Source organism: Canis lupus, chromosome 26 (assembly GCF_048164855.1).
Source record: "Canis lupus baileyi chromosome 26, mCanLup2.hap1, whole genome shotgun sequence".
NCBI lineage: Eukaryota > Metazoa > Chordata > Mammalia > Carnivora > Canidae > Canis > Canis lupus.
Genome location: NC_132863.1, coordinates 18,460,100 through 18,521,047, shown reverse-complemented (window position 1 = coordinate 18,521,047; position 60,948 = coordinate 18,460,100). Strand labels below are relative to the sequence as shown.

General features: G+C 44.4%; 1 protein-coding gene and 1 long non-coding RNA gene across 2 annotated transcripts; one reads left to right on the top strand and one right to left on the bottom strand.

Moving 5' to 3' along the window:
- Positions 1-2,952: 2,952 nt before the first annotated feature.
- On the bottom strand, positions 2,953-15,068 carry PROKR2 (prokineticin receptor 2). Its single transcript, XM_072800147.1, has 3 exons — positions 14,886-15,068; positions 12,204-12,799; positions 2,953-6,105 (listed from the first exon to the last, which is right to left on the bottom strand). The coding sequence occupies exons 2-3, from the start codon at positions 12,659-12,661 to the stop codon at positions 5,409-5,411; spliced, it is 1,155 nt and encodes a 384-aa protein (XP_072656248.1). The 5' UTR covers positions 12,662-12,799; positions 14,886-15,068; the 3' UTR covers positions 2,953-5,408.
- LOC140618140 (uncharacterized) lies at positions 6,980-11,474 on the top strand. The gene is made up of 3 exons (XR_012018345.1): positions 6,980-7,342; positions 10,187-10,258; positions 11,168-11,474. It is a non-coding gene; the product is annotated as an uncharacterized lncRNA (long non-coding RNA).
- Positions 15,069-60,948: the final 45,880 nt, after the last annotated feature.

Here is a 60,948-nt window from a genome sequence, read left to right as displayed (position 1 = left end):
GGGGGATTTAAACATCTTTACATGATGAAGTGAGATGACTTACAGGCTTAAGCATGCTTCCACAATCAAGAGTGTCTCACAGAACCTGGCAACCAAGATGGTGGCCCTTTCCACTGCTGGTTCACAATATCTCTGGGTCATATGCAGGACTCTTCTTAGAGGAGCTTAAGGAAGAGTGAGCTTGGGGAAGCATTCCACTGGTGCCTCCCTGTTTTTTGATCCAAAGCTTCCCCATAACTTACATGTTTCTATTGCGTCCCCACATCCACCACCTAGATTTAGCCCGTAAAATCAGAAAGCAAGGACAAATATCTTTGGTGTTCAACTAACATTTTTTCTTTCTTTCCTGATCTTGTAGGGACTAGAAGGAGTAGTGTTTGTTTTTTTCTTCCTCTATGGAAAGGACTTCCCCTACATCATAATCTCTTTCCTGGAGATCATTAAACTTCCTGGCTGAGGCTTAATGGTGGAAGGGCATCCTCACATTATGGAAAAAAATCCAGTGATTTGAACTGGCCTGGTATGGTTGGGAGTCCAAGATGACTAGAGATTGAGATCACAGAAAAAAATTCTCTGGTTTGATAACCTCGAAAATATGATATCCATTTTATATGACACAATGTTCTGGACTCATCTAGAAGAAATTCTGTTCCTACAATTAATCATCCTAAAAATAATAGTATCTATTGCCTGCTTATGATGTACTAGGCATTTTTCTAAGATATATATTTAGTCCACATATAATCCTATGATGTAGGTATTATTATTACTCCCATTTAACACCTAAGAAACTAAAGCCTGGATAAGGGGTAAGGTATCTTCCAAATGCACATGGTTAAAGAAGAATTAATGTTTGAACCTGATGCTGTATAATTGTGCATCTCAGGCTCTTTCAGGCCATCCCCCTCCTCTGGCCTCTTTCTTCATCCTGCTCTTCAGCCTGCTGCCTGAGTTTTCTCTCCCTTTAAACATTCTGAATTCTTTGTGCCAACCAAACAATTCACCATCCCATCTCATTTCTCCTCCCTTCTACATCTTGATTCATTCTGGCCCCTTTGCCTTGGATGCCCTCTCCCCACCATTTACCAAGGTCCAGGGCTCTGCCTAACTACCCCACCACCCCAAGCCTTCCCTGATTCCCTTGGCCAGAAGGAAACTGTCTTCTGGATTCCTCCCATTTTTGTGTTTACAGTGTTTCCACTTCGACACAGGATTAAGCACATGTTATTTCAAAAGTCATTTTAGGATTCAGGTTTGCATCTCCATCATATCTGCTCCTCCCTAGTAGGCAGCACAGACACTGGCTAAATGGGTGGAAGCCACTTTTTTTGCACACAGTGGACCATCCCTAAAGCAGAGGTCAGCCAAAGGATTGTGTTGGATCCAGAGCTGGGATTAACATGATTAAACAAGATTAAACAAGATTCTGGAAATGACCTCTTTCATATCAGCCTGTGACTCATCTGTGGAAATTTAGTGTAAGAGTCAGTAAAAAAAAAAAAAAAGCAAGGACCTTGTGTCTACATGGCCTTCTGTTTCAAGGGCTGACCTTCCTGCTTCTTGAAGACAAACCTCTGCCTATTTCCCTGCCCAGCAATTACTTATTCTAAGTTCCAATGAATCCCTCGCCTGCCACCAGTTTGTTACATCCAAAGAAAGTGCCAAGTACCTTTTTTTCATACTAGCTTATCTCTTAGAAAAATCGTCCCATATTTGGAGCTCTTTGAATAACTGTACAAGGTTAGGTGGTGCAAGGAACTCCAGGAGGTAATATGTCCTTGGTTGGCGTACCTGCAGAGGGAAGTTGATCTGGTGACTGGAAGCCATTTGCTCCTTGGGAAATGTGAAGAATGACCACTGCTCGAGGCCAGCTGGTAGTGACTTGGGTGAAAATTGCACACTCTGCCTTGGGTGGCCCCAGACTTTGTCTTTGAATATGAACACACTCTTCCTCCCACTACCTGCTTTTCCTTGGGTTAGGGTCATCTTTCATCATGATCTGCTTTCCCACATGCTCTAGTATCATTCTTAGATAGTTCCATGTACGTTCAAATCAATGTGTTCTGATCTCCCCCAGGGAGGGCATGTCTCTCATGGGGAAAAGAAACACAGGAGCATCAGCGGGGCCCTGCCATAATTCTCTTTGGTTTCTCTGGAATCATGGAGTCTGGATTATGAAGTCACATGGATGGGGTGCACTCTTTGCTTGCTAGGGGGAAGGGAGGTATCTTTTGTGCAACTCATGATTCTTTCGGGTCAGAAACCAGTTTAAATGGCCCTTTAAGCATTCTTAGAGATGCTCATCTCCTTTGGGCTCTGGAACACAGTGACTAAGTACAGTTCACTGGACCAGAGTTAGACCTTGGGGTAATGTTTTGCCTCCAACAGAAGTTAGCTTTGTGTCCTGAAGCAAGTAATTTCTCATTTGGAATTTAGATCTCCTCACCTAAGCAAGGAGTAAGTTGAATCATAAGCCCTCAAAAGGCCATTTTCTGCTTTGGAGTGTGTGTGTGTGTGTGTGTGTGTGTGTGTGTGTGTCTTCTTGAGCCCAAGGGAAAATAATGGTTAAATTGAAGCAATACATTTCAAAGCCATCATTTTCCCCTATAAATGAAACTCTTTTTTAAAGTTTTCCAATCACCTCCCATATGTCACATTCTCCCTCCTAAGTCTGGAATTGGTGTTTATGCCTGAGAGCTTAAAGCCATTTTTTGATTTCTTTAGTTTGAGAATCAACTTATTCGGATATTGGATGCTGAAAGAAAAACCTCTAATAGCTTCATCCCAAAGTCATCTTTTCTCTTATTCTGGCCAAAGAAATGGACCTGGATTGCCAAATGAGATAAAATTTGCCATATATAATAGTATGTATAAATGTTTATATAGCCAAGCTCATTAAAGTATCTTAAACTTATTATCAATTCATCTTGAGAAGAAGAGAGGAAACATAAGTGCAATTAATTTATTATTTATTACTTTAACACCAATTAGGTGAATGGACAGTCTCCATGCAGACAGTAGTATTCATTACACAAACAAGACAATTTTAAAACAAAGGGTAATAGAGGCACTGAGTAGTTTTGCATGCATGAATCCACACCTGGGCTGTAAAGCTTGAGGGATGTAACCAACGGGAGGCCGGATGCTGGCATGAGCTATTCTAAATATGCCTTCAACACGTTGCTTCTCTGTTCCAGGGTTGAACTGTTTAGGTTTATATCTAGACATACTGTTTATATCTAAATATACTAACATATATAAAAGATTAGTGGGGAAAACACTTGAACACTGTGGTTAAGATTCCATATGTTAATTATTTAATTAGATAACAACATAACACTTATTCACTGGAAAAATCACAAATACGCACTGATATTTACAAAAGCTGTTTCAGTTAAATTTAAATGAAAGGAGGATGGTACATTTTAGGATAAAAAGGAAAAAGGGGCTGAATTCTTTTGTCAGACACAACTGTAGCACAGTCTACTCTTAAAGAATCTTTTAATTAGGAGAAGAGTCAAGATGGGGGAAATAAATAAAAGCACAGTTGTATGTATAAAAATGCAGATAACCCCAAATACTTGGTTGCTTGGCTTTAAAATGCATTGTGTAATTTTTGTAAACTTAGAACTTGCAAACCATTTGGCTTACGCTAATATTAAAGTCAGTGCGCATCTCCTGAGGTACAAATGATTGGGTTGAAGGGGAGTGTGCTGGGTTGTGATGGAAGGAAATGTTGGTTGAAGCTTCACTGTTGGGTAAACAAACCAACAATTAATTAAAAAAAAAAAAACACGCAAGCAAACAACCCAATAACCCTTTCTCTAGAGAAAAGTAGGAGTTATCCCAATGGGGACGGGTCAATCCCAAACCAGGTACCATTTGTAGTCTCTGCTTTAAAATGAACCAGGAAGGATCAAGAACATAGATATATAATCACCACAGATGTATAATAATACTAACACTGTGCAGCCCTGGGCTGTGCTGCTTCACGACATGCAGGGAAGATTGTCAAAACTTTTGAAGACGATGGTGGCAGCAGGGGCGGGTGGTCTGAAATTCTGAGGTTAAATCTTCCTCATTATAACCCAGGACAGGGGTTCCTTTTTCTGCCCCAGGGGACAGGCTGCACTGTGAAGGATTCAGGTAGGGGTCTCTGGTCCAAAGACAAGGAACGAAAAAGTGGGAGTGTTTCTTCACATTTAGTCACAGTGGATGGGGTTTCTCTTATCCAAACTGTTCAATAGCATGTATACATTCTCACCACTGGTAGAGTTAAAAAGCACTTTCAAACTATGGCCTCCATGGGCTCTTCCAATAGTCCTGGAAGGTAGATAGCACAGCTGTTTTCATCACCCTGATTTCAATGAAGCAGACAGAGTAAGCATGCAGGTCACATGGATCTTAGAATTCAGGCTTGAACCCAGGCCTCTCCTTTCCAAGTAGAGCTCATTTTGTTTGTTCTCAAAAAAGAGGATTTGTTGTAGAAAGTGATCCAGACCTTAGATTGCTAAGTCACTTAGACCTCAGCCATAAAAAAAAAAAAAAAAAGAAAAAAAAAAAAGACCTCAGCCATATAGATTACGTTTATTACCAGTGGCAAGCTCCACCCCTTCCTCTGTCCCCAGCCTCCCTGACATTACAGCCCCAAAATCCTTTACGCTCAGGTGTCAGGGACTGGATGTATTCCTCATTTCAGAACCACATGTCTTCACCCAAAAAAATGAGTTCTCAAAGCATCAGTGGAAAAGAGATATCTTGGTCCTTTCCTTTGAAATTACAACATTGTACATAACCAATGCCCTGGTTATGAGAAAATATTTTTTCTCGTAGCCAGAATCCTAGAAACTATCCTTCGGAGGTGGGGGGAGCCGAGTGGGAAAGTTCAATGTGATGGCATGAGTCCTCTTCCCATGAGGCAGTAAACCCCACACTCTGATGTTTATGTTTCCGCCTTATGTTTCTGTCACACCTAACTGGCTTATTCTCTCACCTCTTGACCTTCCTGCATTGATAAGATACAGAGTGAGAGCAGGGAGATGGAGAGTGAGTGCAGATAACCATCAGAGGCCCTTGACTGGCCATCGCTTGGCGATTCCAATAGCTACTGCCATTTTTCTTGTTATTTAATTTTCTCCCACAGTAGGAAATGGGTAAATGTCAGCTCCTGTTGACTCAGCCAATCTCACTGGTGTGGCCAGCACACAGGAAGCTAGGCCAAAGTCAGTTTCTGTTACCTGCCTTGAGTCCCACCATCTTTCGGGACTGAGAAGCATCCAGTTCCTTGAGGGCAGCGAGGAGGGGAACACGGCTGTCCTTCCTTTAGGCAGCCAAGTGTGAACTTGGTTACGGGTGGATGGTGCTCAGAGTGGTCGCTTTTGGGTTTTGGGCTGAGGAACACGAGCAGGTCACTTCAGCCTGATACAGTCCACCTCTTCCGTGGCCGGCATGCCGCTGGTCTTGAGGTCCAGGTCGGCGCTCGACTTGCTCCCGTGGTGGGAGGGACGCCAGTGGAGCAGCATCATCCTCTTGAAGTATTTCATGGTGTTGTTCTTGACCGTTACAAAGCACACGGTGTTGATCATGCTGTTGCTCATGGCGATGCACTCGACCACGTAGAAGGCTGTGAGGTAGTGCTTCTCCTTGACGAACACGGCGGGGAAGAAGTCGCGCACGATGGTGAAGCCGTAGAAAGGCGCCCAGCACAGCACGTAGGCCGTGAGGATGCACATGAGCACCAGCACCGTCTTTCTGCGGCAGCGCAGCCGCTTCCGGATCTGCTCTGTCTGGAAGCCTGGCACGGCCTTGAACCAGAGCTCGCGGGAGACCCTGGCGTAGCACAGGGTCATGGTCACCACGGGGCCCACGAACTCCACGCCGAAGATCAACAGGAAGTAGGACTTGTAGTAGAGCTGCTGGTCCACCGGCCAGACCTGGCCGCAGAAGATCTTCTCCTGGCTCTTGACGATAAACAGGACCGTCTCCGTTGTGAAGTAGGCCGACGGGATGGCGATGAGGATGGACACCAACCAGACCAAAGCGATCAGGAAGGAGGCCGTTTGATAATTCATCCGTGGCTTCAAGGGGTGAACGATGGCGAGATACCTGGTGTGGGGAGGCAAGCCGTCAGTAATAATGACGTGTGCTTGCAAACATTCGTCTGGAACTAAGCGCAAACACACCGCAAAAGCAGACAGAATGGCACAACGAGTCCCTGTGTAATTATCCGGCTTTGACAAGCTTCGTCCTATTTTAGCAACATCATTTGACATTTGGAGTAGCGCAGCGGTTTACTGGAAACAGCACAGGCTTTGGTCAAACAGGTGGACTAGATCCCAGCTTTCCTCCTGACTGGCTTTGGGGTCTGGAGTGAATCACTCAGCCTTTCTGAGATTTGTTTCTTCAAACGCAACATGGGATAAAGTGACACCTACCTTGTGGGGCTGCTGTGAATATTAAACATGAGTATGTTTGTAAAATGCTTCGGATGTAGCAGATGTTCAATGAATATAGGCAGCACTATTATTGTTCGTCCTATTGATACCACCTTGGCTTTGTCTTGGCATTCTGCCCAAGAATCTAATACTTTCAAAACTCTTTATTCCAAATAATCATGGGTTAGAGGTGAAAGGAGGGCTCTGAAGCTCTGAGAGAGGTGGGGACCTTCTCAGGGCAGTGAATTAGGGCTGTCTCTCTCCTCCCTTCAGGTGTCATCCTGTATTACAGAGAAGGAAGGAGAGTTCAGGTGGGCTTGGCATGGAATCTAAGGAATCTGTCTAATGAGAGAAGTAAATGATCTGACCAAACTCGGTGCAGGGACCAGAGTCCAGGCTCCTGATACAAAACTTTTACACCCACCTCCCTGTGCTGTCTCAAACTCAGATGAGGTGTGTGACATTGCCTTGACATCATAAAGCAGCACACAGCATGAGGCTTTATCCTGCTCTTTCCAGTGAGCAATACTGCCTGGGAAAGAGGTTGGCACCCTTTGTGGGGTGGGCATGGGAAGGCAGTCAAAATAGGCTGCGTTACTGAGCAAGCCTTCACTGTAGGCAGCTGATGCTTATTCCTGCTAAGCCCCTGGAGCAGACGCAGTTCACCCAGGAGTGAGAGGGAACTGGGATATTTGTATACCAACAATTTTAAGTCTTTGGTGAGGGAGACAGAGGAGGCCATCAGACAAAGAAATGCAGGTGTTGGCTAGTGGGAGTGGACAGGTGTGCACCGAAGTCACAATAGCAAAAGGATAAGACAGGGGCATCAATTGCATCTGCTACAACCTGGTAAACGCACAACAGGTTGCTGGTCCTGCTGCATGCCCAACCGATGTATATGGAAACAAGTAAGGGAAGGCACAGGCCTTGACCTCAGAGACCTTTTCTTCCACACAAAAACTAGAATAACCAAATGATAGGTTAAGAGCCAACTTGAAGAAAGACATGGTCATTATGTTAGTGATGTAGTCTGGGAATGCTTCATGAAGATATTGAGATTCTGACCACCTCCTATTCACCCTGTTGATGAAGGCAGGATTCTCCTGACCTAAATAGGAGATGAATGACCACACAACACCTGATGCCAGGCAGATGAGGTCAATAGCAGTTAACTAGTCTCATATACTCCCAGCCAAGGAAGAGGGACACTGCCCACTATGCAGGGCCACAGGGGAGTTGTACTCAGGAATAAAACGAACCAGCGGGGGCTGTGGGCAGCAGGCGCTATAGTGACAAGAGGTCTGAAGTGACCCTTGACTCCCATGGGAGGATGTGATTGGCTTGTTTGAATAATTCTGCCAGCTGGCAGGGAGGGGAAACCCATCAGGTTGAGGACTGGGGGTGCAGCTGGTCCAGCTGAGACAGGAATAACAGGTCAGGAGCCTTTCCTGCTGGATGAAGGGGTATATGTGGCAAGAACAGGGGACTTCATGGGTAGGGACCTTGGGGCCCTATGGGGCTTGAAGGTGTAAAGTAGCCCAGGTAATTTTAGGCTTTATAATACAAGAGCCTAATAAGTAGCACTCAGGTTCTAAATCAAGTGAAAAATAAGGCAAATGATAAGAAGCATGGATGGTCAAACTCTCACTTTTGTTAGAATTAGATAGTGAGGCTTTCATCTGTGAGCATAGGGACTGCTTCATACTCAATTAGATAAACCTACAAAGACTGACATAGCAGGGGTGGGAGAGACACAGGCCTCCCTGCGCACTTCACTTTACTCTTTGGTAAGACATGTCTGTCCTATGATGTAGAAATATAAGAAGGGATATCTATGAGTATTTCTGGATGCCACAGTCAGAAGAAGAGTGAGGTTCATGTGTGGAGGACCTAGAAGAGATGTTATTTCAACTCATAGGGACCCTAGGAGAGTGTGGATCTCAGGAAATGCGCATCCAAGCACAGGGAGGGTAACAGAGACCTTGTGGATGTCCCTTTTCCCAACAGACAAGTCATGGAAAATAATCAGTTTTAACAAAGTGCTATAGCTTCCAACATGCTTTATGTATGTATGTTTACCCTCTCTGAACCAGACAATAATAATAACTCTGTTGAGTTATTATTATTTCCATTTCACAGATGAAGAAACTAAGTCCCAGAAGCATAAGGGATTTATCCAAGTGCACAGCTTGGAACCCAGATGTTCTCAGTAACTCCTAGGCCAGCGTTCTTTCCTTTCGGACTTATTTGATAGCAACTCTGCATTTTGGAACATCTTTTAAAGTGAGGAAGATGTTACTGGATGATAAAATATTAGAATATAAGAGTTGATGATAGAATAAGTAGGAATGTAGAAATTCTCTCTGGCATTGGTTATTGAGAAACTTTTCATGCTGGGACTATATTGGGGTGGAGGAGGGAGAGAGAGAGAGAGAGAGAAAGAGAGAGAGAATCCTGAATTAGTTCTGCTTCCAAAGTCCTCTTGGCTACCTGCACAGCATTTCCAGGATAGCCCTCACCTTTGCACCTCAGGCTCTGCTTCCCATGCTCCAGTGGACAGCTATATGCAAAAGAACGAAACCAGACTAATTTCTTACACCATACACACAAAAAAATTTAAAATGGATTAAAGACCTAAATGTGACACCTGAAACCATAAAAGTCCTAGAAGAAAGCACAGGCAGTAATTTCTCCGAAATCGGCCACAGCAACATTCTTCTAGATATGTCTCCTGAGGCAAGGGAAACAAGAGCAAAAATAAACTCTTGGGACTATGTCAAAATAAAAAGCTTCTGCACAGCAAAGGAAACAACAAAACTAAAAGGCAGCCTCTGGAATGGAAGAAGATATCTTCAAATGACATATTTAATACAGGGTTAGTATCCAAAACATATAAAGCACTTGTTAAACTCAACACCCAAAAACCAAATAATCCAATTAAAAAATGGACAGATGATATGAACAGACATTTCTCCAAAGAAGACACCCAGATGGCCAACAGACACATGAAAAGATGCTCAACCTCGCTCATCAGGGAAATGCAAATCAAAACTACAATGAGATACCACATCACACCTGTCAGAATGACTAAAATCAAAAACACAAAAAATGACAGGTGTTGGTGAGGATGTGGAGGAACCTTTATGCGCTGTTGGTAAAAATGCAAACTGGTGCAGCCACTGTGAAAAATAGTATGGAGGCTCCTTGAAAAGTCAATAGGGATGCCTGGGTGGCTCAGTCGCTTAAGCATCTGCCTTTGTTTTGTTTTGTTTTGTTTTAATTTAATTTTTATTTATTTATGATAGAGAGAGAGAAAGAGAGAGAGAGAGGCAGAGACACAGGCAGAGGGAGAAGCAGGCTCCATGCACCGGGAGCCCGACATGGGATTTGATCCCGGGTCTCCAGGATCGTGCCCTGGGCCAAAGGCAGGTGCCAAACTGCTGTGCCACCCAGGGATCCCAAGCATCTGCCTTTGGCTCAGGTCGTGATCAGGGTCCTGGAATGGAACCCCGAGTTGGGATCCCTGCTCAGCAGGGAGTTGCTTCTCCCTCTGTGCTCCTCCCCCTGCTTGTGCTGTCTCTCTCTAGCTCTCTCTCTCAAATAAATAAAATCTTTTTTTTTTTTAAAGAAAAATTAAAAATAGAACTACCCTATGATCCAGCAATCCCACTACTGGGTATTTATCCAAAGAATACAAAAACACTAATTCAAAGGGTGAACACTAATTCAAAGCACCCTTGTGTTTATTGCAGCATTATTTATAATAACCATATGAGGGAAACAGCCCAAGTATTCCTGACTGATGAATGGATACAGGAGATGTGGTATGTATATATAATATAAATATGTATTAGCATACATATATATACACATATATATTAGTGTATACTGTGTGTGTGCGTACACACACTCATAATGACTATTATTCAGTCATAAGAAAGAATGAAATCTTGCCGTTTGCAATGACGTGGATGGAGCTGGAGAGTATAATGCTAAGGGAAAGAAGTCAGAGAAAGACAAATACCATAAGATTTCACTCATATGTGGAACTTAAGAAACAAACAAATGAGCAGAGGGGGAGAAAAGAAAGAGAGAATCAAACCAAGAAACAGACTCTTAACAATGTAGAACAAACTGGTGGTTACCCAAGGGGAGAGGGTGGGGGATGGGAGAAACAGATGATGGGGATGAAGGAGTGTACTTGTGATGAGCCCCAGGTGTCGTATGGAATTATTGAATCACTATACTGTACACCTGAAAATAATATTATACTGTATATTAATTAAATGAAATTCAAATAAAAACTTAACTTAAAAAAAAAAAAAAAGAAAGAATGATGGTAATTGTTCCAGCCTGGGTGATGGGTGGAATGGTGTATCTGGAACTACTCTTTATGTTTAACTGGATGGTTGCTTCCTAAGAAACTCCTATGTTGCCTAAACCCCCTAACATTATAAAGATAAAGGTTTCAATGGGAGAAAGAGGATGAGAACAGTGATAACTCTCACCTGAGTGAGCATCAGAATCACTCAGGGAATTGGATAAAAATGCAGATTCCTGGGGCCTAGCACAAGGGATTTTCGTTCCTTTGGGCTGTGTGGGGCCTAGGGATCTGCCTTTTATCACTTGCTCTGGGGAATTTGGTATAGTTGGTTGACAGTTACATTTTATAAACACTGGTTTTAGGGCTGCAGAGCCTCAGAGCAGTAATAACAAAATTGTTTTTCCTGCAGGAATTATGTTACAAAAAGAAGATGGCTCCACTACCTCTATGTGTATTTCATTATGGAAAATAATCAACTGGTTGATTAAAAAGAATGACAAATCTAAATAGCACCAAGAACAAGGAAAAAACTGAAGAGTTGAAAGGAAACCAAAAAGAAAAAAGATGTTCGAAAAAACACATCATCAAAATGAGTTTTGACACTCCATGGACAAGAGGATGTTTTACACATCGCCCCCCTGGAACATAGCCAGTGGTGGTCTGACACTGACCTACAGCTATTTACATAAGTAAAACGTGTGTAAGATTTGTCATAAGCTGCTACTAGAAATTTTATAAATTTTATAAATATATAATAGAGCAAGGGCCTGCAGAACATCTCATGCAAATGTATGCAAATGAGCACGTGGATGTATGCAAGAAAACAAAGGGAAGGATGTCCTTCCCTCTTTTCTACAAATAGCTGTTACCTTATTTTAAAATCAGCTCTATAACAAAACCACCAGAAAAAAAGAGTACAATCCTCTAGGATCCCGTTTTTGTGAAGTTTAAGAACAAGCAAAACTAAACTATGCTGAGTGAAAGCAGAGGACTGACTGGTCAGGGGGACAAGGGAGTTCTCTAGGTGATGGAAATGTTCTAGGGCTTGATTTGGGAATGGTTGCAGGAAAAACTTGGCACGTGTTATCCCGACTGGAAGGGCCCGTGGTGAAGTCTCCCATGGCTTCTAAGTAGTAAGTTGCCTACACTTGCTGCTTTTGCTTTTGTACCTGAGGCTACTCACAGTCACGTGGCATGCCTATCTGTGGCAGATGTGGCATCTGCAGGCACGGCCCAGAGCTGGGGGTGCTCAGGAGCCTCAGTCTTGACCATGTTTGGGGGGGACCATGAGCCACAAGCAGAGATCTGTGTCTCCTCTTGCCCCAGATAGGTGAGCAGGCATTCAGATCTGCAGCAACACCCACCTGTCAGAGCTGAAGTGAGGGAAGGGGCAGCCTGGCCCAGCGCCCATCTTTACCCCGCCCCCCTCCCACCAACATCCTCACCTGTCGATAGCGATGGCCAGCAGGGCATTGGTGGAGACGTAGAGGGAGACGGTGCGCAGGTAGTTGACAGAGGCACAGAGCACATGGCCGTGCTCCCAGGAGAGCTGGCGCACCACGTAGTAGTCCATCTCGAAGGGGCAGCAGATGATGGCCACCAGGAAGTCAGAGATGGCCAGGTTTGCGATGAGCAGGTTGGTGAGGTTGCGCAGCTTCTTGTAGCGGGCGAGGGCAGCGATGAAGACAAAGTTGCCAATGCCGCAGACCAGCATGATGCCTGCCAGTGCCACACCGATGACGATCTTGGCAGCGAAGAAGGTCCGGGTCTTGGTCATGTCCTCCTCCTCGTCCAGAGGGAGGTCGTAATCACCATAGCTGAAGTTGAAGGGGAGGGAGGAGGTGTGATCTTGAGCTGGATTGACGTTGGGTGCAAAACTGGTGTTTCCATCCTGGGCTGCCATGGTGAAGACTGCAGGTGGAGAGGTGTGTGGATCGGAGCACTCTGAGCCAGGGGGGTCCAGACCTCCTGCGGTCACAACTCACTGAGCCTAGCACCCTGCCCACATCCCTGAGGAGAGTCAACACGCCATCCTGGGGCTCTGGAAGGAGACACAACCAGTGGGCAGCATGCAGGAGAACACCTGGTAGTATTCTCCAGGTGTACAGGCCAACCAGACCCAGTGACTACCCTTGGACTGAACTACCCGGGGTACAGGCGGAGGAGACATGAGATTTGGAAACTGGGAAATCTTTCACTGGCTGTCAGAAGGTACTGGGCATAGGAAGAATTGGACTCTCCAAAGATATCCAAGAAGAACCTGCAACTTTGCCCTTTACCCAGAGGCCAGGACCAGTGTGACTGCCGGTCACGCTCCCTTTTCCCACCATCAATTCCCACAGTGTCTTCTAAAAGTTTTATAAGCCTGCTCCCTGCAGCCGGCCCAGGCTTCCACGGGAGTCACAAAGTTGAGCCATCTGTTGGTCAAGGACAATGACACCCGAGGACTGAGACATGGCAGGGTCGGTCTTTCCTCCAAAGCACTGCTCCCTATGTCTTGGCCAAACCTTGGACGTGCAAATCACCAAATCCATTTTCACATGAACTGGCTGAGTCATCTTGGGCCAGTGATTTATACTGTCTGAGTCCCGATCTTCCTGTAAACCAAATTCCTGCTGTCTAGCCTGGCCCGTACAGGGGGCTGGATGGAGTGGGTAGGATGAATGAATGAGGCTCCACCCCAGGATTCTGCAGGTGGAGGGGACTGTGGGGGGAGGGGGAGGGAATTCTCTTGCTGCTCCTCTGTGCTTTGGGAACCAGATCTAAAAAGAAATGCTTGGTCTGCTTCTCCTCCCTGCCCCCACTCTTCTGATCAGCGCTCTGTCCCCTTCACCAGACTCCTACCTGGTTCCCCACCAGACCCCACCCTGACCGGGAGGCACTATATCCTGTCTGAAAGTGGTGGTTGCTCCACTTTAAGGGAAAGCACCCCCAAGGAGGGCGCGAGTGGGGGGAAGGTGGGTCGGTGAGGACCCAGGAGGGCCTGAGGGCTGGACTGTCCCTCTTGGCGGAGTCCTTTATGCTCTCAATACCTCCAGATGCCCATGACAAGGGGCAATAACGTCTCCGAAGTACTGAGCCCTCAGGAGGCGGAGCACCATTGGGTTCAGGGCGTCGGAGGGCCTCAGCACCGCCCCCCTCATGCCCAAGCCTGCAGAATGAGGACCCCTGCCATCCAGCTGTGACCCGCCTCTCCCTCTCCCCGCTTAACACAACTGAAAAGGACCCCAAGTGCGGGATGCTGGCTGCAAGGCTGGGACCAAACTGGACAGTGGGTTTGGCCCAGGCCTGTCAGAGCAGGGCAAGAGCCAGGGACAGGAATCGTCGCAGAAGGGACAGCAGTGGGGGGGCCGGGCCACTGCAACCTGCGGCGCACCCGAGGTAAGGACCCCTCCGACGACGGGCTCCCAGCGGCGTCCGCAGCGGGACCGTGCTCCGTCCGGGTCCACGGGGCCCCGATCCCGCAGCCAGCGCCCGGCGGGAGGCAGGGAAGCGGGAGTCGCGCCCCCTCGACCTCCGCGCTCCGAGGCTCTCCAGCGCCCAGACCCGGAGGAGAGCGCGTGAGCCGGGGGGCGCCGGCCCGGCCCCACGTTTCGCGGGACGCGCTCCCCGCCCCCGACCAACCGGCTCCAGGAGCCTCTCCCGTCCCCGGGCCTCCCGTCCTCACCCCCGCGCGGCCGCGCGGTCCCGGAGGCGCCGCCCAGCAAGGGCGGGAATCGAGTCCGAGCGCCAAGCTCCCCAAGCCACGCGTGCGGGGCCTCCGGACGCCAGGAGCGCTGGGGGTAGGGGCAGGACGCGGTGCGCGGGAGCCCTCCGAGCCGCTTCCCTTCCAGCGCACCTTTCAACGCGACGCCCCCCGCCCAGGCCCTGCCCTGCAGCGTGGGGCTCCCCGCCGGCCCCGCGCCCCCGCGCCCGCGCGCCCTGTCCTGGCGGGCCGGGGCTGGGTGCGCCCTCGCCGGCGCGAACTCCCGCACTTGGAGCCGGCCCGCGTCCCCGGAAAGCTGCGGGCGGCAGCGCCACCGGAATCCCACCCCCCGCCCGAGAAAAGTGGGCGTCGGCGCCTCCATCCCGGGCGACGCCCCCCTCCGCACCCAGCGACACCCGGACTGAGCCGAGCTCGCACCCACCTGCCGGGCCGCCTCCTCCCGCGCTCAGCTGCCCTGGCCGCTCGCTCCCGTCCCGGGGGACCCCGACTGGCGCGTGCCGTGGCGCTGCGGACGGGGTGTCCTTTCTTCCTCGCTCCAGCGCGCTTCGCCAGCGCGTCGCGGTCTCCGTCTTCCCGCTGGAGTTGGCGCTCCGCCCCCGCAGCTCCGCTCGGCGCCTCGGACCCGGCCCGGTGCGCCCCGCCCCGGCCCGCGCTCGGCTCCGCCCCGGGGTCCCCAGCCGGCCCCCGCCCCCGCCCCGCCCCGCCCCGCCCGGCGCGGTGGCACGGGGTGGGCGCTCCGCTGCTGCACCTCGTGTGCCCGGGCGCCGAGTTCTGGCTGCGGTGGCGCGTAGCCCAGTCCTCCGGGTTGGCGGCGCGCAGCGGCTTCTGCGTCCTCGCACCCGAGCGTGCAGGCGAGGCTAGGTGCTGGGGCTAGGTGCTGCGGATGCCAAGGAGCCGGCAGGGCCCTCCGTGCTCCGCTGGGGCGGGTCGCGGGGGCCTTTGGTAGGGGCCCCGGGCTAGCGTCCCCTCCCGCACGAGGCTACTCTTTCGGGAGCAGACTGGGGTACATTCCGTTGTGCCCGAGGGCTGGTGCCGGGGAGACCTAGGGGGTGCAGAGGGGGCCCTTTAGGGTGGGGGGTGGTGGAGGAGGAGGAGGCCCCCCGAGGTGGAAGCTGGGGATCCCAGATAGACTGCCCTGCTGAAATCTCCTACCCGGAAGTCCTCACCAAAACCCTTCGATAGCCAGCACTGCCAGATTCCTTGGCCTTTCAAAGACCATTCTAGCTGGGCCTCTGCCTGCCTGCCTGGAGCCCTGTTTCTGGAGCACTCCACCTTGCTTGCACCAGGCTCTGATTTTAGGCAATTTCTATTACCTCTCTGGTCCTTAGTTTTCTTACACAGATTGGGCAGATTCCTTATATAGATTGGGAAGGAAGAAATAAAGTGATCTGTGTTGCAGATGGCATGATGTCTTTAGAAAATCCAGAGGAATTGACAAAAAAACTTCCTGGGACTAATAAATGATGATAGCAAAGTTTCAGGATACAAGGTTAATATATAGAAGTCAAATGCTTTGGGGCGTCTGGGTGGCGCAGGTGGTTAAACATTGGACTCTTGATTTTCCCTCAGGTCATGATTTCAGGGTTGTGAGATCCGGCCCTCACCCTAAGGGGGTTAGGCTAGAAGCCTGCTTAAGATTCTCTCCCTCTCCCTCTGCCACCCCACCCCAATCTCCCCCTCTCTCTCTGAAAAGAAAAAGAAAAAGAATTTAAAAAGTCAAATGCTTTCCTAGATACCAGGAAGGAACAAGTGGAACTTGAAATTAAAAATACAATACTATTTACATCAGTAACCCCCAAAATAAAATACTTAGGTAGAAATCTAACAAAATATGTACAAGATCTATAAGAGGAAAACTACAGAACCTTAATGACAGAAATCAAAGAAGAACTGAATAAATGGAGAGATACTTCATGTTCTCGAACAGGAAGACTCAATATTGTCAAGATGTCAGTTTTCCTCCACTTGATCCACGGAGTCGATAAAACCCTGATCACAATGCAGCGAGTTATTTTGTAGATATCAACAAACAGATTCCAAAGTTTATTCAAAGATTCAGAATAGCTACCACAATATTGAAGGAGAAATCAAAGTTGAAGGACTGACATTACCTGGTATCAAGGCTTACTAGAAAGCTACAGTAATCAAGGCAGGGTGGTGGGGGTGAAAGAATAGACAAATCAATGGAAGGGAACAGAGAGCCCTGTGGAAATAGATCCACATAAATATAGTCTTTTGATTTCTGACAAAGGAGAAAAGATAGTGCAATGGAGAAAAGACCATCTTTTCAACAAATGGTGCTGGAATAATTAGGCATCACATGTAAAAAAATCAATCTAGACACAAGACTTCATAGCTGTCACAAAAATTAAACCAAAGGGGATTACAGCCTCAACTATAAAATGCAAAACTATGAAATGCCTAGAAGATAACATCGGAGATGACCTTGGATTTGGCGATGGCTTTTTAGATACAACAACAAAGGCAGGATTCATAAAAGAAAGAATTAAGAAGCAGGACTTCATTAAGATTAAAAATGTCCACTCTGCAAGAGATACTGTCAAGAGAAATTAAAAGGCAAAACCACAGACTGGGAGAAAGTATTTGCAGAAGACGCATCTGTTAAAGGACTTTTACCCAAAATACACAAAGAACTCTTAAAGCTCATCAATAAGAAAACAAACCAATTAAAAATTTGGCCAGGGGTGCCTGGGTGGCTCAGTCCATTAAGCGGTTAAGCATTTGCCTTCGGCTCAGGTCATGATCCCAGGATCCCACGATGGAGCCCCCTCATTGTGTTGGAAGCAGGGCTTCCTGCTCAGTGATGGGCCTGCTTCTCCCTCTTCCTCTGCCTGCTGCTCTCCTTGCTTGTGCAGGCTCTCTCTCTGTCAAATAAATAAAACATCTTAAAATTTTGTTTTGGCCAAAGACCTTCACTGACATTTCACAACAAGATATACAGATGGCAAATAAGCATATGAAAAGATGTTCCACATCATATGTCATGTGAGAAATGCAAATTAAAACATCAATGAGGGCAGCCCGGGTGGCTTAGCGGTTTAGTGCTGCCTTCAGCCCACGGTGTGATCCTGGAGACTTGGAATCGAGTCCCATGTCAGGCTACCTGCCTAGAGCCTGCTTCTCCCTCTGCCTGTGTCTCTAACCCCGCCCCCGTGTCTCTCATGAATAAATAAAATCTTTAAAAAAAATCAATGAGATACCACTATATACTTTTTAGAATGACCAATGTTCAGAACACTGACAATGCCAAATGCTGGTGAGGTTGTGGAGCATCAGGAACTCTTATTCATTTGTGGTAGGAATGCAAAATGGAATAGCCACTTTGGAGGTTTGGTGGGTTTTTACAAAATTAAACATATTCTTACCATTAGATATAGCAATCACATTGCTTGGTATTTACCCAAAGCAGTTTAAAATTTGCCTACTCAAAAATCTGCACATGGGCATTTATGCAGTTTTATTCATAATCACCAAAATTTGGAAGCCATCAAGATGTCCTTTAGTAGTTGAATGGGTTAATAAACTGGAGTACATCCAGATGATAGAATATTATTCGCTACTAAAAAGAAATGAGCTATCTATCAAGTTATGAAAAGACACAGAAGAATCTTAAATGCGTGATACTAAGTGAAAGAAGCCAATCTGAAAGCCTATCTGCTGTATGATTCCAACTATATGACATCCTGGAAAAGGCAAAACTATGATGACAGTAAAGAGATCAGTGGTTGCCTGAGATTAGGCGAGAAGAAGGGATAAACAGTTGGCGCACGCAGGATTTTCAGGGCAGTGAAACTACTCTATATGATGGATGCTATGATGGTAGACACATGTCAATATGTTTGTTCAAACCTGTACAACAGCAGGAGTGAACCCTAATGTGAATTATGGACTTTGGGTGACAATAATGTGTCAGTGTAGGTTCATCGATTACAATAAATGTACCACTCTGGTGTGGGATGTTCGTAATGGGAGAGGCTATGTATGTGTGGGAGCAGGGAGTATATGAGAAATCTCTGTACCTTCAGCTAAAGTTTGCTGTGAACCTAAAGCTGCTCTAAAGAATAAAGCCTATTTTTTTTAGAAAATGGTATGGATTTTCTAGAGCTTGATGTGTTAATGCATATAAAAAGTCAGAAATTTTACATCCTTTGATGTAGAAATTATGTTTTAATGGGCTTTTCCTTTGGAAATAATGAATGGAGCAGTTAAAGGTTTCACTACAAAGATGTTGATAACAGCATTATTTAGTATAACGAGGAACTGGAAATAATCTGAACTTCCCACACTTGATTAAAATGTGATTAAAGATGTCTTTTATAAGATACCATGAAATCATTAAAATTTTTTTGATCAATAAACATTCACATGATTCAAAATCAAAACATATCAAAAATTACACATTGAGAAGCATCCCTCTCACCCTTGCCCCCTGTTTTTTCCCCTGGCACCTTTTCTTTTCTATATACTAGTGTTTCTTTTGGCAAATTCAATGATATATTCTCACTTATTCCCTTCAAAGAAGTTTCCATATCAAAATATGGAGTGCTATTTCATTCTTTGACCACTGAAGAATAGTCTATTGTGTGGATACACTACAGGTTGTTTCTTTTTTAAGTTCCCTGTTGTTGGACACATTGGTTTAAAAATTTCAAACTATGTTAAATTATGAATTGGGTTATTTCCCAATTTGGGGCTAATACAGTGCTGTACATAATGCTATCATATAAAGTTACCAGTGCTTCAGTAAATAATTTTGTATGTCATATCATTTTGTCTATGTGCCAACAATAATAAATTGGATAATAAATTCCTAAATTTATTTATTATTATGGTATTGCTGGAAGCGTAAAAGCAGTTGTCATTTGAGTACATAATGTTCACAATGAAGTCCCTAGGAGTCTTGCCATTTTGCATTTCCCAGGTAAGCGGTCTTTGGTGGAAGTGAGTGCCAGGGGCTGTACTTGAATCAATAAGCAAATATCTGTAGAAGTCTTAAGAAGGCAATCATCAAAAGCAGGGCTTCTCAGCAATGCTGGTCTCTCACACATGACCTCAGTTCTGAATTCAGGGTGTCCTCTCAGTCATCCCAAGTATGATAGCTAGGGAGGGGCATTGTTTCTGAGAAAGTCACCTGCAGTTATTCTGTGTTTCTGCGAGTCTCTCATGGAGTAATTAATAATCAAATGAAGAAGCTGCCCTTGTTATCAACTGCAGACACATTTTTAGGTAAACTTTTAAATGACTTTGTTTTTTTTTTTTTTTTTAAATGACTTTGAAAGTAAAAAAAATAAAAATAAATAAAAATAAATGACTTTGAAAGTAAATGTAATTAAGCTCTACAAGTTATGGTTGGAAAAGGCGGGATATAATTAATCGTTCAAGGTGCGTTGGCACTGGCTTCTATCTTTCATTCAATCTACCCGGTTTTCACAGCATTCTGGAAGGAGTGGCTCTCTAAGAAATGCTGGGTGACTTCACGTGCCCTAGGTAGAGTATTTTTCTCTCTCTGGATTCCATCTGCTTCGGGGCAGTGCCAGGAAGATGATAGGAGTTAGAGGAGGCATCAGGTTCTGTGTCCGCCAGCACACTCCCTACCTATGGAAGAGGACGCAAGAACATGGTAGCTTGCATCAAAGCTAGATTTTTGGTTAGAAATTTGTGATTGCTCTTAAAACTGTTTCCAAAAATTTTCAGAGCCCTCAGAAAGAGGCAGTGGTAGAGACAGGGTGGGTTGGGTGAACAAAGTCCTTGCGAGAAGCAGATTATCAATGAATTCAATAAAGGAAAGTTTAGTTAATGCTATCCTCTTGGTGGGAATGCCATTGTTTTTGGAACGACAGATGAAAAAGAAGACTACAATGTAGATTATAAGAAAGATCAAAGGCTTTTAAGCCAGGAGCCATGTTTGGTTGGATTTGGAAAGGGTTTAGTTTTCTAAGGAGATACCTGGGTGTTGATTTTTTGTCCCTCCTGGGCTTCTCCCTGCAGGTAAAGGCCCAGCTGCTCACATGCTGTCTCTCCCTGAGCTCAGGGAAGGACACTAACTCCTTCCTCAGGTATGTCACCTGTGCAAACCTGTGCATCCAAATTCACATAATGTAGAGAGTCAAAAGTTAAGTGCCTCCTCGGTCCCCTCTCCACAATCCAGCCCCTTAGACTCAATCCCTGTTGTCTGGACTTTATTGTATACATTCAAATGCAAACCACACTAACTCTGGGGATGCTGGGGCTCATGATGGGAGGAGTCAGGGGAGGGGTGGGGAGCCATTATCACTGTGGGTGACCTAGGTTTCTGAGCCATTTTACTTGAATAGTAAAAGGAATGTCACTTGGTTCATGCCCTCAAGGTGAAAGTAAGCTGTCTGAGTTTGGGTTCCCCTAAAAGCAGATCCTGAGATAATGATTTGAGGGCATTGAATTTACTGAGGAGGTGATCCCAAGAAATGATGTTAGGGGAGTAGAAATGTGGACAGGGAAGGGACGGCAGCCAACAAAATGGTGTAAAACCATGCAAGTCACCATTGGGAACCAGTGGAACTTTTTTTTAATTTAAGATTTTTGTTTATTTATTCATGAGAGATAAAGAGAGAGAGAGACAGAGACCCAGGCAGAGAGAGAAGCAGGCTCCATGCAGGGAGCCCAATGTGGGACTTGATCCCAGGACTCCTGACCCCAGGATAATGCCCTGAGCAGAAGGCGGACACTCAACCACTGAGCCACTAGGGCATTCCAAACCAGAGGGGACTTAATTCCCCTAGGGGAACTCTGGGAGGAAGCATGGAAGAAGCACCCCAGAGCTCTACCAGCAGAGGGGGTGAGGGAGCTCGCAGTCACCTACTGGGAACTGTTCTGGCTGGAGGGGTGTTAATTCCCCAATCTGTTCAGTCCTACCTGGCCCGTGGATAGAGCAGAATCTTGGGATCAGAGCATCCTCCAACAAAGAGATGTCATTGCTGTCAGTTGGAAGGCATGCACAGAACTAATGAGGATGCGTGTGGGTGCGTGCTCGTGTGTTTGTGTGAACACTCTGAACATTTACCACATGGGCATTACTCTGCATGGTTGTACTGCAATTCTTGGTGGGTCCTGTTGTTTTTTTGCATCCTCCATAGGCTCAGAGAGGTCAAGTTCCAGAGGTCACATAGCTAGTGGGTGGCAAAATTGAGATTCAAACCAGGCTCCCAGTTCCAGACCTTTCTGTCATGCCAACAGGAGAATTGTGGTTTCCCTAGTATAAGGCAGATAGGCGGAGGTCAGGATTCATTGCACATCCTCTTGCTCTGGTCAACTCTGCCTGCCTCTGGGGGAACAAGGCATTGAAGCTAGAACTGGACAGAGCAGAAGAAAGAATGAGCCAAGACCCAAGCTTGACCCCAGGGACTATGAGGGTTCCAACCCAGACTGGACTGACCATGATGGCAATTCTCAAATTGGAGGGTGTGTCAAGACTTTTCTCAAAATATAGTGACGGGGTCCCATGCTGGTAGATTCTTATCCCAGCTATCAGTAAGATATTCCTGTTTTATTTTCAAGTATTTATTCTTTACCAGGATTCCCATTAAAAAACAAAAACAGGGATCCCTGGGTGGCGCAGCGGTTTGGCGCCTGCCTTTGGCCCAGGGCGCGATCCTGGAGACCCGGGATCGAATCCCACGTCGGGCTCCCGGTGCATGGAGCCTGCTTCTCCCTCTGCCTGTGTCTCTGCCTCTCTCTCTCTCTCTCTGTGACTATCATAAATAAATAAAAATTAAAAATAAAAAAAATAAAAAAAATAAAAAAAACAAACCAATAGCATGGAAACTGAGAATACTTTGATGGAAATCATTGACTCTAAGAAGTGGACCTTAATGAATTCTGTTGCAAAACAGCAGAGCATCTTCCCAGCAGAATGACATTTTGCTTTCTTGCTTGTAATCTCTTGTATCACCCAAGGTTGTATGAATACTTTTTCCATTTAAAAATCAGTTTTGAGCTTTTCCCCTATATTTAATTCAGTGTGGACGTTTGGAACCTCTACCAGTTGGCAATGGCACTTAACACACAAGGGCCAGAGACAAAGTTAAGAGCAGTAATAAATCAACACTCTTTTTGAGTACCAGCTCTCCGTAACACATTTTGCTAGTCAGTGTGAGCCTTTCCATGCAGCTTGGAGAGCAGCTGAGCTGGGGCAAAGCTGGGGAAGGTGACAGGTACCAGCTTACACAAAGGCACAACTTGTTCAGGGAACGGGAAGTCAATTTTGAGACACTATATACCCCCAACAGTGGCTTGAATCATGCACAGGTGTCTCTTTTTAAATAGAAAGCAACTGACATTTAAGTTCAGAGATGCTTCCATAGGAATGAGAGCCATGAGGTGTTGGGGTGGCTCCTGGGCTCAGGAATCCACACAGTCCAGCTGGTGGCACATTTTCTGCGTTGGTATCACTTTGGCATAAGCTGACAATAAAGAAAACTGTAGCTCCCAAATTTTACCACTCCCATCACAGACATACTCCGTGGAAGACCTAAAAGATGTGTTTATTTTTATTACTATTTTTAAGATTTTTATTTATTTATTCATGAGAGACACACAGAGAGAGAAGCAGAGACATAGGTAGAAGGAGAAGCAGGCTCCCTGTGGGGAGCCCAATGCGAGACTTGATCCCAGGACCCAGGGATCACACCCTGAGCCAAAAGCAGACGCTCAACCACTGAGCCACCCAGTCGTCTCAAAGATGTCTTTAAGCAAAGGCATCCAGGGGCATGGAACATTGGTGCCGGCAACCCTGACTTAGAGGAAATGGTAGATGGGAGATGGGGGTGGCGGCTGCACTAGTTGGAAGTGCGCACCTGCTTCACTCCCCGTCTTGGGGTACCTGCAGGCTCTCCTCCACTCAAAGCTGTCCTTGTCCACCAAGGGGTTCTCTATAAGGAAAGGTGAGGATGAGGGTGCATGGGCCTCAGGACTCCCCACAGCAAAAATAGGCATAGAAGCTAAAAGAGGTCCTACACGGACACACAGTCTGTATTGCTGAGACCCAGTCTCCCAGTTGAGAGACCCCCCCCAACCAGACATGAGTTTGGGGTAAGAGAGGAAAAAGGCAGGCAGGAGCTTGCTAAAATGTTATACTGTAATCATTCATGTTTACACTTACGCTGAAAGGTAAGAGGAGAAGGAGTGAGCCCACCATTGACTCTGTGTCTGAAGAACCAGAGGTGCCCATGCTCTCTCCTAGTCCCATTGCCACTCTCACCTTTTTTTCAACAGCAATGGCCCTCCTTGATATTTCTTGCTTTCCCCTGGGTGTGTCCAATCCCATAGAAGTCCTTCACTTTGTACTCTGCAGAGCTAGAGTTCAGACTGCAACTTTGCTGTTATTTAAGGCTGGCTAATTCAATCTTGAGTCACTGGATATTGAATTGCAGGGAATTCTGAAGTCACCCATCTTCCCCCTTAACTTCTTTCTGCATACCTTCTAAAGTCCGCTCACCATGCTGTGACCTTTCTGAGGCCTAGCTGGTGGCTTTGAGTTTCCCAGAGCTAGAGTTTGGCTTCTACTTTATGCCTCAAATTCACAATTGTTGCTATGTTTCTGAAGGTAGAAAGTTCTAGGTGGAATCAGGACCTGAGTCGAAGGCAGACACTCAACCACTGAGCCACCCAGGCGTCCCTGGTTATGATTTTTTTTCCCCCTAAACTCTTTCAGGTTCACTCTAAAAACTATTATTATTATTTTTATAATAAGTTTATTTTTTATTGGTGTTCAATTTGCCAACATACAGAATAACACCCAGTGCTCATCCCGTCAAGTGCCCCCCTCAGTGCCCGTCACCCATTCATCCCCACCCCCCGCCCTCCTCCCTTTCCACCACCCCTAGTTCGTTTCCCAGAGTTAGGGGTCTTTATGTTCTGTCTCCTTTTCTGATATTTCCTACCCATTTCTTCTCCCTTCCCTTCTATTCCCTTTCACTATTATTTATATTCCCCAAATGAATGAGACCATATAATGTTTGTCCTTCTCCGATTGACTTATTTCACTCAGCATAATACTATTATTAATGAAAATGGCACACCAAGCCAAGCCAGCCCTCCAAGAAGGCAATGCTTTGTGACAGAATGCTGGTTACAATCCAAATTGTACATGTGAAAAAAAATCTCAGAAAAAGAAACTGTGACATGTTAGCGTGATTATTTCTAGGTGGTAAAATTATGGATAAATTTTTTCTCTGCTTTTTAAAGAAAAATCAATGCACAGAAGACCCGGGTTACTTTGTCTAACGAAGAATACACATACAAAAACAGACCCAAAGTCGTCTTGATATTTGGTACCACATAAACGACAACATGACAATATTCTTTTTGATAGTTTCAATAGTTTTGAAAAGCTAACCGGGGAATGAACGAAGCCAATTAGATAGTTTTGCACAAATGTTTTCTAAAGGCCAAATTTGGTTAAGAGCCAGCGGGGCAAATGATTAACCAGTGAAAATGTTTCCTGAGGAGAGAGATAACAACACGGGTGAACCTTCCTTACATCAGGGGGCCCCATCAGTAGAAATATTAGGGAAAGTTATTCTGACTGGCACAGGACTCAGATGCTCCATCTCAAGCACCCAGGGGGTAGGTTTTCACTAGGCCTTTGCCTTAGTCAAGCATCACTGGTTGCAACCACCAGAAATGCACTTGAACCAATCCATGCCAGGGAATGGAATCTGGAGGGGAGAGTGATCATGTGTTGTATTCTTGCTTCTCAATTACCTGGACTGCAGATTTGAGGAAGGGAACCCCAGTCAGAGCTCTTAGGGGCCAGAATCACACCTGGAGGGTCACCCCACTGGCTTGTGTCTCCAAGTTCTGGGAGCTCTGCCTGGGTTTCTGCATCCTCTTTTCTCTGTGGTCTGTTCTCTTCTCTCCTTGTCCCAGACCCAACTCCATCTGACTTCTCAATTTTGAAACCCAGGAATCCTATCTGCCTAGGAGAGAGAGAGAGAATTTACCTGACTCAGTTTGGGCCAGGCACCTGCCCAGGTGGCCACTAGCTCACAGGGTACATTTGTGTTATTTGGAAAAGGCATCATTTTTCCATGTGGTTATAGCCCTGAGGCTGCACATACACTCAGGCTTCACTTGCACCCACTCATCCCTTTCCTTATGCAGTGCACAACCCAGATAACAGTGCATGGGAACCCTTGTCCACTTCTGGTCCAATCAGCTGTGACTGGGATGAAGGTTGGCATAATCACATGGTCTCCCCCTAGCATGTGAGTGGGGCGACAGCACTCTCCCCTTCTGCCCCCCACCCTGGGAACAAAAATAGCTTCTAGCATTTATCCTACCTCTTTCAGGCAGATTGTATTACAGTGCAGCTGGAGGTACTTTGTGCTGGCATATTGTGTGAAGAAACTAACTTTTGAAAGTATGGAGGACATGATTAAATCGAAGTTGTTAAATGTGCTAATATGTGTAGCTAAGAAAGAAAAATAGAGATCACGTAGGCTCATCAAATAACTGAATGAAATATAAGATAATTTCACTTACCACTGAAAAACAGTGGTGAGACTTATCACTGAAAAACAAATGGTCTATTAAAGGAAGGAATAGGAGTTCGCCTTCAGGAGATCTTCATTCCAGAAACTTGAAAGCACCTGGGTTGCAAGGGGATTGCATCTGTCAGAGAGGGAAGCAGGATGAATGGGGTCTGGAGTGCGTCTCTTGGCCTCTATGGAACCCGGAGTCTTGGCCCAGAGAAAGCAATCAGATTTTTCCTTTTTTGAACTCTGTTTGAACCCACTCCTATAAACTGGCTCATGGTTTTCTGAAATCTGTTTGTAATTGTCAATCGTGTTCCCATATTAGACATAAAACCCCATCTGTATTTCGGGAAAGCTGCTGGTCTCTTTTGTGTCCGTTTCTCCTCCCTATTCTCTGCTCTCTCCTGTTTGATGAAACTCCAGGGCTGTGTCGGGGGTGCGCTGGTTCCCCTCTGTCTCTGCACAGCAGGTTCTCCTGATGGGCCGTCCCTCACTCAGGCTTCACTTCCCTGTCCTTCTGGGGACACAGAATTGCTAAATTTCCTTTGACCCCCACCCCCTGCCTCTGGTGGCTCATTCCCAGCTCCTCACCATCCCTTTAGACCCGATAGAGCCTGGCACACATTTCAAAATGTCATTCTGTTAGTCTTTGTGAAATGGCAAGGCATTTTCTCCTCTTGTCGACAGGGATTAACATATTTATAATTGACCTTAGAATATTTTTCGAAACTTGGGACTCTTCCTAGGTTTTTGCTTCAGATTCTATTGCCTATTTTATGCCACAGAATAACCCTGACTTGATTCGAATCAAGGTATTTCAATATCAACTTTGGGCTGGGTGGGTCAACCATGGCAGAGGATGCCGATGCTCACATTAGCAAACAGGCGTAATTGGTTGAATTAACCCTGTCCAGAGTCTGTGAAGTCTCTGAAAGTTTTCTAACCCCATCATTCTAGTGTGTTCTCTTCTTGTTCAGAAAATAGTGAATTATACAGTATGTTTTATGCTCTAGGTGTGACGTGACTTAGGCAATTAACTGTTCGATGGTGCCTTGAAAGGTTTTAAAAGTCTAGGGAGTCCAACAGTTTGGCTCATTTTAGAGACCACTGGCTGAAAAAGCTGCAGAGGATTTGGAGGAGCCAGCTTGTAAAATGTGGACAAAACCCCTGAGCCACAAAAGACTCAACGGGAGAGTCACAGGGTAGATGCAATGACTTTTCGTGCACACGATTTAGGACTCCCGTGGTTGAGCCATAAAATTGCTAGGAGGTAGGGGCCAAGCAACTCAGAATAGCAAGCCAAGAATCATTTTCAAAATAGATTTAAAACTGTTTCCTACCAGGAAGGCGGGAGTAGAATAGGGAATCCTCAAGTGTGGAGCAGGCTGTTGGGAAAACTATTATATTGTTTAATCCTCTAATCAGACAGCTGGACACCTTCTGGGGTGTTCTGGTAACTGCCCAGAGTTCAGGAGACACTCTGGGAATGAAGAGATTTAATTAAGCTTTATTGGATAATTGTGAAGTTTGGTCATCAGCTCGCTCATTTCACGTTACTCTCCCTGAATATTAAATTGGCAGAAGTAGAAATGGGAGATGAATGAACACGTTGTCTGATGCCTTTGTAGAGGATATCGTGGAATGTGTATTGGCGAGTGGATCGTGTGCAGTCTTCTTGCTTCTCAGTTACCCAGACTGCGAATGACTTACATCTGTTGATACGCTCACAAGCAGGCATATTCAGTGAGTAAGTGTGTTCACAGGCTTGGCTGTACACTGGAATCACCAGAGGAGCTGTAAAAAAATAAAGGTAAGGGCCTATTGCCAGGGATTCTCACTTAGTTGGTCTGGAGTATGGCCTGGGTATTGGGATTTTTAAAAGCTTCTCCAGATGGTTCTAATATATAGCAAAGCCTGAGCAATCTATGGGATTTTCTTACTACTTTAAACATTTTTTTCAACAGATTTACTCCTTGAGGTTGGATTCATTGGCCTCCACTGAGGCTTGGAGTTTCTACTGAATAGCGTGTTTATGTTAAGTCCTGACTAAAGAACGTTTAGAATGTTCCAGTGTATTCTTCAGCTGCACATATATGTCTATTTGTACTAAAATCAGTATGTACGTGGAAATTCACAACATATGGATTTTGAATTCAATTGGATTTAGACTTCGCTGAAACCATATTAGATTTTTCTTTGGATAATCTGATCAGTGAATCCGTGTTAATTCTGTCTTGAAAAAGGTTGTAATCTTTTTTTTTAAAGATTTTATTTATTCATGAGAGACATAGAGAGAGAGGCAGAGACACAGGCAGAGGGAGAAGCAGGCTCCATGCAGGGAGCCCGATATGGGACTCAATCCCAGGGCCCCGGGACCACGACCTGAGCCAAAGGCAGATGCTTAACCACTGAGCCAGCCAGGCATCCCGAAAGAGGTTGTAATCTGTGAAAAGGGATCTGATTTTTTAAAAAACAGGCAAGAGTTTATATCCTGAACCAGTTGGTGAGTTAGAGTTGTTAGAGTTGTTCCCAAGTGTATCACTTAGCTTTTGCCACGTAACAAACTGTCCCAAAATGTAGTGGCTTAAAACAAGAATATTCATTACTTCTCATGAGTCTATGGGTCAGCTGGGCAGTTCTGCTGTTATGGGCCAGGCTTGGCTGACCTCATCTGGGCCTGTTCATGTCTCTGAGGTCAGTTGGTGAGCTGGATGTGGCTACTTGGTCTCGGATGGCTTCATTCACACATCTGCTGGTTTTCCAGCCGAAGACTGGGGTGACTGGGTGACTGGGCCCCATAGCTCCTCACCCTCCAGCAGCCTTAGCCTGGCCTCACTCACAGAGTAGTCTCAAGGTCCCAAGAGCAGCAAGAGGGCAGGTCCCAGTGTGTGAGCAAGCACCTTTTCATTCTCTGCTTACATGGTTTGCTGTTGTCCCATTGGTGAAAGCAAGTTACATGGTGAAGTTCAGAGCCCCTGTGAGAGGGCACTACCAAAGGGCTCGGATACAAGAGGTTCATGGACAAGTTGGGTTCCTTCCTGCAAACAAACTGCCACCGCAGTGCCACCACTTCTGCCAGAATTCTAGCTTACTATTTTCTTTAATTCGAAAGTCGAATGGCTCCAACCCTCATCTCCTAGACCTGGAGTACTCCATTATAGCTCTTGCCAGCATCTCCAAGGATCCTTGGAGAGGAGGGAAGGAGGGAGAGAGAAGGGGGAGGAGTCGTGCAGAAGGGGAGCACTCACTTTCTTCCCCAACATTCCTGCATTCATTTTCTTCTTTCACAGAGTTGTCAATGGATCACAGTTTTCACTCTACCTCCAGTGATTGCTCTTCTCCTTCCAGACTTCACTCAGCCTTGAAAGACCAGCCCTCAGATGACTTGTTATTTATAAAGGAGGAAATGAAGCTTTATGATGGAGTTATCTAGAGGGCATCTCTTTAGCCAAGGGGTTAACATGCCCAACCATGGAACAAGATGACATCATGTGACTGACTTGTGATGTGATGTGCTAGGATGGACACCACCGCATATCCGTGGTATTCCTGGCCAAAATGAGGAAGCTGAATCTCGTGCAGAAAAAAGTCACAAAAGTACAATCAAGGGACATCTGGTTTATCATCTGCCTTTGGCTCAATGTGTGATCCCAGGGACCTGGGATAAAGTTCTGCATTGGGCTCCCTTGCATGGAGCCTGCTTCTCCCTCTGCCTGTGTCTCTGCTTCTCTCTCTCTCTCTCTCTCTTTCTGTGTGTCTCTCATGAATAAATAAATAAATTCTTTTAAAAAAAAAAAGTACAATCAAGGTGCATTGTGCGAAATAATTGATTTGGACAGTTCATAAATGACTTCATGGAGGGCAAAACATGGCAGGAGAGATGCCTGGGTGGCTCAGCGGTTTAGCACCTGCCTTCGGCCCAGAGTGTGATCTTGAAGACACAGGATCAAGTCCTGCATCGGGCTCCCTGCAGGGAGCCTGCTTCTCCCTCTGCCTGTGTCTCTGCCTCTCTCGCTCTGTGTCTCTCATGAATAAATAAATAAAATCTTAAAAAAAAAAAGTGGCAGGAGAGCTATTCTAGGGGGAAAAAAAGATTAAACAGATGTGAAAAATCAAATGCGCAGTGTGATCCTAGAATGGATCCTAGGTTGAAAAAGGAGCTGTAAGGATGCTTTTGGGAAGATCTGGGAAAACTTGAATATGGATTGTGTATTTAATATTATTAAATTGGTATTAACTTTCTAAGGCGTACTAATGGTGTTGTGGCTGTGTAGAATACATACTCTTAGGAGACATAGAGCTAAATAGCTCAGGGCTAACTATCACAATGTCTGCAACTTTCAATCAGTTTCAGTAAAAAATAAGCAAATATGACGAGATAACAATCAGTGATTCTGGGCAAATGGTATATGGATGATGGTTGTTCTCTTCTTTTAAATTCTCATAAGTTTGAAGTTTCAAGATAAAAGGTCGGAGAAAATGATTTGGATATTCGTCCTAAAACTGGAATGACAAACTGTCATCCTCTATCATGGTCTGGATTTTCTGAGCTTGTTTTACGTAAAACAAACAAACAAACAAACAAACAACCACTCAAAAACAACAAAATCAGAAACAACCCCACAGAGGTTTTCTCATAGTACATGACAGAGAGTTTTTGGACACAAGCATCTTGGGAGGCTGGCGTAGGAAGAGCCTGGGAAACCTGCCCCATCCTTCCCCAGGGGCACCTTCTTAAAGTCAGGACTTCCCTGTTATGTGCAGACAACCAGGTCTGAGAATTCACTTTGGCTTTTGAAACCAGTTTGCCGTGGAAGGTGCCCTGCTCTTCCTTCGACTGCCCTTTCTGGAAATGTCTTGGTGTCACTCCACTTCGGTGCCAGGTGCCTTCCCCCATAAAGTCACAGGGAGCACAGAAACTGTCCCTATTGCTTGTCAATCCCTCTCCTTCCCAGACCACTCATCTTAATTTTAGCTGAGAAACAGGAAGCAAATACTGTTCCGTGAAATTGGTTGGTTCCACTTCTGGTGGATTCCAGGTGCATGTACCCCATGTTGGCCAGACATGCATTACTTTTAAAAATTATTTCTGAGCAAGACCTGAAATTTAGAATTAAAAACTTCCTCTCTCCTATAGTTCCTTCTAAGGGCAGACCTCCTGTGCTTCTGAACCCCGGATGGTCTATTATACCTCCCCAGCACATTCTAGGGTCTCATGGTGAATTTCCAAACCTGGGCTGTGCCGCCCACTTGTGCCCACTGCCCCACCCAGCAGGGTCTGGGGCTCCTGGTCTGAACACCCAGCAGGGTCTAGGGCTCCTGGTCTGAACTCCAGCAGCCCTACACTGACAGAACCGAGATCTGAATTTAGTTCTAGAATATTCTTCAAATTTTATTGTTAACGTTTGGACGTGGTTTTAAAATACAAGTAGTAGTATGGTATTAATTTCTTTCTCTGACAAGACAAGAAAATCATCAGGTATTACCCATTAGCCAAACTAGGTAAGGGAGGTGACTCTGAAATGGTTTTGGATATAACGAGGTGGTAGCCGAGGGGAGGGAAATAAATTGGTAGGAGAGGAGAAGACAGTCCAGGCTGGTGACCTTTGGGTTTTTTTGTTTTTTTGTTTTTTAAGATTTTATTTATTTATTCATGAAAGATGCACAGAGAGAGAGAGAGAGAGAGGCAGAGACACAGGCAGAGGGAGAAGCAGGCTCCATGCACAGAGCCCCATGTGGGACTCATCCCGGGATTCCAGGATCACGCCCCGGGCTGAAGGCAGGCGCTTAACCGCTGAGCCACCCAGGGATTCCCAGCCTGGTGACCTTTGATGTGGAGAAAGGAAGGCAGCATGGTACATTCTGGAAACCATAGGCTGGAGAGTAGGTCAGGAAGCAGAGAACCCACAAGAGGTGGCCAACGGACAGACCACAGCCAGTCTCATCTCCAGGTACATTAGGAATTTAGACTTTATTTCTGAAGTCAGTTATTTTTCATTTTTGTCGTTTGTGAATCTTTTACTGGATGCCATTCTTCTAAGGGATCGCCTATCACTGATTATAGATAAACTAAGAACTGATTCAATGCAATCTTAAAATAATACAACTGATCCATACAAAATATGGATTTTTTTAAAGAAATGAAAATAATTGTTTCATATCAATGAGATGGCATTTTCTGTGCTCTTATCAAAGCCCAAGAAGAGAAAAGTTGTGCCATTATGTTCCATCAGTTTCTTTTCTTAGTCTTTCTAAAATCAGAGATTCCTAACTCACAATACACCCCGGGAATGGCAGCCAATATCTGGCTGCTCTTTCAAATGGATCCGCACACATGGATGGCTCAGAGACACCAATTATGGAGAATTCTATCAGAAGACCACACTCAGCACTTTGTCCGATGCAAAGTCAACAAGAACGCCACACTCAAAGGCTGGAGAGTCGAGAGTTTCCACCTGGGAGGGAGACGTGACTGGATTCATATCCACTCTCTGGCTGAATTCAGTTCCAGAGTATTCTTCATGTTCTATTGTAACACTTGGATGTGGTTTTAAGATACAAATAATAGTATGCTATTGATTTCTTTCCTTGACAAGACAAAGAAATCATCAAGAATTGGCAATCGACCAAATGCTCAAGGATAGAGCCATTTGTACATTTTGGTTTGTTTCAGTTATTTTCCTTCAGCCTCTAAAGATATTTATTACTCACGTGACTTCTGCAGCCAGGTCGCTAACGACAAAGCTGAGTCGATCTGATTCTTGGTCCTTTGTAGCTAACCTGCTTTCCACTCTGGTTGCATTTGGGTTTTATCTTTCCCCATTTTTATTTTTATTTTCAATGAGTCCTGGGAGGAGCCTGGGGCTGCAAGTGCCTTCAAAGCATCAGTGATTAAGAGGAGTACACATTAATTCTCACAGCTGGCTCATTCTTCGTCCTTCACTGACACCTGAGCCCTGAGCCAAGACCCACCACTAAGGTATCCCTTTGTTTTGAAGCGTGTGTGTACGAATTGAAAGCAAAAGAAGACAACAAAAGCTAGACTGATTTTATTGGGTGCCTGTTAGAATATTTTAATCTATTGACTCGTGTCTTTATTCAATGCGGAGAAATTCTCAGCCGCTTTCTCTTCAGGAGTACTTTTGCTAAAAAAAAATAAAATAAATAAAAAAAATAAAATAAAAAAATTAAATTAAATTAAAAAAAAAAAAGGAGTACTTTTGCACCATTTTTTCCCCCTGATTTCTGTTATCTTCCCTCTACTTCCTTTGGGTTGACATTGTTTCTGCTTTCTGGGATCTGGGCTTTTTCTTATACTGTTCCCTCTGTCTGGAATGCACTTGCCACCAAGCCCACTCCTCCTTTCCTCCAAAATCCAACTTGAATAACTCCTCTTCCATGAAACATCTTTTGATCTCCAACTGGATATACCTGGTTCTCCAATCATACAAAATAATAAACCCCCTGAATGCCAAGTGTCTTCTGTTCCTTGGTATTTCTCAAGGTCCTATTTGGGTGCAGGACACAGGTAATTTGTGCCATGTTGGCTGGCTGATTTTGATACAGGAAAAGTGTTGGAAGGTCACCACGGAGATGGAAAAGAGAACTCTGGCTTCGGAGGAAAGGATGGGGAACCTGGGACATTCTTCTTGGATGACACACTGCACATATGCAGACATAAATGATGTGAGCAAGTGGTAACTGCTATCTCAGAAATAATGAGCCACTGATAGATAATATTAATTGAATCTCTGTTGTGTGACAGCCACTGTGCTAAGCTCTTTAATTTGTTGTTTCAGTTCATATTCCAAACAGCACCCTGAGGGAGGCGGTGTGATTCTCACGTTCCAGCTAGGACACCAAGGCTGAGAGTGGTGGGTGACGTGTCCCGAGTACACACAGCCGAGGAGCCGCTAAGCTGAGACAGGCGCCCAGGTCTTGCTGGATGCATCATGTGGTCCCATAACCACTGAGTTCCAAACTCTCCTGAAAGGCACCAGCAGTGTACACATGACCAGGTCGCTTAGTGACCATTAAACATTTTGAGTGGGTTGTTTGGCCAGTGCCACAACCAAAACTTGCTTTTGTCCTGAAAATGTGATTTCTGTGGCCACTGGATCATCCTGTGGCCTGGCCAACTCTAAACCGAAATCACTGTTTTGGCTTTTGGAATCAGCTCTGGACCACTGGTTATATAACTGATGACTCTTAAGAGTGGGAGGTAGTAATTCTATTTACTTTTGAAGTATTGTTCATGTAGTCCTCAGGGAAGATTGGAACATCTTTATAGTTTTCAGATAATTTGTAAATGGCTTAAATATGCAAAAAAAAAAAAGTCAGTGTCAGATGAAGAATCTCTCCACATTTGTATCTTTATATTAATGGGTGAGAGAGCTCATAATTCCTACAAAATTATAAAACCCCATCATTTATGGAATAAGCCCAAAAGACCTGCCAGATTTTTCTGGCCATAAAAATACCCCAGATTTTTCTGGTCATAAAAATTTTGTCTTGGCTTGATCTACTTTGGTATTTTTAAAGAGTTGTGATTCTGTTACAAAGTATATGATGCTAATTACATGATAGCAAAATACCCTCTCTTTGCAATTTTGTAAATAGGGTCTGAGAATAAATTAGGGAGGGTGGGGATAACCACCTTCCAAATGTAGACCCCAAGGGTATGGGTTTTGTTTTCTTGAATGTTGAGGTCATGGCAGACAAAGTGAGTGGCTTTCCCAAAGTTGAGTGGGCAAATTGAGGCTACCAATTTCCAAGGTGACTTTATTTTTGAGTGGGTGGGAGGAGATGTGGGAAGGATGGGTCATGCAAGGTGACAGTCACCTATAGCACCCCTTCAGAACATTCTTAGCATGCCTACCTAAACTATAACCTCCTTCTGGAAGGTTCTTAAATAAAGGTCAGTGTTATAGGTTGATTGTATCTCCCCGCCCCCTGCCTCCCACAAATATGTTGAAGTCCTAACCCCTGATTTCTGTGATTTAACCTTACTTGGAAATAGATTCCTTACAGATGTAATCAAGTTAAGATAAGGCCATTAGGCCCCATCCAATATAACTGGTATTCTTAAAAGAAGAGGGAAATTCAGATATAGACTCACACACGGAGTAGACAGCCGTGTGAAGATGGAAACAAGGCCCAGAGCCAAGGAATGCCTGGGGCCATCAGAAGCTGGAAGAGGCAAGGAAGGATCCTCTGCTAGATGCTTCAGCAGGATCATGACCTTGTCAGCATCTTGATTTCATACTTCTAGCCTCCAGAACTGTGAGAGAATAAATGTCTATTGTTTTAAGCCAGTTTGTGGTACATTGTTACAGCAACCTTAGGAACATAAAATAGTGACTCTCAACACTGCCTGTTATTCAGAGCACTGGGGAGCTCATAGACAATCCTAATGCCTGGGTCCCCAGCCTAGACTGGTGGCATTTCGGTGGTGTTAGCTGTGGCCTGGGTATTGCTCCCTGTGCACTGACTAAGGTTGAACCAACTGAGAAGGTCATCATGCTTTGTACCCTATGCCCATGTTTCTGAGGCTCCTGCTGAATGAGGCCAATGATTGGCACCTCTAAATGACAGGTAGTTATGATTTGGCTTTTGAAATGCAAGAACTTTGTCTGCCATGAGCATCCTCTGCAGGAAAGACTATGCTCTGACTCAATCAGATCTTCTTTCTTGGGAATTTGAATATGAGATACAGAAACAGTATGAGCAGATCATCGAGAAGCATGGAAGTGGACAGAAGGCAATGAGCACAAGCTCAAGCAGAAGAAGCCATGAGAAAGCAGATGACAGTAAGTGGGGGGCAGAGGGCAGGAAGGTAGGTGCTGGGAGGAGTAGGGGAGAAGCTACAGAGAAAAGCAGAAACCGAAGTGCTGAATCCGACTTTGGAAGACTTCTTGAGTTGCTATGGGGTCCTCAGAGCTGCCCATGAATAATGAGCCATGCTACAGTGTCTGGAACAGGGGTGACGGATGCACCACTGCACAGTCTTGTTACTCTGTGAACTGGCATCATCATCATCTTCTGGGAGCTTGTTAAGAATGCCTTGGGCCCTGCCCTTGACCTCCTGACTAGGATCTGCATTTTTACAAGATTCCCAGTACTTCATTTGCTCAATAACTTTGTCAAGCACAGCTATATATAACCTGGCTGAGCAGCTTCTGGTATCATATCCTGGGCTTCCTTTTACCCAGTTTCTCCTTATAAAAATGAAATCACCTGAGGGAAACTGAGTGGGTCTCTGTTTCTTGCAACCAAAAAGATCTTTCCCCATTAAAGGTGATACAACTTACTGCGGGACAGCTGAATAAAGTTGGAGACATTTTAAAAATGAGTCTTGGCATTAGGGATCACTGCAGACTGCTGAGCCCTTCATCCAGTGTTTTCCATAATAGCTGGTCCCACAGAGACAGAGCTTCATGAGTATCTCTAGTTCAGTGGTTCTCAAAGTAGCCTCTGCACCAGCAGCATCAGCAGCCCCCAATAATGTGTTAGAAATACAAATTCTCAGGCCCCAACACAGACCTACAGAATCAGACCTTCTGGGGGGTGGGATCCAGCCCATCTGTGCTTTAAGAATCCCTCCAGGAGATGCTGGTGGGTAACAGTGCTTGAACACCATTGTTCTAGTTCATTGGTTTTATCCCACTTTCTCTTACTTTCAGAATTACTGGGTAAATGACCCGTGGATGTCCTATCTAATCCTTTGATAAAAAGACTGGTGGGACAGTCCTCTTTGTGAGAATCCCAAACTTAAAAAGACCCGAATGCCAACAAAAGGGGAATGAATAAACAAATTGAGGTATGCTACACTGGCGAATAATAACGAGAGGGAATGATTTACAGCTACAGACAAAATGGTGAATGAAAGAAGCTATATAAAAGAATGCATATTGTATGATTCCATTTATATTAAAACCCAGGCAATAGTAATGTATGTTGTGAGAAGTTAGGCTTTGCACATGGTGCTCCACCTGCCTGGGACACTGTCTCCCCACCCCCCACCCCACCCCCTGCTCTTTCCTCTCTCAATCCTTCTCATCTTGCCATTCTCAGTTTAGATGTACTTTTTCAGGTGCCTTTCTCTGCTACCTCATTTAGAAGTCACCTTGGAAGGGGAAGTGTCTGGAAAGAGGCACAAGGAGGGCTTTTAAGGGAGCTAGTAATGTTCTATTTCTTGCTCTGGGTGCTCTTGACACTGATGTGTTCATTTTGTAAAAAATGTATCAAGCTATACACTTACCATTTGTGTATTTTTTTTGTATCTATGTTATTATACTTCTGTAAAGTTTTTTTTGAAATACTGGTGGGTGTTGTAAAATGCTTGAGTCCTGATGTGATTTTTCCTACAGCATATTTTTTATGGACTATAATTTGGGGTTTGGGTCTGATTTCTTGTTTTCAATGCATGGGATCAGGAACATTAGTGACCAACATGATTGCATTGACACTTGAAAATGATTAAAAGCTTATAAAGGGTTCTAAAATACATCTTGCTGATGTTTCTGAGTAAAGTTTTGCAATACAATTTATCTTTTTTGATCCACAAACAATTTCACTAGATTGTTTTCCTGATATAGTAATTTTACTGTCTTTATTTTTTTCTCTCCTAAGGACCCTCTTAAATCACCTTTGGAATTCCGTGGAAGAGAAGATTCTGTGTGATTATTTGTTCTCCATAAGCCCACTTAGTAAACATGTGGAAAGAGCTTTTTGAGGAAGTAATTTTATTGAGTAAGATGAACATCTAGGAGATGTTATAAGCTCATAATGAAGACATTTGCAAATCATTACAGCTTCATTCCAAAAAGCACAAATACTTATTACATATGCATGGCCTAACCTGCATTTTAGATAACTAATCAGAAAAGGGGGAGAAACAGAGAAACATACCAACATAATCAGTGTTTATTCAGACTCAAAAGGGCATGGTACAACCCCTCTGCCATTATAATTTACAAGGTAGTTGAAGAAAGGACAATATTCCTTTTGAGAATGGCAAGGCTTGGTTTTATTTCCATTTCCCAGATTCAGGTTTAATGGAAAAATCCTGCCACAACTCTATTCAAATTAGATTCTGGGCTTTTGAGATGGAAGGAACATTCAAGATTCTTTTGTGCAATTCACCTTTTTGACATGTAAATAAAATGAAACCCAAAGAGGCCAGGTGGCCTCCCCAAGCCCACATACCTGGTTAGTGAAAGAGCTTGGCTGGACTCAATCTGTGAACTAGTCCATCGGAGCTCTTCCCAGGGACTTGCTGAAAGCCCAGCAGGGAGCTGGTCCTGGCGAGGAAAGGTGGGGGACACGATGTGGGGGCCCCAAGAGCCTGAAGACGCAAGCCACTCTCAGAACTGGGATGTGCTCACAATGGAAGACTGGGGCATTGCGATCCTGACTCCTTGACTGTTTTTCCTGGAGCGTATTCAGACTAGATTTCTTTTGTATCCTGTGAATTTTCTTCCTCTTTCTGCTTTTCTCTGCTAATTCAATTCAGTGCGTGAGGTTTTGAGAGCTATGTGTCGGGCACTTAGCTAAATGTTGGAGATTCATTTGGCAGCGAACGATGCTGTCCCTACCCTCATGGTGTTGAAGGACAGATGTTATAAAAATCAACATTGGGAGAAATGCAGCGTGTTGCCAGGAATGGCAGGATGAGTTGGCTTTAGTTGAGAAAGACTAGGGAACAGGCTGGGCTTGGGGACAATGTCCCAGGCAGATGGAGCCTCATGAGCAAAGCCTGGATTCAAGAGACACAATGTCACTGCCAAGGAGACCTCTGAGTTTTTGTCCCTCAAAGACCTGAACTGCTTGACTCCCAGGACTGTGAGCCAATAATTTTTTTTATACCCACACTTCTTCAAACCATATTAAACATATTTTAGGAGACAAGTAGAGCCAAAACACAATGATTTACATAGTAATTTTCTTTCAGAAAAATATAAGGGAAATTTTAAAATTGTTGCTGTCTTCAAAAAGGCTTTGTCCTCACTTCCATGAGCTTCCATAGGGCATTAAAAAAAAAACCCCTCTGCATATAATTTGATTAAAATATTCAATTGTTTTAAAGTATCAAAATAGACATAGCTTGCACAGTGCAAAAGAACTATTTTATAAAATGTTCTGGAACAAATAAGAGGAAAGTCAAAATATACATAGAATTCTGTGTTTAAGCCCTCCTTCATACCCACTGAAGGAGGGAAAAGTATGGGGACTATTTATGAGTTATATCCCATTACAGTAGTCAGGTCCAGATGGAGAATGATCGGGAAATCAACTGATTCAAGGAAAGGCTGAAGATGCTGACATATCATAATCTGAAGAAGAGGTGATTTGGGTAGGAAATAATTTTCATTGTATTAGTCAGGGAACTTGGTTTCAACCAACAGAAACCAAATTGATATTAATGGAAAGGGCAGGGCTTAGGGTTGAGGCCTGGGCAGGAGCTAAGGGTGGTGGTAGGGGATGCACCTCTGTTTAGGACACAGGAAAGGTCTGGTACAAAGGCTGTAGGATCTCCAAATATCTACTCCTACCCAAGTCCTGGAAGGAGAAGGCATCTGACTGGCTGACCCAAAGTTACATGCTGAACTCCTTCTCCACTGGAGACTCAAGAGGCAGAGGGAGGCTGGCAATGGGAAAGCCCTTATACCAAGATCACACAATATTGGAATGTCCAAATGGGACATATGGCCCACAGTTGTCCTTTATTGCTTACTTATGCCTTTGCTTGTTTATTTTCTGTCTCTTGCCCCTTGAATATAACTTCTTTGACAACTATTCACTGTTGTCCACTGCTGGATCCCTAAGCTTTGAGTAGCAGACAATCAACAGATACTTGTGGAATGTACTAATGAGTGAATATCCAAGGGATGCAAATGTATTCCACATTGCTCTATGTGTAGACAGGAATGAATGTGCCATTGGTATAGAGATGTAGTTTTTTTTGACTCAAGATAAGGAAGACTTTTCTTTTTTTATTATTTTATTAAATTTTAAAATTCCAGTATAGTTAACATATAATGTTATGTTAGTTTCAAGTATACAATATAGTGATTCAACCATTTTATACGTTGCTCAGTGTTCATCATGATACATGTACTCTTTAATTCTTATCTCCTATTTCCCCCATCCCCCTACCTACCTCCCCTCTGATAACCACTTGTTTGTTCTATGGAGTTAAGAGTCTGTTTCTTGGTTTTTCTCTTTCCCCGCCCCCTTTGTTCATTTGTTTTGTTTCTTGAATTCCACATATAAGTGAAACCATAGGGTATTTGCTTTCTCCAACTTATTTTGCTTAGCATTATACTCTCTGGCTCCATTCATGTTGTTGTAAATGGCAAGATTTCATTTCTTTTTATGGCTGAGTAATATTCTATTCTGTATATATACCGCATCTTCGTTAAGATACGGAAGACTTAAAAAAAAAAAGATAAGGAAGACTTTTCTAATAACCAGAGTTATCAGGCAGCATTATATTCCATCTTATGAATAATAGGACTCGGAGTTTGGAAGCAGCAGTGGGATTTCAGCATGGACATCCATTACGCTCTTCTGTGATAACAGCTCCTGCTAACTTTTATTTGGGGTTCCCTTCTTTCACTCTCAGACCACATGTTTTCTGGGAAGTTCACTTCACTTGCAAATCCAGAGGTTAACATAATGGGCAAATTCCATTCCCCTGGCCGCAGTGACTAGTTTAAGAAGAGCATGTAACCCAAATCAGGCAAGCAGAGCCAACTGGGTCCAATGCACAGCTTTAATTTGAGCCTTGGGGGGAAACAGACTCTCTCTCCTAAGGAATTTGGTGTCATGATGAGGAGGGCCTGGAGTAACCAGTGGATCCCACATGAAACTTGAGAATAAAGCTGATTTGGAAGAAGGGTGAACTGAGAGAGAGAGAAACTATGTGTGCTTAAAGTCAGATCCACTCTAAATTCTTATAACATGAGCCAACATTTTTCCTTTGGTTGGGTTTTCTGTTAGTTGCAACAACATGAGTCTCCAATGATACAAGCATCAGCTCTGATCAATTGCTAGTGACTGCCTACAGCACTGTGTTGAGGAGGATCCTGAGGCCTATCCTGATACAGTGGAAAGAGTAAGGTTGGTGAGTGTTGTCACAGGAGCAGGAAGTGGACTTGTGTCGGTCATGCCATGCATGTGCCATCCTTGGGCTAGATGCTCATTTCTCAGGTTATCACTGTCCAGATTCCTATCACAAAGGTTGGGCCATGTGGTCTTCAAGGTGCTGTTCAATGGAAGTAAAAGGTGAGCTATGCACATGGTTTAAAATTTTCTGGTAGCCATATTAAAAAATTAAAAAGAAACAATGAAGTTACTTTTAATAATATCCCTTATTTAATGCAATAGATCCAAAATATTATCATTTCAGTAGGTGGCACTGGCTGCATTTCAAGTGCTCTGTAGCCACATGAGGCTGGTGGCTACTGTACCAGACAGCATGGGTCGAGAATCACAGGGTGTTGGAACTAGAAGCAGCTTCTACCACAACCTCACTGTATAGATGGTAAATGGAAGCCAAGAGAGAAGTGAGTAACTTTCCAAAGCATGGGAGTAATTCTAATGACCTTCTGTAGCGTATTTCCTCCTTTCCAAATACAAAGCCTGTATGGTCTTATTCGGAAGGCCGAATAAGACTCCCTGTCCCCAAAAATTCCACATCCTAATCCCTGGAACCCTTGACTATGGTACTTTACATGGCAAAAGGACTTTGCTGATGTGATTAAGTTAAATGTCTTGAGGTGGGGAAATTAGCCTGGATAATCTGGGTGGGCCCAATGTAATCCCAAGGGTCCTTGTAAAGGGAGGTGGGCAAAGTCAGAGAAAGGAGATGGGGTGATGGAAACAGAGGTTGGGGTGACTCACTCTGAAGGCGTGGAAAAAGCCACAAGTCAAGGGCCATAGCAGGCCTCCAGGAGTGGGAGAGGACAAGGAAATGGATCCTTCCCTGAAGCTTCTAGAAGAAACACAGCCCTACCAACACCTTGATTTTAGCCTTAGAAGACTCATTTCAGACTATTGACCTCCAGCACTGTAAAAGAGTGTTTGTGGTGTTTTAAGACATTTAGTTTATGATAATTTGTTACAGAAGCAATAGGAAACCAATGCAGTGGCTCTACTCAGGGAATTGACAAAATTTGTTCTCTTTTTTCAGGTAGAAGCCAATGTCCCCTGTGATGATACCCCTCCTTTTCACTCTGGCAAATTCAGAGGCCTTTGTGGCCAATTTCTGCACATGGTCCCACATTCTCTTGGGATACAGTGGTGAAGGAGAATTCTCTAGCATAGCTCTTGCCATCCCATCAAAGCTTTTATCAGTAAAATGTGACAAAGTGAATCTTTCCACTCTGCCTTGGGGAAGTGGTTTCCAACCCTTTGGTGGGCTCCAAGTCTGGGCTGGGGAAGGGGTCCCCAAGTTTCCTTTGCTCCCTCTAGGAAGTGCTACAGAGGACCACAAAGCAAATGCTCTCCAGCATTCCAGGAATAATGGAATGTTCCTTTTGTGGGCACAAAAGGAAAAAAATAAGTAAAAAACATCAGAGTTCACATCATCCTTCCCTTTTGTTAAATACCAAAGCACAGCTAGAGAACTTTAAATGTGACATTTTCATCATCCAATTTAGAAAATACATCTTGAAAAAGCCAGATAGTGGGGGTGAGGGGTGGGCACCTGGATGGCTCGGTAGGTTAAGCATCTGCCTTCAGCTCAGGTCATGATCCCAGTGTCCTGGGATCGAGCCCAATGTCAGACTACCTGCTCAGCAGGAGCTATGCTCCTCCTGCTTGTGTGCTCTCTCTCTGTCAAATAAACAAATCAAATCTTAAAAAAAAAAAAAAAAAAGAGCCAGATGGGTTAGTACTAAGAGCATCAGACAGAGAGACCAAGGACTTAGATGTAATCCCAAATTAGCTCATCACTGCTCTGGGTCTGTGTTTCTTCATTACCAAAAAAGAAAAGCTGAACTCAGAGTTCCTTTGTGACTCTCAGATGTTATTATTTTAATTGCATATAGGAAGTTTACTGCTGGTTTAAGAAACAGTCATCAAAACACACTACCCTTGGTTGTGTCCCCAAAAGCCTAATTTCAACTGCAGAAACAGTTTGCATCATGCTTGACTTGAATATTGTTTTGAATCTCACAGGATCCTAGTGTTGGAGTGGTCATTAAGACTGCCCATCCCAATCCCTCCTGTCACAGTTAAGAAAGCCAAAGCTCAGAGAGGTTGAGTGATTTGCCCAGCATTCTGGGACTAGAAATGAAGTCTCTTGATTCACAAACCAGAGCTCCTGTTACTCCCTCATCAGCTCCCTAATTTTGTCCAATGTATAAGTCTGAAGTTTCTCTTAAGAGGAGCCATGGGGTGCACCCCTCCAGCCCACTTCAGGGCAGCGATGAGGAAGAGGAGCCATGGGGTGCACCCCTCCAGCCCACTTCAGGGCAGTGTGTGCTGGGTGCACTGTCAGATGAAAAGATCACCTGTGAGGTTGGGCAAGTGGTAGGTAAGGAATTTAGGGTGGCAGTGTGGCCATCTTTGCTGCCCTGGTCACTAGTGGTCACAGATCGCCTTCCCGTGGGGAAGGCTCTTATTAATTTCAAAGTGGTATTTATTTTTTTTTAAGATTCTATTTATTTATTCATGAGAGACACACAAAGAGAGGCAGAAACACAGGCAGAGGGAGAAGCAGGCTCCCTGTGGGGAACCTGATGCGAAACTCAATCCCAGGAGCCAAAGGCAGACGCTCAACCACTGAGCCACCCAGGGATCCCTCAAAGGGGTATTTAACAGAATGGGGACAATAGGTTGGAGAGATAGGGAGTTCTGCTAAGAAGAGGTTTTCCTTTTCTAACTCTTATGTCCACATAACACTCAATATTTCCTCTAAGAAACTGGCAAATAGAAACTTACAGAATTCTGCTATGACTTGTCCTAGCTCTTGAGTACCTAGGGTACATCGGATGAATTAAGGGAGGAGCAGAATGCTGTGCCCAGCCCAGTGCTATTGCTAGCAATCGTTCATAGCCATAGGCATTCATGTACAGCCACCATACTCTGGTGTCAGGAAATCACATTTCAACTTATGCAAAAATCAGTTTTAGGTGGCCTGTTGGTCTAAACGAGAAAGGATAAACAATGCAGATTTTAGAAGGAAACATAAGGAGAATATCTTTATATCTTTATTAGAAAAGCTTTTTTTTAAAGATTTTGCTTATTTATTTGGCAGAGAGCACATGCATGTGAGCAGGGGGAGGGGCAGAAGGAGAGGGAAAGACTCTCAAGCAGACTCTTCACTGAGCTTGATCTCATGACTGTAAGATCACGATCTGAGCTGAAAGCAAGCATTGGGTGCTCAACCAACTCAACCAGCCAGGCACACCTTGAAAAGCTTTCTTAGCAGGTTATATACTGAAAAATTGGACTACATCAAAATCCAGGATACCTGTTCACCAAAAGATTATTCAAAGAGCAAAAAGGCAAGCCACAGAGTGGGAAGAGGTATTAATTTATGTAATTTGTGTCTGTCAAAGGACTCATATCCAGAATACATAAAGAACTTCTACAAATTGATAAGAAGAAGTTGGACACTCAAACAGAAAATTGGACTAAGAATTGAACAGGCATTTCCCAAGGAGAGTGCCCAAGAAGACCAATGCCAGGTGTTGTGTTGGGGGTTTCACCCATGTAGTTATGGGCTAGCATTGATGTGAATACACTTTCTACATATATAATACATTCCCAGGTTTTTTTACTGAATGCGAGTTAAGATCAATGTGTCAGATAAAAGCACAAAGTTTAGCTGGAGATAAAGAATCAGCAAATATTTATTCATGTGTTTAGTTATTTCTTTTTTTAAAGAAATTTTAATTATTCGAGAGAGAGAGAGAGAGAGAGAGAGAGCATGAACAGGGGGAGTGGCAAAGGGAGAAGGAGAAGCAGACTCCCTGTGGAGCAAGGAGCCCAACATGGGGCTTGATCCCAGGACCCTGAGATCATGACCTGAGCTGAAGGCAGACACTTAACCAACTGAGCCACCCAGGTTTAGTTATTTCTTTTAAAGTACTTCAGTAGACAGAGGTGAACTCTTTTAAGGATGGTTAGTAGTGTTTTTTAATCCAAAAATATGCTGGGGTGAGGGAAACAAAGATACCAGTGAACCCTAGATGGATTAAGGAACAGCCCTGGGTGGATTAAGGAACAGCTGGTTATTGGTTACACAGGGAGGTAACATTTTAATTTAAATATACATTTTTTCAGTATGTCAGAAATTACCTTGTTTTTCTACCATTTTAAAGTTATGATGAGAATATTTAGATATGTAAACCTACGAATGTTTGGGTGAGGGAGAGACAGAGCTTTTGAAACTTTTATGAGTTTACAATAAAAAAGGTTGAAGACCATTGGCCTAATAGTGTTCTAGAAGGCAGGAGTGATGGTAGAAGAGGCCCCAGCCAGCTCCCTAGGCTTCTGGGCATCCAGAAGAGCCTGGCACATAATGGGTGTATCACAGATGTTTTTGACCAATGGACAAGGTCACCTTCCTCACTCACCACACAGTTTATTGTAATATTCAGTGTTTATCACACTGGTTGATGACTCAGCTGTTCTCACTTGCTGACTCATCACACTGGTGGGTAGTTGTCCTTATAAATCTGCCTTTTTTTTTCTTTAAACTAAAAGAATCACAGATGGGAAGGCCAACTGTTAGGAAGCATATAATAAAAAACAACAACCCCCCCCCCCCAACAATGGAAAGCTTTATAAATTTAGCATTTAAATCGTTCTTTGAGGAAGTGGTTTGGGGATGAAAGAGTAAGTCGCTTGAGTTTTTCTGTTCATTAACATAATCGTAATTCTCCCCATATGTGGCAAATTTCTTGTTATATTGCCTAGGTCGAAACAGTGCATTTGGATCAATTAAACTGTTACTAAGCATACTTGATATTGTCACATAATTTTTCTTTGTCAAATTAGAAGGCAGTTCAGGATTCTGTATGCCTTGGGATCGCTCTTATGAATGCTAATTATCCTTGTCTTATATGTGTGAGAAAATGCTCAACCAGATAAACAGAACAGCAGAAAAATTCATTTTTCTTTTGCTCAGAATGGAGACTGGAACAGGCTGACAGATGCAACAGGAGGCATACAAACCATTGCATGAAGTCTTTGCACCAAAATCAAGGAGCATTTTATAAGGTTTTGAATTTTGATGAATAAAATGGGCATCTTGGGGCACCTGGGTGGATCAGTGGGTCAAAAAGCGGCTGCTTTTGGCTGGGGTCATGATCCTAGGGTCCTGGGATGGAGCCCCATATCAGGCTCCCTGCTCAGGGGGAGCCTGCTTCTCCTTCTCCCCCACTCCTGCTAGTGTTCTGTCTCGTTATCTCTTTCTCATAAACAAACAAACAAACAAACAAACAAACTTTAAAAAAAACAATAAAATGGACTTCTCTGGCTATCACCATTCAGCTTTAATTTTCTCAAATAATTCTCTTGGTAATGAATAGCTTTGCATATTAGAGGAGTTTAATTGCCTATCATCAAAGAATCAGGAAGATTCTTGGATTTTGAAGAAACTTGATAAGCTATTGATATATAGAAAGAGAATATTGGGCATAGTTAATCTTCCAAAATACAGCATTCATAATTGACCCTAGTAATTTGGTGGCTACAGATCAATGAGACTCTTGCCCTACATGAAGTACACATTATTATTACTCACTGCAGATGGCTGGCTGGAATTTGATGATGCAGGCTGTTCTCATTCTACCAGCATTTTGAGTTCCAAAATGTGCAGATTGGATATCTGGAATTGAGAAGATAATCTGCCATGGAATCAATGTCCTAAGTGGATGTTGAATGGCCAGGCCATAAGACATAAAACCCTTAAGTGCTTTGTGCCCTAATGTGCAGCTGGGACCCCAACCACCTTTTTACCTAATCATAGTTCAGGCTTCAACTTTGCCTTTGCATAGTATTGGACTCAAGGATACCAGGGTTCAACTCCCAGCTCTGCCACACATCAGCTCTGTGTCTTTCAGAAAACTGACTTAACCTTTCTGTGCCTCGGTTTGCTCTGCTGTGGGGATCTCTGAAATGGGGATAATCAGACCTTCCTGAGGTCACCAGACTCCAAGGTGTTCCCCAGTGATCCTGGTATTCATGCCTCTGTATATGCTCTTCCCACACAGAATACGGTTGACCTGGGTAACCGGTAGGGGATTGTGGAAATGACAGGATATGACTTCTGAGGCAAGATTATAAAACGTATGGCTGTTTGCTCTTTCTTGGATCTCTTGCTCTGGGGGAAGCCAGCTGTCATGCTGTGAGGACACTCCAACAGCCCCACACTCAAGCAGTCCATGAGAAACACCTCGGTTCCAACAGCCAGCACTATGTTGCCAGGCATATGAGTGAGGACACGCCAACCCTCGTCAAGCCTTCAGAGGATGGTGGCCTTGTAAGAGACTGAGCCAGAGCCACCAGCCATGCATCATTCTCAGATTTCTGACCCACAGAAACTGTGTGAGATAGTAAATATTTACTGTGTGAAGCTGCTAAATGTAGGGGTGATTTGTTGTGCAGCAATAGATAGCTAATATATTATCTCATTATCTCATTATCTCTGAGATAATGTAGGAATGTAGTGTCTGGGCAGAGAAAACATGCAATAAATGGTGGCTGTTTATGTTATTATCCCATTGTTTTGCCTAGAATGCCTGGTGCATTGATAGAGCTCATTACCAGAAATAAAACAAGCTCATTGGTCATTAGTCATAAGCATGCAGACCACTGAGGATGGCAGGAGACATTGTTTTCTTCTTCCCATTGGGTTTCCCTTTGATCCCACGGATTTGTGAGCCTCAGCTGGTGCTCACACTACCTTCTGCCCCTGGTCTCCCTCCTCTACTCTTTCCTACCCCTCTGCTCTCCTCTCAGGGTCTTGACTCCACCAGGGTGTACCCAGGTGTCAAGAAGGCAGAAATGGCCAGGTGGTTTCTGATTCCAGATCCCTGAGCTTTCACAGAAGGGTGTATAACTTTGTTGTTCTGTTATTTTAAAGACCCATTCCCAGCAGGGATGGGGATCAATCTGAAGGATGGGTGTCAGCAACCCAGGCTGTCCCAGTATTATATTAATATTATAATACTATTCACCTTTCCATGGCTTTTAAACGTAGCATTTCCACCATGCTCAAAAACCAGTTTTATTTTCGTAGTGCCTTTTTTGGAGAAAGGTGGAGGGAGAGTTGGTTTCCTGTTACCAATTGCAATTCTTTGTGTAAACAGCCCTCAGTAACCCTGAACTGTATACTATCTGAGTTCATTGATGGGTTATTCCAGATGTTTTCTGGTCCTCTGGTGAAGTACTAAATCTCAGTCAGTGCTGAGGCACTTGAGAAACTCAAATCGACACAAATTACCATCCAGAATTTGCATTCATGCAGACATACTAAATTAGAGCCAATTACCAATTATGGTAAATTCTTCCATTGTTGCGAGGCTTTGTGGAAGGATTCAAGAGAATAGAAAGAATTCTTGAGAGTGCTTATTAATTCAAACAAACATTGGGCTGAAGATTTCACATGGGAACAAAATTCGAGATGGAAATAATAAAAATATGATTAGGAGCTTTTTTTCAAAGAGATCCAAGATAATTGAAATAATAATTAACATTTGCCATTATGGCAGCACTTGACCTATAAGTTGGTCCTCACTTACAGCTCTGTGAGGGGCATCTCCATTTCACAGAGGAGGGTATTGAGCACAGAGTGGTTAAAAACCTTGTTGGAGGACATACAGCTGGTAAGAAGCAGAACCAACCCCTCTGGTATCTTTTCCAAAACCCTGTGAAGCTTCCTCTGGGTGACAAGTTTTGTTTTCTGAAGGCATATAATTAATAAAAGAATGAATTATTAATAGATTTTTAAAAGTAAGTTCCTCTTTTTATTGTAAAAAGATACTTTACATGAAACTTACCCTTTAAAAAATTTTAAGTGTCTGACATTTGATGTTAAACTACTTTATCTTCCCACAGCTCTAGAGTGACATTGTCCATTGGAAATACAATGGGAGTCACACATATGCGTCTAAATTTTCTAGTACCCACTTAAAAATCAAAAATATGTAGGGTGCCTGGCTGGCTCAGTTGGAGGAGTGTGCACCACTCTTGATTTTGAGGTCGTGGGTTCGAGCCCCACATTGAGTGTAGAGATCACTTAAAAATAAAAGTCTTTTAAAAAAAGGGAAAAATAGGACACCTGGGTGGCTCAGTGGCTGGGCGTCTGGCTTTGGCTCAGAGCGTGACCTCAGGGTCCTGGCATCGAATGCTGCCTCAGGCTCCCCATGGATGCCTGCTTCTCCCTCTGCCTATGTCTCTGCCTCTCTGTGTGCCTCTCATGAATAAAGAAATAAAATCTTAAAAAAAAAAGAATGCAATATAACTAGAACCGCACAGTATATAACTTGTTGAGTGTGGCTCCTGCCATGTAGCATGGGCATCTGAGGTTTGTCCCTGCTGGAGGGCATTGGTACTCCATTCTGTGGGTGTACTGTGCTTTATTTCTCCTCCCCAGCTGAGAGACAACCTTAATATTAGTGCTGGGGGGCATTTCTGTTCTGTGAATTTTCTGTTTAACCAGAATTTTTTTTTTTTTTTTTTTGCGGCAAGTCTTGATAGCAGCTGCCTGGCTTAAGCCTGGCTGCCAGTTGCTTTGGCCACCAGCCCTTTCTCTTGCTTTATGGCGAAGGTATGATGAGCTGGAAAACAACCTGTAGATGAAGTAAGGATGAACTCCAAGCTGACGAAAGTTTCGGTAAGTAATTGGGAGGAGTCAATGCTTCGGGAAAGGACATACGACAAACAGGAAGCGTATGCCTTATTACTCAAGGATTACCTTGAGTCAGCACGCTGAAGGGAATGCTGACTTCTTACTTTTGCCAACTGAATTTATTCCTTGAGAATAGATCCCTAGATCTGAATCACTTTATAGAGTCTGGTCTCCTCCAGCTCTGTGCTTCAAAGAAGATTCTGGAAGTCAGGAATGCAGAACTGTACCTGCCCCGGTGCCCCAACGCAGAGTTCAGAGCTCCACTGAGCTCCTGCTGGGTCTGCCTGAAGGGCCTTGTGTCCGCGTGGACGGCTAGACCCACCAGAATGGAAAGTAGAAGTCCATATATCACCCGTGGATCATTAAGCAAGGCTCAGGTGACTGGTCCATGATGCCAAGGTGGCCTGGGTGTAAAGGGTGTAAAGGTGGCCTGTGGGGTATAGAGATGCACCTGAGGCTACCAGGCTGCCTACAGCCCATCATTGCTCCTGGCTCCTTTGCTCCCCAGGCTCCCTCCTGCAAGCCCCAGGGCTGTCCACCTCCTGGAGCGCTTGGCACATGGGCAGGGCTCCTCACAAGTGGTGGCAATGAGGAAGATGACAGACAACTCCAGTGGGGTATGTGTGTCTCTGTCTCCCGGAGGCCCTCGCGGCATTGAGCCCCATGTGCCCACAAGGCCACTGTCACACTCCGGGGCTGGCTCCCTTCCCCCCTCCTTCTCCCCACTCTTCCTTGCTTCCTCCCTTCTGGGACCATCCCCTTAAAGAACTGTTTGCACTTGAATCTTTATCTCAGGACCTGCAGAACAGGTCAGGCACCTTACATGGTCCGGGCTACTGTGGCTTCGGAGTCCTCTTGCTCTAAAGGGCACGTTTCTGCTCAGATGGCATCCTAACGCCTCCTTGCTGGAGCTCAGAGCAGCCCAGTGACCACCGTCAACTTGGGCTTCAGCTCCTGAGCATGCCACTAAGGCGAAATCTGGCTTTTCGTCTTCCTTTTGTTCTCCCCCCCCCCCCCCTTTTTTCCTTTTTTCTAACCTGAGTCAAATTCCTGGCACAGAGCAGGGTCTCCATGTCATTGCTCATTGCTAGCGAGGCTGAAATGCTGACAGACGCTGGGAATGTGTGATCCGTATCTGAAGAGGCCACCAGAGGCGGTGGAAGAAGCCACATGGAACTCATCATCTCTGGATGTGACCTGAATGTTTTGTTTATTGGCCTTTCCCCTCCTTGGCTGGCCTGTGGGGCTTTTCCCGAGCTGGGTAAGGGATAGAGTTGAGAGTGTGGGTGTCTGCCTAAATCCTCTGGAGGTTATTTAAATTGTCTTTTTTCTCATCTTACTAAGTGTCAGCTTGGGGGGAGGAGAGGGAAGGATCTGGTAGGTCGAAGGCTCTGGTGTGGGTTGGGGGAGATCTCCTGACACCTCCTGCTGCTCTCCTTGGTAGCCACTTGTGGCTAATTTATTACCTGTTTCGTGGCGTATCACACCTTCACCCCCAGGCCCCTCCACCCTGTCAATGGGCTCTTGGCACAGCCTATGGTCCTCATGTCCTCGGGATCCTTCGAGCTCACTGTGGTGGCAGCTTCTCTTGGACTAGCCGGGGTCCTGGGTTGAAACGTATTTCTTAGGAGAACAAGCCATAAACAATGAGCAGGCTCATGACCAAAGGAGGTGCTTCGCTGGAGAGCTCTGTTCTAACAGCGACAGAACAGGTACTTCTCACTCCTTCCTCTCCTCCATCCACAGCCCTGCTCCAGGACCCTGCAGTGGGGAGCAGCGGGGGGCAGTGGGGGGCTTGGGAGGAACCTGGAATCCAGCATCTGACTGTCTGCTTCCAGTTCTGGGAGGTACTATTTGCAGCCACATGACCAGAGGCAAGCTTTAGACCTCAGTCTCCCCATCTGCAAAAGGGGTGAACGATAATAGCATCGGCCACATTGGAATATTTGTTTTACTTCTTTTGAAGAATAACATCCAGAAGTACATCAACTGTATGTGGATCATCACTGAATGTTTCCAAACTGACTGCACTCAGGTAACCAGAGTCCAGATCAAGAACCAGAACATTCTCAAGACTCCTCATGCCCTCCCTCACGTAGAGGGTTGTTTTGAGGAGAGATGAACTGATATTTATGAAGTCCCCAAAACAGTGTCTACCATAGAGTAATCACTTTATCACTCTTTGTTAAAAAAACAAATTAATGAGAAGGGAACGTTGGCTTTCTGAAGCTGTAGTGGCTTTCTTTATTTTAGTGAAAACACAGCTATTTTGCAAGTTCAGGCCCCCTGCTCTCTCTCTTCTTAAGGTACAGCAGGCAGGATGAATTAAGACTCTTCAAAATAATCAATTATTTCCTTATCACAGAGGACCAGATGGTGCATTATTCGGCAAACAGCTTCGTGGAATGCCAACAATTTTGCTTTGATGAGAAGAGAAATATGCAATTAGGCTGCTGTCATCCTCAACAAAGAGCCAGATGTATGGCAGCCAGGCTGCCATGAGGAGCCAGCACGCCTGGGCCCAGGTTAGGTAGGGGTCTAGGGGTGACGGGAGAAGGAGATCCGGACATGGCTTGCTTTGTCACCTGCACGTGCCATGAGAGACACAAGGAAAACTGGCCTGAGTTTTCCTTGTGTCTCCCAGAATTGGCCGAAATGGACTAAAGCAGTGTTGAAGACTTAGTATCTACGTAATTACCTTCACATGATGTTTTAAAACCTACAAGCAGAGGAAATGGTTATGCCATTTACGGTGACATATTGTGCTTTTATTCAACCTTGGAATACATCTGTGTTCCTTCCCTTGTCTTTGCTACACAAAGGCAATTTATAAAACAAGACAAAACATCAAAAGAGCAAATTGAACTGTTTAGAAGGCGGAAAATGATGTTTAGTGACACATTTTCTAGAACACATGAAATTCTGCGATGGTGGTTAAGGATTCTCTTCTACTGTGGCTTGGGGCCACTTATAGAGCTAGAAAGGCTCAGGGAAGATATGAAAGAGGATCTAGAGACATCTCCTGATGGGGTGGACAAGAGGGCAGGAGGCAGCTCCTGGAGTTAGTGGTGTATCGCTTGGCACTGGAAGGCACTCTCGCATTTCGGAGGGAGAAGCCTCCACAGCAACAGTAAGGGAAACAGCCAGGTGGCAGTTTCCGAAAATTTATAGCATCCTCTGGGAGGCAAAGAGAACTTTTTAATTCCTAGATATTACTTATTTCTCTAAACAAGGGTAGATAATGATTTTTTAAAAAATATTTTATTTCTTTATTTGAAAGAGAGAGAGAGAGAGATCATGAGCAGGGGGTAAAGGTAGAGGGAGAAGCAGACTGCACTGAGCAGGGAGCCTGATGTGGAACTCGATCCCAGGACCCTGGGATCATGACCTGAGCAGAAGGCAGATGCTTAGCCAAGACACAGAGGCCCCCATTTTTTTTTTTAATTAATAAGGAATTTTGTTTCTGAGTTGTAGGTCCATGTTCTATCTTCTGGAAATCAAGACCTTAAAAAAAAAAAAAGATTTACTTACTTATTTGAGAGAGAGAATGCGCATGCATGTGTGCAAGTGGGGGGTGCAGAGGGAGAGAGAGAATCTCAAGGAGACTCCCCACTGAGCATGGAGCCCACTACGGGGCACAGTCGCATGACCCATTAGATCATGACCTGAGCTGAAATCATGAGTCTGTCACTTAACCAATTGAGCCACCTAGGCGCCCCCAAGACCATTCTTATTACGCTTAGAATCTATTCTCTTTGAGCATGTCTCAGAGGTTAGAGCTGTTTCCATGGTACAGAGTGCCATCACCATCCCTGGGGGATGGCCCCCCATGGGGCCTGTGTGTGTGTCTCTGTTGGAGGAATTTGGTCTACAGAAAGGCCCAAATGGGAAACCAAAGCCATGTCATGGCTCTTCCAACTCTTTCTTCTATCCAGCCACAAAGAACTTGGATGAGTCCCCTTTGCCCTACTTTAGGGTTTTTTAGTCAAGTAGAAGTGTATGGTGACTTGAATGTGTATGTATGAGAGAGGGAGAGAGAGCGGGAGAAAGAGAGAGAGAGAGAGAAGGAGATAGAGAATACTTCATTCAATGCCTATGCATGTCTAAATGTTAATAACTTGGTTTGCAGAATCCATAGAAACAGTCCAGGGATGATGTCCCAAAATAATTTTATTAAAATCAGTGCCTTACACAGCACACAAGACATTCTAATTTCAGATCCTGTGCAAATTGACAGTGGCTGCTGTGGGCAGAAGGAAAGTTTATGTCCTTCAGCTAGTGGAACTTCACAATTCCCAGACTGTTTCTACTGTAGCCATATTCTAAGTTAGCAAAAAATCAAACTATCAAGTTGTTAAATTTGTAAAATTCTGGAAGGATTTTATGAACTTTTTGCATGAGTCCACTAATTTCTTTCAACGTTCTGATATGAGGTATTCAGCCTGGGTTAGGGTGTTTCTCTTACCTCTTAGGCACTAGGGCTCCCAAAGGTAGGTTGGTGAACATATTGTTTATAAGGATTTATAAGGGTATGAGGATGAGGGTAGACAGAGCTCAGGTTATGAATTGGTGAACATGGCTTTCAAAGTCTGTCTGCATTCCTGTCATCCTCCAGTGTTCTGTCCTAATGGAGTAAGCATAGCATTCTACTGCTGAGGCACAATGACACACAGCTTAGGTGCGCTTGAAGCTTCCTCTAGGAAGAGCTATAAGCCAATGCAGGTCACCATCAGTGGTAGATTTGAGATGGAACTAAATTCTTTGATATTCTTCCCATTGCAAGGTGGCTGCTAATTCCCTTCCTCTTAATTCTGAGCTGGACTTAGTGATTGTTTTGTCCAAAAGAATGCGGTGAGAGGATATTCTGGAGCTCCTGAGACTAAGTAATAGGAAAACTTTTGGCTTCTGCCCAGACTTCTCAGAACACTTACTCTTGGACCCAAATCTCATGTCATAAGGAAGCTCAAGACCTGAAGAGAAGCCCATGGAAAGAAAACCAAATCCCAGGATGCCAACTCTGACAGCTAGTGCCAACTTGCCAGCCAAGTGACTGAGACATCTTGAAAGTGGATAGTCAGCCTCAATGGAGTTGCTCTGGGTGATGCTACATTAAGCAGAGATGAGTTGCACCCTCCAAGTCTTGTCCAAATTACACATCCACGAGCAAAATGACAGTTGCTGTTTTAAACTTCTAAGCTGTTGTTTTAAATACAGCAGTAAACAATTGGAACACCACCCAACAAGTTCTGGTCTACAGTGTTGGAATTCAATTGCCACAATTGGTCTTTGGGGGCAAGAGGGTGCCTGGGACTCACTAGCTTTTTAGTTTTGCTCAACTCCACAGAAAGCAGATCCACCTTGTCAAGCAGCTGGGACATGTTGGAGGTGAATGGTTGAAGCATCATCTTCATCTTTTGGATTAAGAGAGAGATGTTGGGGTTTCCGCCTGGGGCAGTCAGACTCAATCAGCCTTCTTGGGGAGAACATGGCTGTTGGGAAGTCCCTCTTGGAGTGAAAGATTCTTCTTACCTGTGATCTTATGTGAGATGCCATTCAAAGCTTCTTGTAGGAGCCACTGGTGGAGGGCTCCTCCTCTGCTCTTGTCAGTGTGTTCTCCATTCTCTGAGCAGGGTGAGTACTTCTCTACCCTCATGCCTGCTAGGAGTCCTTTAGAATCAGACATCTGTTTCTACACTGGGTAAAGTGACTGGCTGGCCATGATTATTCTCTGCTTTTGTTTGCTGGAGTCCTGGGGGCCATAGAATGCACTGTCTAGAAGATGCATCTTGGAAGCTCCGGACAACACTGAATTGTTCAAGAATCTATAGCCTTTAAAAAAAAAAAAAAAAAAAAAGCAGACTCCCTGCTTTTATCATTAATTTCAACAGACGTGAAATTACTCTGTCAGTTTTCTACAGACATTTCTAAAGGATTGCTCACAGGTTTTGTTTCCTCCTCACCGTGGGCTGGGGCAGCCAGTGGGGACAGCGAGGCGGGCAGGCCACCCCGAGGGGGGCACTGATGGAGAGCCCCAGGGGCACCCACACTCCCTGCGGCCCGACGGTGCCCACGCCGCGCCCACTGCTGAGGACCGGCTCACCCACCGCCGACAGCCCGACTCTCCCTCCCTGGGCGCCTGGGCCCTTCCTCTGCCGGCTTCTCTACGTAGGGCTGAGCCCTCCCCGGTCCGGTCCTCGCAGCCCCGCGCATGCAGTCGGTGCTCGTGCTCGGGGCGTGCTCCTCAGGGAACGGATGCGAGCCTGCGCCCGGGGGCTTCAGGTTGCAGGTTCAAACCTCTCTGCTGCGAGGGGACTCGTCTCCGTCGGACTCAGCCGGGGCAGGACGCCGCTCGCGCGCCGGAGAGTCTGCGAGATGATTTGCAGAGACGTGGCACAGTTTGCCTACCTGCCACGGAGCGATGTTGTGCTTTTGGTGTCCAGTTGTTGACTCTAACAACGCCGGGACACGCGGACTCCTGAGCAGTTCCCCACTCTCCGGATCCACGACCTTGTGCTTGTCTGTCCAGCCGCCCATGGACGTTTGGGCTGTTCCCAGCTTTGGCTGCTAACTTTATGAATGCAGCGAGGCTTGGAGTGCGAGTTTTTTTTCATTCATTTGAGGAATATAAAAAATAGTGAAAGGGAATAAAGGGGAAAGGAGAAAAAAATGAGTGGGAAATATCAGAAAGGGAGACAGAACATGAGAGACTCCTAACTCTGGGAAACGAACTAGGGGTGGTGGAAGGGGAGGTGGACAGGGGTGGGGTGGGGGTGAATGGGTGACGGGCACTGAGGGGGGCACTTGATGGGATGAGCACGGGGTGTTATGCTATATGTTGGCAAATTGAACACCAATAGAAAATAAATTTATGAAAAAAATCTATAGCCTTTAAATCTACATTCACAGGATTCTTTTTTAGGATTTCATCATCGTCACTGAATCAGGTATAACTAATTCTATTCCACCTGAGCCTTATTTCTGAACTCTGCAAAGTGGGATCTAGTCGAGTTTGGGTTGTGTGTGTGGGGGGGAGATGCAGAGCTGGGGGTGAGATCCTCCTGTGCAGGGCCCTGGCTAGGGTTGCCTGGGGAGTTGCTGGGAGTGGAAGGTGCCACATTTCTCCCCTTTTCTGAGTGTCCTTTCTCAGTACTTTTGCATGATGTGATGAGGTTCTGGAATTCATTTCTGCAGAAGGTCACAGGAACACCTGACACAATGGGACATGATCATTCTGTCACCCCTCAGTGGAGGGGGTAAATCAGTATAGTTAAAATAAAATGTATGCTCTTCACCCTAGAAATTCCACTTTTAGGTTATTTTTAATGATTATCTGCTACACTTTTAGTGAAAAATATTTAAAACATCACAAATACACATTAATAGGTGATTGATTTAATACATGGAAATTCATTCTTTCCAGGGAGTGTTATGTCGCTTTTAAACATATGAATCAGAACTACATCAGTTGATATAACAATGTAAGTGCCTAGAGGAGTGCCTGACACATATGTTTTCAATAGCCAGTGGTTTTTGTTGTTATAAAGAAAAATAAAGATGCAAGGAGATAGCTATCTAATACATATATTATATATGTATATGTATGTATACGTACATGTATACATATGTATGATTATCCTGTTTCTGTAAAATAAATATTTAAAAGGCTTTATTTATGTGAACACATACATGTTTATGATTAGGTGCATACAGAGAAAATTGTGGAGGAGCAAAAAACAGGGAATGGAAGCTAAGTGGGGGGAGAGACTAAAAACAAAGAAAAGTTTCCAGGATGAAACAACTTGTGTAATATAATCTCACCTTTGAAAGTTTGTATGTGTGTATACCCAGAGGGAAAGAGACGAAAAGATTGTTATCAAAATATAAGTGACGGTTATCTTCAGGTAGTGAGTCTCAGAATTTTTCTTTTCCTAAATTGTCCCTTACTCTTTTCTCCACTTTTTGAGTTTTTAAAACCATGAACAGGTGTTATTTATATAACCAGAAAATGAAGGGCATTTTAAATTTTGAATAAACAAACAATATGACTAGTAAAGCTTTTTCTCATATCTTTCAAAAATTAAGAAGGAACATATGATGATGAGAAGGAGGAGGAGGTTAGGGGGAGGAGGAGGAGGAGGAGGAGGAGGAGGAGGAGGAAATGATAAATGACTAACATTTATCATCAGACCCTTACCATGCATCTAACATTGTTTCAAATCTTTGCATATAAACTTCTTCTCTCTTGAGAACTTCATGTGGGGAACATACTATAATTGTCTCTATTTTACAGATGAAGAAACTGAGGCACAGAGTAATTTCATTAGCTGTTTAATGATTCATACCTAGTAGGTGCTAAGGCTGGAATTCCATCTGCAAGAACGCACTCCATATGCTCTTCTTCTCAAACTCATGAAATACCGCCCGTCTGTTAAAAGGGATGGCCTTCTTTACATCTGTAAGTGTTCAGAATGGCTTCACATTCGAAAACTGTACAAGTCCTCTCTCAAAGAATAATGATCTCTCTGACCCCAATGCTTATGTCACATCCAGGGACCTGAGCTAGGAGAAATACAAATATTTCTTTACTGATGTCTCTACTAGAAAGAGTCGGACTTCTGACTTGCAGTTAGGTGCACATCCTACCACCTGTAAATGGCAACCCTTTTCTGTTGTTGGTTTGAAAACCACAATTCCATTCAAGGGAGGTGGGGCTGCTTTACCATGGTCATTATTTTTATGGACCTGCTTCTTTCTTTTCCAGCTTTATTGATACAATTGACATATAACACTGTGTAAGTCTAAGGTATACAGTATGAAGATTTGATACATGCATACATTATGAAATGATTACCATGATAAGGTGAGTTAACACCTCTTTCACCTCACATAGTTATTAGTTTCTGATATGATGAGAACACTTGAGATCTACTCTTTCAGCAACTTTCCAGCATATGATACAGTACTAGCTATAGTCAGCACTGAATATTGGGTACTCAGAATTTATTCATCTTATAACTGGAAATTTGTACCCATTGGCCAACATCTCCCCATTCCCCCCCCCATCCCATTCTACTGTTTCTGGGAGTCTAGCTTTTTTTTTTTTTTTTAGATTTTACATAAAGGGAGATAATATAGTACTTTCTCTGGCTGATTTATTTTCACTTAGCATACTGCTCTCAGAGTCCATCCATGTTGTCCTAAATTGCAAGATTTCCTTCTTTTTTATGGCTGAACAATATTCCATTATATATACAGTATCTCATGATTTTATTAATAGCTGAATAATATTTCATTGTGTGGGTATGTTATATATCCATTCATCTTCTGATGGACACTTAGGTTACTTCCATATTATGGCTGCTGTGAATAATGTTGCAGTGAACATGCCGGTGCATACATCTCTTCAGGACAGTGATTTCACTTTCTTCAGATATATCCCCACAAATGGTATTACTGGGTCACATGGTTCTATTTTTAATTTTTTGAGGAGCTTCTACACTGTTTTCCACATAGTGGCTGTATCAGTTTGTACAAGAATTTCTACCAACAGGGCACAAGGGTTTCCTTTTCTCCACATGCCCACTGACATTTACTTCTTGTCTTTTTGGTAACATTCTTTTTTTTAAAGATTTTAAAAATGTATTTATTCATGAGAGACAGAGACATAGGCAAAGGGAGAAGCAGGCTTTCTGCAGGAAGCCCAAGGTGAGACTCGATCCCAGGACCTCGGGATTACGACCTGATCTAAAGGCAGACACTCAACCATTCAGCCACCCAGGCGTCCCCAGTAACAGACATTCTAATTGGTGTGAGGTGATATCTCACTGTGATTTTGATTTGCATTTCCCTGAGGACTAGTGGTGTGGATCATTTTTTCATATAACTGTTAGTCATTTTTTTAAAAAGATTTTATTTATTTATTCATGAGAGACACACAGAGAGAGGTAGAGATACAGGCAGAGGGAGAAGCAGGTTTCCTGCAGGGAGTCCAATGTGGGAGTCAGTCCTAGGACTCTGGGATCACGACCTGAGCCAAAGGCAGACGCTCAACCCCTGAGCCACCCAGATGCCCCCTGTTAGGCATTTATACATCCTCTTCGTAAAAAGGTTTATTCAGGTTGTCTGCCCATTTTAAAATTTGAATTAGTTTCTTTTGGTTTGGGTTTTGTTTTGTTTTTTGGTGTGGAGTTGTTGGACATATTTACTTCTAATGCTGTATCACAAAAAGAAAATGCTAGATTTTTAAAAGGGAAACAACTGCCTAGAAAGAGCAGAAAAGGAGGTAATAGAAATATTCTGTCTTGGTCTGGATGGTAGTTATACAGGTACAACTTAGAGGTTCAGTGTCACTGAGCTGTATGCTTAAGATGTCTACTCTTTTATGTATATAAATTATATCTCAAAAAATACAGTTAACAACAGGTGTAATGATGAGATATGCTAGTTGAGGACAACTGTCATGTACTAAATATTTTCAGAACAAGATGTGAGTAGAGTCATGGAGGTAGTATGGGTGTCACTCTCAGAGGGGTCCAATCTGTTACCATAAGATTTTAACCATGATCTGCATTTCTTAGCCAAGCATCCCAATAACCTGAAACCATTTTGCTTCATCTTAGATGGCTGGTCCATGGACACACCTTCTTTACCAAGTCCTCCTACCCCAAAGGAGTGGGATTTTGCAGGTAAAACACTTAAAGGGCATTGGAAAAAATGTTTAAAGGAACAAAAGGAACAGAAAATACAATCCTGCTAAGTAATGCACTCTCAGAACAAATACAGAACCATTTAAGTCATATTATATATAATCAGAGCCTAGAATGAGCAGTCAAGTTAATTCATAGCAATTTCTTTGGCTTTGGGGGGTTCAACATTCTGAACAAGTGCCAGAGTATCAAGACTGCATCACCAAAGAAGCCTCTAATATTTTAAATTATTAATTAATATTCTTAATAACTCCTTTGTCATGGTTATCCAGCCCCGTCACCCCCATGCCTAGGTTCTTGGAGCCATTTCTCACCATAACTGAACACAGTTTAGAGCAGCCCCAGGGGTGACTTATTTTGAAAGCATTGTTAGTC

Excerpts from the sequence above, each read along its gene's own strand:
- PROKR2 (XM_072800147.1), bottom strand. The coding sequence starts at position 12,661 with ATGGCAGCCCAGGATGGAAACACCAGTTTTGCACCCAACGTCAATCCA. Across the intron at positions 6,106-12,203 it reads CTGGCCATCGCTATCGACAG|GTATCTCGCCATCGTTCACC; the intron begins GTGAGGATGTTG and ends TCCCCACACCAG.